The 72,089-nt window shown below is 43.7% G+C and overlaps 1 protein-coding gene across 2 annotated transcripts; it reads right to left on the reverse strand.

Moving 5' to 3' along the window:
* Window positions 1–22,871: 22,871 nt before the first annotated feature.
* On the reverse strand, window positions 22,872–55,935 carry LOC137373823 (potassium channel subfamily K member 16-like). 2 transcript variants are annotated; one of them, XM_068039243.1, is made up of 5 exons: window positions 55,422–55,935; window positions 50,425–50,545; window positions 37,655–37,821; window positions 32,964–33,117; window positions 22,872–27,325 (listed from the first exon to the last, which is right to left on the reverse strand). In XM_068039243.1, the coding sequence occupies exons 1-5, from the start codon at window positions 55,626–55,628 to the stop codon at window positions 26,937–26,939; spliced, it is 1,038 nt and encodes a 345-aa protein (XP_067895344.1). In that variant the 5' UTR covers window positions 55,629–55,935; the 3' UTR covers window positions 22,872–26,936. The 2 variants fall into 2 exon arrangements, with proteins under 2 accessions (XP_067895344.1, XP_067895343.1); XM_068039242.1 differs by having other exon boundaries at window positions 32,949–33,117.
* Window positions 55,936–72,089: the final 16,154 nt, after the last annotated feature.

Consider the following 72,089-nt stretch of genomic DNA (forward strand, 5'->3'; position numbering starts at 1 on the left):
CTGAAGCTTTTGGAAGCTGTTTGCTGATATTCACTCCAAATCTAACCCCTGAAGTCCAGTAGCCAAAGCATCCATTATTAGTGCATTGACTGGTCTGGAGGCCTTTCTATTGGTGGGGTGTCATATGTAGATGTTGGTGGTGCAATTATTCAGGTCGAGGTAGCATTGCATTAGGTTGAATCCTTCTCCAATTTTGGCCCTGAAGATAGCATTGAGCTTTGCGATTGCGTCTGTCGTCTGTGTTGGATCCTCCAGATGCTCCTCATTGCCTCCATGTGAGTGCGATGCTTGTCCAGCATCCTTTTCAAAGCAGGGCTTAGAGATCTGATTCCAGGGGTCAGGAATTAACTACCGTGGAGCCTCTATTCTCCAACTTCAAACCTCACTTTCATCTCTGCTTTCTTAGCCACCTTGAGGGTAATTAATGAAGAAGTGCTGACAATGGAAAGAGACTGCATGGATCAATGAGGCACAAGAAGACACCTTGCCTTGGTTACTCTAACAAGACTGTTGAACAATTTTCAGTAAAAGACTCTTCAGGTTCAAAGAGGTAGCCTGGCACTGCCACAGCCAAAGCCACAAACACCTCCCTCCAGAAAGTGTGCAACCTATTCTTTGACAGGTCTTTGGTCTTCAACTCCAAGCAGGCTATCCCTCCTGCTCTAAGGTATGTAGGTCTATCTCCATTAAATTTACCTCGCCTTTCATTGATCTGACTGCCATCCATGTTGTTCAAATTGCCTGCTTTCTCCAGTGCTGCCATTAATCCTTTAAGTAGCTGTAGGTTTAATATCTTGGTGCTGCAATTTCCACCTCCAGGTATTTTCTGTCCTTAACTCCTACTGAAAAAGCAAGGAGTTGTTCTAGCTGTCATTCCTTGCTCAAACAACTCCACTGCAAAAAAGATTAATTAGTCATTGATTATATTGTTTTATGTGGAACATTGCTATCTATAAAATGCCTACTGTATTTGCCTTTACCACAATTTTTAATAAATCATTCACTGTGGTGTGTCTCGGAAAGATACTGTGCAAATACAAGCCTTTATTTTTTCCTAGAGGGTGTACATTTCCTGTGACTTCGGTTCGCCAGATGAGGGCACCCTCACACCCATTTTTCATTACAGTTTTGCACTGTTACAATACTGGTAAGTAATGTCAACAGGCTGACACTTCCCTTTTGTCTTTCCATTTGCAGACTTATAGGGCAGAATTTTAACTGCCCAGGTGGGGTGGGTTCAGGTGCCATTGCGGGGCTTAAAGTCCCAAAAGGTGGTATCAGGTTGGGAATCTGCCCACTTCCGGGTTTAAGCCAGATGGCTTTGCAGGTGAACGGGGAGCCCCGTGGAGCTGTGGGACAAGTAATTAAGATATTCAAAATTAACGTGGTTTGAACTCAGCATTTTGGTTTGAACAGCTAGCATAGAGTTTCCAGAGCTATGGGAAAGTCGACAAGGTCAACCAGGTGAGAGCAGAATGGAGAGTGCTTCTTCAGTGAAACTGACAGACTAGGACATTTCTAACAGTGAAACTTAATAGCTGCAGCTCTGCCTAGGTGAGAGGCTGCTTCTCACAGCACTTCTTCCGAGAATAAGCTCTTACTGCTTCACAGGCGATTTCCATCTTCTTGGCAGTCGATTCACCTGTTTTGGGACTCGCCTTGATCTGCACTTCCCTTCTGTCAGCCATCACTGCAGAATGGGAGCAGCTTATGCAACTCTACCTTGGACCCCTGATGAGGAAAAAGAGGGCAGCAACAGCAACAACACCAGCAGCAGGAGCAACACCAGCAGGAGCAGCAGCTGCCTTTTTCTCAGCCACTGCCACTCCACAAGACAGAGAGGATGGACACAGACATCCAGCTTGAAGGAAGAGAGACCCCCAACACAGGATGCATAATCAGCTCTCTTGACACGTGAGCACCAGAGCCTCAGGAAGCTTTCACTGCAGGTCATTGTTGACATCAGCAGCCTCCTGAAACAAGACCTCCTTCCCAGTGAACCAGATGGGTACACATTGGTGGCTATCACTGGAGGCTCCTCCACTGCATACCCCACCCCACCACCCACCACAGTTCTCTAAACCTCCCTGGAGTTGCGCACACTCTTCTCCCTAAAGGAGAGAAAGCAGAGTTTTGAGTGTGAGAAATGGATTGTTAGGAGGGAAGGACAATGTTTGTGAAGGGTGACTGATGTGACACAACGATGAGGGTGAGGGTGAGTGAGTATTGGCTGTTCAGATGGGGATGTGAGGTGCCTGGAGAGAGAGGAATGGGCGGACCTGCATGGCGTGTTGGTCTGAGAAATGATGTACAGGAGAATGCTGGGAAAGTGTGTGGCTTGGCACCTTAAAGTGTTATACCACTCACCTTCCCTACTCTCCTGAGGTCTTTGAATCTCTTGGGACACTTACTCCAGGTTTTTTTTTTAGAGATACAGCACTGAAACAGGCCCTTCGGCCCACCGAGTCTGTGCCGACCATCAACCACCCATTTATACTAATCCTACACTAATTCCATATTCCTACCACATCCCCACCTGTCCCTATATATCCCTACCACCGACCTATACTAGGGGCAATTTATAATGGCCAATTTACCTATCAACCTGCAAGTCTTTGGCATGTCGGAGGAAACCGGAGCACCCGGAGGAAACCCACGCCAACACAGGGAGAACTTGCAAACTCCACACAGGCAGTACCCAGAATTGAACCCGGGTCGCTGGAGCTGTGAGGCTGCGGTGCTAACCACTGCGCCACTGTGCCGCCCTTGTTGGTAGGTTGGTGGGTCCACACTCCTGCTGCTTACTTCCTTGGTCACTTACATCCATGACTCCTTGGTTGGAGAGGCTGGCATCTTCCTTTCTTCCTTCGTAAACACCACCTCATTTCAGTTCCTCAGACCCTGCAGGACAACCTCCAGGTAAGTGTGAGAGACCCAGGGAAACAGCCTTCCCAGGTCTCCTTTCCATTCCTGTGGAAGCTGAAGCCACAGGAATCAATGTACAGTTCAGCCACTCTGATCCCTGCCGTAGTGCATTATCCCACCCACCCTCTCTGATTGGTTGGGAAACCCAGAAACAGAATGCTAATATCACAGCTGAGTTAAAGAGCCACAGCAAAGCCCGTTGACTGAACAAATGGGTTCCTGACCCACTACCGGCCTCCCCGCTACATATGGGTCTGTTCAGAAAAAGTTCAGCCCATAGGGTCAAACATGTCTGTCGTGTCAAATTTAAATTAGGCTAGATTCCTTGCTGGAGTTACTCTGGTGAGTTGACTTAACACCAGCTGACTGTGGCAGAAACAACCTCCCATATTGCTAGCATGCATTCTGCTGGCACTGCACTTGTTCCCGCCAAGTTTGGATGTCTCATAGGTATGACAGGATAGAGGGAGGCACTATAGAGTATGTCCACCCAATTATAGAAGGTTGTCTTTAAATGCTATGCAACTAACAGAAATAAGTCACATGGCTTACATCTGTCTTTTGCACCCCAGCAATGCCTGATGCATGGTATGCCTGAGTGCCTTACATAAAACATTGCTATGGTTGGAGCAGGGAGTATTTAAAAATTAAAGGATTAGAAAGCTGATGCAAGTGATCACAAAATGATGAATCCCACAAATCAACTTGTTTTTTGAAAAAAAAATTCACAACATACTTAATGCCCAGGAGGCCATTGGTTCCCGAGACATGCCACAAACAAGCTTCTCCCCCACTTCCAAGTGCACACCCTGGCAGAGGCTGGGGAGCTAGCAAATGGACCCATGGGCTCGAAAGTTGTTTGGGGGTCTATCATCACAATGGGCAGAATTTCTGCTGCGCTGCATTTTCTGCTAGTGTGACAGCTGAGCAGATGATCCAGGCTGCAGTCCCTAAATCTTTCCTGTATCTAAATGCAGTACTTTGCTCTTGTTGGCCCAAATCTTTTCTTCAACGAACTAATGCCATTTTCAGATTACTACCGTTAAAATCAGCGCATGTATCAAAACAATGTACTGGATGACCAACAGGCGGCACTTTGGTACTGCTCATCAGTAACCTTCCAATTCTATTAATCTTTCTGTATTTAGAAATATTCTAAGCTATAAAGGTCTTTAGAAAGGACAAGGAAATTGACAAAGGTGTGACCTCTACCACCTAGAAGGTCAAGGGCAGCAAATGCATGGGAACACCACCACCTGCAAGGTCCACTCCAAGCTGCACACTGACCTGACTGGCAAGTTCCTTCACTGTCATTAGGTCAAAATCCTGGAACTCCCTTCCTAACAGCACTGTGGGTGCACCTACCCCACATGTACTGCAGCGATTCAAGAAGGCGCCTTCTCATCACCACCTTCTCAAGGGCAATTAGGGGTGGGCAATAAATGCCAGCCTAGCCAGCAAGGCCCACATCCCAGGAATGAACAAAAAAAGAGAAGCAATATTGCTAAAAGACAATGGCCGCAAAATTCGGCACAATAGCATTGGTAGTTTCGGTGTTACAGGTGCTGGTTTAGGGGAAAAATGATGTCCCCGCCCTCTTCAAGTGCAGCCCAAACCGAACCTGCTTTTTGAGGGCAATTGCACGAATGTTACGTGCATCTGCCTTGCACAGTATGCAGATCATGACGTCCGACCTGCCATTTCTACTTGCCACTCCTGTTAATGCCCTGTAACGATCATGTGAAGAGGGATCGAAGGGCTTCCCTCTTTTTCCTCTCCTTGTTTGACCACAACAGTGTTTATTTCTGTTGATAGTGTTATGATCAAGGTGGGAGGAGTGCACTATCTTTCTCCAGTTCCACTTCTCCACGGGTCACAACATGTATTTAAATGTGTACCCAGTTACCGAAATGGCCAATTATAGACTCTATTTTAATTTCAGAATAAAATCCACCAACCACATTTCTGTACTAAACAACAAAAGTATTAATTTATTATAAAACTTAGTCAATAAAGATGCAAAGTTTGAAATATGACAGTAAATATAGACATTCTCTTCTAAATACCACACACACACACACACACACACACACACACACACACACACACACACACACACACACACACACACACACACACACACACACACACACACACGTTAAAAGGAAAAATAAAGATGTTTTGGCCAAAGTACTTGGTAATTCTTGAAGAAAAAGGATAAGATATGTTATGTTCCAGATGGCATATAGTCTAGCATCCGAGTGCACATAGACAGGTCACTGGGATCTTTTCAGAAGCTGTTCGTTCAGGAGATAGCGAGAGAAAGTCTTCCAGAAGCTTCTCAGGAGAAATGCAGCATCAGGTGTTACAGATATCACACACTGGATTTTTTTTCAGGGTTTCTCAGAGAGGTGGAGAAAAGATGAGCTGGGGTTCCTTTCACCAGGCTACAAACCCAACTAACTCAAAACAGTATTCAAAAATGAAACCCACTCTTGAGCACCATAAATCTTGACATGCCACTTCTCTTGTAAACAACTCCCATAGTTGGAAGGCACCTGTTGTTTACGTAGCTGAAGACATGTGACATCCAGTAAATGTTGTTTTTAAACAGAGTGCTTACAGTGACATTTTTTTTTTAAAGTCCAGCATCTATGGAATCACTTCAGTCCTCCAATGAATCCATCTCCACAATTCTAAAACACAAATCCTCAGAAATATTAAAAAAATGGAAGCACTTTCATAACAATAATGAATGTTCTCGCCAATTCAGTGAGTATTTCTCTATTTATGTGCTATACTCATAGAAGTACCAATCGGACAGGTTTTCTTGAGATCTAAGTAAAATAATAAACTACGCTCCAACTTTCACACTCGAGGGTCTCACACACACACAAATAGGTAACAGACTGGGGAACGATAGATTGGTCGAATTAGAGTCTGGAGCAATAAAAAGGGGTATACAGTATTTGATGACTCAGTTGCCTTCCAGATGAACTCGGTTCATCATTTGGCATAGTACGTGTTTGTGACAGCCCTCTCAAACATTCACAGCTGAACATGCACTCAGCAATACTTGGGTATCTGATAGCATAAATGCCCAAGGAGAGGATTGGAGTGAAGGAAAAGGGGGGCAGGAGGGGAGAAGGAAGAGGTGCATGGTTACACAATCTACAGCTTGTACATTATAGCAGATTGTGAGCTGAGAGTGCAGTGGGGTTTGAGAAGGTAGATTAGGTAGGAACATGCTGACCTCCTTGATGGCTTTAGCAATGCCGCTGGCCATTGTCTCAGTGACAGCAATTCTAATTATTCCCAGTATCTTCTCCTCCATGGGGGTGGGAGTGGGGTGGTGGTGAGCACAAGTATTCGTGCCTGCGCCCCACCAGTTAGCTGCTGCTGCGGTCTATCATGGGCCACTTTGAGCATTATAAGAAAGGGAAGAGTGTCAGTGAGTGTGGTGCAAGGCGATTGGATGATGTGCCTGTCACAGTTGAATAGCTGGCAGCATGTGCAAGCTATGAAATGAGTGTGTGAGGCTTGCAACGGTGCTAAGTTTATGAGGGTGAGATGAGGCTATGAATGTTAGGTGTGGGTTGTGGTTAATAGTGATTGTGGGTAGATGAATGAAGGGAATGTGGTGAATTGAATTGTGTGTCAGGCTAGGGGTACAGTTGGTAGGAAATGACATGTAAAGATGCATTCACTGACCTTAACCACTCATGTGAGGTCATTAAACTTCTTGTGGCACTGCATCCAGGTCAGCAACCTGCTCCCACTGCCTTCTTAGTACTTGTCTGGAGGGCATCTGGGCTCCCTAAGGGAAGAGAACTTCTCTTCTCCAGTTATTCTCTTGCACCAATAACTCCAGCATGGCATCTGAAAACATGGGGCATGCTCTCTGGCCTGCTGTGCCATTTCTGTTCTTTCCTCCAGGTCTTCAGAACTTCTCCAACCAGTTTCAGCCCCTGCTGCAGTCGGAATGCACTTCGTCTTGAAGAGGTACAGTCTGGCTTTAAGTAGTGCAAGCTAGTTTCACGTGGTCCTAGCTGGCACGCACTTGAAGTCCCTGTTAAGGCATGCAGCCACTCAATAGCACATTTAGCAGTTGAGATGCACATCACAATCGTTATAATTACCAAAGTTTGTGTACAGTCTGGAGCACTTTGAGCAAGCATGGAGTAATTGCTCATGGTGATCCCTGAGCCCAATGTCGGGGCTATCCGATTTAGCCCCGAGTGTTACAACTGTTATGAGAAGGGATATCAGAAAGGGTGGGCAGGTAATGGAAATACTTTGAGTACAATTATAAAACAGCAAAGGAGACAGGCCTCCTAACAACAGTGATGCAGTAGTAGTACATATGAATATGGAAATCAGAGAAGCATGTAGCAAAGATAAAATGGTTATCAGGGCACATGTTAATTTTCACATAGATTGGGTGAAGAAAAAAATAATTCACAAATTCACTTTTCACATGTATTCAGGATAGTTTTCTGGAACAATATGTTTTACAGAACAGACTATTGTAAATTTAGTAATGAACTAGAACATAGGAACTTAGGACATAGGGAAATAGGGCATAGGAGCAAGAGGCTTGTCGAGCCTACTCCGCCATTCAAACAGATCATGGTCGATCATCTACCTCTACACTATTTTTCCACACTATCCTCATTTCCCTTGATGTCATTAGTATCCAGAAATCTATCAATTTCAGTCTTGAACATGCTCAATGATTGAGCTTCGACAGCCCTCTGGGGTAGAGCATTCCACAGATTCACCACCCTCTGAGTAAAGAAATTCCTCCTCATCTCAGTCTTAAATGGCATGCCCCTTATTCTGAGACTGTGTCCCTTGGTTCTAGACTCACCAGTCGGAGGAAACATCCTATCCACATCTACTCTGTCGCACCCTGTAAGAATTTTGTAAGTTTCAATGAGATCACCTCTCATTCTTCGAAACTCTAGAGAATATAGGCCAGTTTCTGCAATCTCTCCTCATAAGACAATCCCACCATCCCAGGAATTAGTCTGGTGAACCTCCGTTGTACTCTTTCTATGGCAAGTATATCCTTCCTTAGATAAGGAGACCAAAACTGTACACAATACTCCAGGTGTGGTTTCATCAAGGCTTTATACAATTGCAGCAAGACATCTTTACTCCTGTCCTCAAATCCTCTTGCAATGAAGGCCATACCATTTGTCTTCCTAATTGCTTGCTGTACCTGCATGCTAGCTTTTAATGACTCATGAACAAGGGCACTCAGGTCCTTTTGGACATCAACACTTCCCAACATCTCACCATATAAGAAATACGCTGCCTTTCTGTTTTTTTCTACCAAAGTGGATCACTTCACACTTATTCACATTATATTTCATCTGCCATGTTCTTGCCCATTCACTTAGCCTGTCCAAATTCCCTTGAAGCCTCCTTGTATCCTCCTCGCAACTTGCATTCTCACCTAGTTTTGCGTCATTAACAAATTTGGAAACATTACATTTGTTCCCCCCATCCAAATCATTTATATAGATTGTGAACGGCTGTGGCCCAAGCACTGATCCTTGCAATATCCCACCAGTAACAGCCTGCCACCCTGAGAATGACCCATTTATTTCTACTCTCTGCTATCTGTCTATTAACCAATTCTCAATCCTTAGCAGTATATTACCACCAATCCCATGTGCTCTAATTTTATTCACTAACCTCCTGTGTGGGACCTTATCAAAAGCCTTCTGAAATTCCAAATACACTACATCTGCTGGTTTTCCTTTATCTATTCTACAAGTACAAGAACATATTAACAATCTGACAGTAGGGGAACATGTTGTGAACAGTGACCATAACAAAACCAAATTTGATGTTAAGTTTGAGAGGGAGAAGGGAGAATCACAAATCTAGGTTTTAATGTTATGTACAGCTGACTTTGCAAGAATGAGACATTAACTGATCACAATAAATTGGGCGGAACTGTTAACGTGTAAACCTACAAACAGTGGGAGATATACGAGGCAGCATTTGCTATGAGACCAGTACATACTCCTAAAAGGTAAAAGATCCACGTATTTAGTTTGGCAATCATGGTCATCTATTGAGACAAGATAAAATATAAAGCTCAAAGAAGATTCCTGCACTAGTGCAAGGAAAAGTGGAAATTCAGCAGACTTAAAATAGACAAATCTCCAGGACCTGGTGGTTTGTACCTCGGGTCTTCAAAAAATTAGGTGGGAAAATTACAGATGCATTAATCACAACATTTCAAAGCTCTCTGATTTGGGAATTGTGCTGTTAGATTGGAAAATTGCAAATAACACTCCATTATTTAAGAAGGATGGGAGAAATAAGCCAAGCAACTACAGACCTGCCAGTCGAAAGTCAGTTGTGCGGAAGTTCCTAGAATCTGTCATTTGGAGCAGAGTGACTGAGCACTTGGAGAAGTTTGAGCTGATCAGATAGAGTAAACATGGATTTATGAAGGAATTTTATGAGGAGGTCAGGTGCATGGTGGATAGGGGAGTGTCTATGTATATTGTCCATATAGACATCCGGAAGGCATTTGATACGGTTCCGCACAAGAGACTGCTGTTGATTACAGTGTGCAAAAGGACTTGTGTCAAAGCAATCCAGCAATCTGCCCTCCAACAGATTACTAGGCTTGCTGAGGTGCTACCCCAGGAAAGTGGCAGTGACTCCATGGAGCATGAACCTGCTGTAATACCTCAAGAAGACAGCATTTATCCTCCCATCCCTGCCACTTAGCCAGTGCCCTTGCTCTTGTGTGTCAGCCAGCCAGTCAAATGCTGCCACCCATACTGAGATGATGCAGTCTGTTGCTGGGCCTTCTAGGCCCAGAGCTGCTCAAGGTCATCGTCCAAGGCCAACTGCAGTCTTCTCCACAAAAGTCAGTATCCTTCCACCAGCCATGCTGCAGACACTGGGGTAGCACTGCGTAGGAGAACCAACACAGGCAAAGGCGCACAGAAGGCAGACACTAAGGTGTGCAATATGGTGTGATTTCATTTATAAATTAGATTTGGAATGTTTATTCTGAGGTGCATTTATTTTTGTAAGAACACAAGGAATATTAGAAGGAGTAGACCATTTGGCCTGTCAGGCTTGTTCCACTATTCAATACAATTATGGCTGATCTTGAGCCTGAACTCCACTTTCCTGCCTGCTCCCCATATCCCTTGATTCCCTAAAAGACCAAAAATCTGTCTATTTCAGACTTAACTATATTCAACGATGGAGCATCCACAGTCCTCTGGTGTAGAGAATTCCAAAGATTCAAAACCCTTTGAGTGAAGACATTTTTCAACTCAATTCTAAATGATTGATCCCTTAGCCTGAGACTGTGCCCCCATGGTTCACATTCCCCAACAACCTCTCAGTGACTACCCTGTCAAGCCCCCTCAGAATCTTGCATGCTTCAATGAGATCTCCTCTCATTGTTCTAAACTCCAGAGAGTATAGGCCCCATTTACTCAGCCTCTCAACATAGGACAACCCTCTCATCCCAGGGACCAATCTGGTGAACCTTCGCTGCACTTCCTCTAATGCAAGTATATCCTTCCTTAAAAATGGAGACCTAAACTGCGCATAGTACTAGCAAGACTTCCTATTGTTGTACTCCAATCCCCAAGAAATAAAGGTCAAGTGCAAGGAGCCACTGAAACAAGAAGTTGTGTCCCAGAAGTGGCCTTGCTAACCTTTCATAAGTGGCCCTTACCATCTCTCTGTACCCATCAGCACTACATGTCAAGGTCTTCTGTCAACACATGTGCTCATGAGACATTCATCTTTACACACTGTCCATAGATTTGATTCCACATCTGGCCACTGCCAACTAGTACACAAAAATAAATACACATATCGTTACACTTTGCATCACAAGACCTTTAACTCTCATAACACATTAAAGGTTTCTGGATTAAACAAATAATTATCACTCAGTGAAAACCCAAGTGCTGGTCCATGCATTTAAGTGCTTGCTTACAGTCACTTCTAGGGGGTGTTCCCCCTGCGCCTGGAGTTGATGTGGCAGCAGCAGGCTGCTGCCTTTATTGCTCTGGTGCATTAGATGGCCATGGCTTGCATCCTCTGGGTGCCTGAGCTTTACTGGGGCCTGGCACATTCAGGATCACCTGTATCTGTGCAGGGACCGCCTCAGTCATCAGACCAGCATACACCAAAGAGACTGAGGAGTCACCTTCAGCTATTGAAGTGCATTGAGAGGAGCACCCATTGCATTCAGCCTGCCCCTCCTCAGCCCTTTTAGGCCCAACAAGCACTCCCATGGTTGCCTGCAGTGTGTCACCTCCTGGCAACGGGGAGATGCGTAGCTGGCCATCTCACCCACCCATCGCTCCATACATCTCATGGATGAGGCTATGCTATGGAGGTCTATGCACATCCCCTGCATCCACTCGGTGCTATGCTCCATGTGGCTATCCATGAGGGTCAGCACTCTCTCAGTGGAGAATGCCATGTGCCCAGATGCCAGAGAAATGGCACCACTCATGGCATGGGTGGAATCCTGCATCATTTGTGCCTGGGACTGAACTGCTTCTGGAAACTGACAGATGTTCACACATTTCACGCTGCTCTGAAGCATCCGCCACTTTGCTGATGACACCCGAGGCTCACCATCTGCATGGAGCTGAGCATCGCTGGGCTTCTCCTCACTCCTCCAAGAAGTGGTTGCAGTGTCACTGCCTCCACTACCTCCAACTGTGCATCTGTTCAGTGCTTATCAGATTGTGCCACCCATTCTGCACATGCAACAAAGCCTGTGAGTGCTGGAATGAAGTGACGCAGTGTCTTGAGATGGCGTTGCAGCCTCTGAGCTTTCCATTGTAGCAGGAATCCTGGTCTCTTCCTCATCTGCTGCTGTATCTGCTGGAGAGACATGATTTAAGTGAAACAGTTGCTCCTTCAATCAACCCCTGATGCCTCACATTGATCAGGAGCTTTCAGTGATGTTAAGGGCTCAGACAGGGGTCACAGCCCACATATGGTCGAGGGAATGATAGGCACAACCATCACTTTACACACTCTCCATTGCTTCCACACCTCCTTGCCCTCAGTGACAGGCTCCCCTGCCGTGGCACATCTGATGTCCGTGGCCTCCTCCTCCATTGGCCCCACCATCATGATGAATGGCACTCCACCTCCCATTCGCTGACGCTGCCTAACATTAATCACACATTTCTCCAGCAAGCACAATGTCACCCCTGTCTCATAGGCCATCTGTGTTAGTCACTCTGAGGCATTGTAAATATGCAGCACCATGCCGCCGGGGTGGCATGATGACGCAGCCATTCAGCCATCTCAATGCAACGTTCACCCATCACTGACCGAATAGATTTATGGATACTAATGACATCAAGGGATATGGGGATGGTGGGGAAAAATGGTGTAGAGGTAGATGATCAGCCATGATCTGATTGAATGGCAGAGCAGGCTCGACAGACTGAATGGCCCACTCCTGCTCCTATTTCCTATATTCCCATCACCATGGGGTTTGGATGCATGTGAACTGGGCGCCTCAGTATGGATGTTGACGTCTGGTGTTGCTCCAAGCATGGGTCCACCACCTGGCCTCACAATTCACGGGCATCTTTTAATTCATGTTGGGCTTCCAGTTTGCCATTCTAAATGCCAGTCACCTTTCCAGACTGCAGAAGGTCATTAAATCTCTTCCAGCACTGGATCCACATTCTTGCAATCACCCCTCACCTGCTAACAATGTCTGCTACCTCCAGCCATGCCTTCTTGGTGAGGCTTGCTGGCCTCCCTCTCCCATCTGCTGGAAACAGGACATCTCTCCTTTACCTTGTTGCCTGCAGAAGCACATCCAGGGAGGCATCAACCCGTCCTCGTGATGAAGCCATTCCTTTGCAGCCTCCGTTGATATAAACCCCTTTCTTTGGAGCATTTGCCTGCAGTCTGCCTGAATGTTGTAGATGTGCCTTTAAAAATGGTGCCCAACAGCGAGCTGCTGGCACTATGATCTGTCCACCACTCTTATTGGCTTACTGGCTGGCTCCTCACCTGCCAGCCATTAACTGGCTCTTCCTCATAAAGTCACGGAGGATGTCCCATCACTCGCCCGTACATGGCACCGACCTGAATATTGCCCCTGACTTCGGGTCTTTAACCTGACTGGTAAAATTCAGCCCTAAGAGTCTCCAAAGAGATATAGACAGGTAAAGTGAGTAGGTAAGAATGTGGCAGATGGAGTATAATGTGGAGAAATGTGAGTTTATTCACTTTGGTGGGAAGAATAGAAAAACTGAATATTTTTTAAATAAGAAATTATTAAATGTCAGTGTTCAGAGGGATTTACATTTGAACATATGCATTGGGAGCAGGAGTAGGCCACTCGACCCCTCGAGCCTGCACCGCCATTCAATAAGTTCATGGCTGAACTGATTACTCCACATTTCTACCTACCCCCGATAACCTTCCACCGCCTTGCTTATCAAGAATCTATCTACCTCTGTCTTAAAAATATTCAAAGACTCTGCTTCCACTGCCTTTTCAGGAAGAGAATTCCAAAGACTCACAACCCTCTGAGAGAAAAAGTTTCTCCTCATCTCTGTCTTAAATAGTCGACCCCTTATTTTTAAACAGTGACCCCGAGTTCGAGATTCCCCCACAAGGGGAAACATTCTTTCCACATCCTGTCAAGACCCCTCAGGATCTTATATGTTTCAAACAAGTCGCCTCTTAGTCTTCCAGCGGATACAAGCCTAACCTGTCCAATCTTTCCTTGTAAGACAGGCCACCCATTCCAGGTATTAGTCTGGTAAACCCTCTCTGTACTGCCTCCAACGCATTTACATCCTTACTTAAATAAGGAGACCAGTACTGTACACAGTACTCCAGATGTGGTCTCACCAATACCCTGTATAGCTGAAGCATAACCTCCCTACTTTTGTATTCAATTTCCCTCGCGATAAACGATAACATTCTATTAGCTTTCCTAATTACATGCTGGACGTGCATACTAACCTTTTGCGATTCATGCACTAGGATACCCAGATCCCTCTCAGAGCTCTGCAATCTCTCACCATTTAAATAAAATGATTCTTTTTTATTCTTCCTGCCAAAATGGACAATTTCCCACTTTCCCACATTATACTCTATTTGCCAGGTCTTTGCCTACTCATTTAACCTATCTATATCCCTTTGTAGCCTCCTTATGTCCTCTTCACAAGTTACCTCCCTACCTATCTTTGTGTCATCAGCAAATTTAGCAACCATACCTTTGGTCCCTTCATCTAAGTCATTTATATAAATTGTAAAAAGTTGAGGCCCCAGCACAGATCCCTATGGCACACCACTTGTTACATCTTGCCAACCAGAAAATGACCCATTTACGCCTACCCTCTGTTTCCTGTTAGCTAACCAATCTTCTATCCATGCCAATATGTTACCCCCTACACCATGAGCTTTTATTTTATGCAATAACCTTTGATGTGGTACCTTATCAAATGCCTTCTGGAAATCTAAGTACAAAACATCCGCTGGTTGCCCTTTATTCACAGCATATGTAACCCCCTCAAAGAACTCCAATAAATTGGTCAAACATGATTTCCCTTTCACAAAACCATGTTGACTCTGCCTGATTACCATGACATCTTTAATAATAGCTTCTAACATTTTCTGTAAGACAGATGTTAAGCTAACTGGCCTGTAGTTTCCTGCTTTCTGTCTTCCTCCCTTTTTGAATAAAGGAGTTACATTCGCTATTTTCCAATCTGAAGGAACCTTCTAGGGAATTTTGGAAAATTAAAACTAATGCATCAACTATCTCACTAACCACTTCTTTTAACACCCTAGGATGAAGTCCATCAGGACCGGGGACTTGTCAACCCACAGCTCCAACAATTTGTTCAGTACCACTTCCCTGGTGATTGTAATTTTCTTGAGTTCTTCCCTCCCTTCCATTTCCTGACTTACAGCTAATACTGGGATGTTACTTGTATCCTTGTGCATCATTGTACAAGATATGTAGAAAGTTAAAATGAAGGTACAGCAAGTAATTAGGGAGGCAAATGGCATGTTGGCCTTTATTGCAAAGGGGTTGGATTACAAGAGTAAGTCTTGCTAGAATTGTACAGGGCTTTGGTGAGACTACTCCTGAAGAATTGGACTGAATTTAGTGAGCCCGTTTGGAGCGGGAATAGAGGTGTTGGGGGGCAGGAGAATAGTGTTGGATGCATCCACCTGGAAATCCGATGTTGTGACGTCAGTTTTGGATTTAATCAGCGCGGGAAAACATTGCCCCGCTGCGATGGGACTGCCATTTGAATTGTACAACAGTTAGTTATAATACATTTGCATGCAACCAAATGCAATTCAATGAGGGGCTTGGGATTAAGTGCACTATGGGCAGCCCTCACGTGCCTTTGGATTCCTGGTCATTGAAAGGTGGCAGCAGTAAGGCAAGGCCTCATTGTTGCAATGGGAAGGCAGCCATGAGAGGCACTGGAGAGAGGAAGACAGGTGGAGGCTATTGCCGGCCTGCAGTACTATGTGCTCTGCATAGGTGAGCCTGGTTTCAGGTGGTCGCCACCGGTGGCCGTACTGCTGGGCCATTTGAATGGATGGCCATACTATTGGCTGAGAGGGTTGGCTATCAGCAAGGGTGGGCACTGAGGTACATCAGCGTGTAAGCCAAGAGGAGAAGCAAAGGCAAAGATGCTAAGGCAACTTTGTCACTGCAAGGACAGTGCTCTGGAGGCCTACTTATCAGCTGGCATGGACCCCTGTGGCCAAATGCAGTGCCTCCAATGGAGAAAGGGCCAGGAGGCAGCTGCACCTGAGCATCAAACTCAACGATGACAGCAACAGCAGATGGCCATGCTAAGAAGGGCTCACCTATGCCACAGAGTGTATCAGACTCACCTCAGCTACCTCCAAACCAGTGACATTGTCAGCGAAGACTGCGGCTCTCCAGAGAAGCCGTCATTAACTTATGTGCTATGCTGCAGGATGAGTTGTGACCAATGGGTTTCGGTGGTCACCCTATGCCAGTGGCCCTGAAGATCACAATGGAACTTAACATTTCTGTGTCTGGATCTTTCCAGGGATCCACCGGGGAAATGTGTGGGGTCTCCCAGGCAGCAGCCCACCGCTGAACAAGGAGGTGACCAATGCCCTGTTCAAGAGGGCTTGCAACTATGTGTGCTACTGGACTGACTCTGACAGTTGAGAGGGCCATCAGATTCGGGGCCATCGCTGGATTTCCTCAGGTGCAAGGTGTGATAGATTGCACGCATGTGGCCATCAACGGGAAGGGTTCCATTCCAACATTCAACTGGTCTGTGACCACTGAAAGTGTTTCCAGCAGGTGTGTGCCTGCTTCCTGGGAAGCAGCCACAATGCCTACATAATTCGACAATCCCAGGTGCCACAGCTTTTCAGCTCCCCCTGCCCCCCTCGCCTTCAGGGATGGATTCTCGGCGACAAGGGCTACCCATTGAAGACATGGCTGCTGACGGCTCCGAGGAACCCTCACACTGCAACAGAGGAGAGGTACAACACTTGCCACAGCTCCACTTGAGCAACCATCGAGCAGGCTGCTAAAGATGTGATTCCAGTGCCTCGATCGATCTGGTGGAGCCACAGTGAGGGTTTGTGTATTGTGGTGGTCTGCTGTGCTGTGCACAACCGAGCACTACAGAGGGAGAAGGCCTTGCCTGAAGAAGACATGATTGACCGCCACTCCTCCACCGATGAGGGGGATGCAGAGGAGGGTGATGAGCAGGTAGCACTGAATGTTGAACCCCTTGTACTGGAGGCCAGGCACATTGAGCGATGGGTCAAAGAGGCAAGAGCCAGTCTCATACTTAACTGCTTCCAGCCACCATGATAGCCTCTCAGAGTTAAAGCAATAAAGACTCACCTCAATGCATGCAGTCTGCCACCTCCTTTCTGTTTGGGTTCCGTGCCTAGTGCCCACCTTAACCATATGCTCTGGACCAGGTGACATGCTTACTAAAGGAAGGCCGTGCCTACACTGGCAGCCCGCTAGTGGGGAAGGGAGAAGTCAACATCTCACAATTAAGACATCATTGAATAAACATTTCCCACAATGAATGTTAAATTCATTAACATAAAATATGAAATCATGCAAAACAAATGGCAAATGTCAAACACCCGCGAAACTCCAAGTATCTCTAGGTGGCTTTCTTTATACGTTTATGAGTGCTTCTACGAGATGTGATCCCTACGCTAGCAGCTGGGCCTGTGATGACTTCGGCAGGCGTCCTCTGGGTGCCTGAGGCCTGGAAGGCCCCGGTTGCCTGAGGGTTTCCTGCACATTGTAGGACTCTCCGCAGGCATCGTGGCTGCTACAGCTTGCTCACTGGCGGAGGGGCTGAGTGCCCTGAGGGGAGCCCCCAGCTGTGAAGGTCAGCCTCTCCTCCTCCCTTTCAAAGCTCACATGAACCTCCCTGTTAACCTGAGATGGATGAGGAGCTGGAGAAGACTCCAGGCGTCTCGTCCTTCTCTCACCTTGCCACTGCTGCATTGAGCTCAAGCTCAAGGTGATGGTGTGTAGGTCTGCGTGTATCTGTGGGATCTGGCTCTCCGTGAGGATTGCCAACTTGTCAATGGAGGAAGCCATGTGCTCACATGCCTGAGACATGGCAGCACTATTAGCATGGATGGACTCCTCCATTGTCTGCTCATGGCTGCACATGGTCTCTAGATTCTCTGCCAGATGTTGCCTCACCTCTCTCTGCAAGTCCAGAATGCCCTGTGCTGTCAACACCAGAAGCCCGTCATCGGGCTGGGGCTCAGCATGGGCCTGGTCACCCACAGTCCTCTGATTGTCAGTGGCCTTGGCTGTCTCAGCCTCAGCCAGCTGCTCAGGTGCATGTGCGGTGCTCTCACCAGTTTGTGACCCTGATTCTAATGCCAAGCGCAAACTCACCGAGGTGAAAGTGTCTGCGCTGGTGGAAGGTGCAGGAGTCATGTGACAGTGCATCCTCTGACTGCTCCTCCTCAGTGGTTGACTGCTGTCCGCCTTCTGATGGAGTCTCCTGTGGGTGCTGACATGCATAAGAAAATGTAAACATGTGTGGGTTAGGCTGTGCAGATCTCATCATGATATCCATGTATGATGTGGATCTCCAGAAGTGCGTTGGATGTCAATTGAAGACAATCTTCACTCTTGTGCCGAGACTCCAGACTCACCATCCACTACTGAGTGGCCGGTAACTCCAGTGTTTCATTCTCAGCTGCTAATTCAGGCCGTATGTTCGTAATTCCTCCGCCAGTCCGCGAGGTCTCCCTGTTATTGTAGGCCCGCTTGTCCTGCAAGTGGAAAGAGGGAAATAGCCATACTTAACAGGAAGAGCTACAGGACAGTTGTGCTGGTGGCAGCCTTCATCCCATGCTGGGGTTTCCTACATGGTTCATTCCCACATAAACTCTGAGGTAATGGGAGAGAGCTGTGAAAGAAGGTGGCAAGAGATGCAGCCATACATCTGTCAGGATGTGATGATGTCTAACCCCCTTTTCCATCACCTTTGTGTTGCCTCCTTCCCCTTGTCACACAGCTTCTCGTGTAGTCACATACAATCACAAAAGAGGAGAGGTATGGAGCAGAATGAAGGAGATTATTGACTCTCTCCCTGCACTGGACCCATGATTGGGGGATGACCCCATGGTTGCTGACCTCCTCTGTGATCTTCATCCAGGCTTGCTTGGTAAGGCAGGAGGACCTCTTCTTGCCATTGCTGGGGAAGAGGACCTCCCGCCTTCCCCTTGCAGCCTGGAGGAGGATCTCAAGGAAGGCATTGCTAACCCTGAGGCCACCTGGTGTCTTGCCTGAGGCCATACTGCAGTTTCCTAGTCAGTGAGTGGGGGTGGGGGGGGGGTCAGTCAATTCAGTCTGAGATGAGGAGAACTATCTTCAACTCGGCAGGTTATGAACCTTTGGAGTTTTCCACCTGAGGGCTGTGGAAGCTCAGTTGTTGAGTATTTTCAAAGGTAAGATTGATAGATTTTTGAACTCGAAGAGAATCAAGGCTTATGGGGAGCGGATGAGAAAGGGAAGTTCGGATTGAGAGTCAGCCATGATCTTATTCAATGGCCTACTTCTGCTCCTATTTCTTACCTTCGTGTTCATTCTCATGCTCCTGCCCGAAGACCGTAGGAACAGCAATCTGCCTCAGGATGAAGGACAGCAGGTATTCACCAACATAATGGTTTGTGCATAGTCGCACATCAATTGCACACTGATGGTGGATGCTGTCCCACTCCCTATTGACATGTGCAGTCTCCTTGCATTACTGGGAATCCCAGTATCTCATCTGCACGTTGGATGCCTGTCCCTTTAAACAGCACTATTGGTGGCAGGGGTGGGGGGGTAAGTCCCACGTGCAGCTGAACACATGTTCAGCTGAGACTGATTAGTACATGCACGGTCCAGTTTCCACAACAGTGTCAGATCAGCCAGAATGACTGTTTGCCATCATGATCCGACCACTCCTGATCCTTCCGGCACACACACGGCACACCTGTGCTAGCACTCTTCCCAGCCTGGGGCACCCCCCAAGCCCTGCCGGAAGTGGCCAGAAGCAGTGCGTGCCATTTACGGTGCAACAGAGCCCAATTTTGCTGCCAAAATGTTTTAAGGTTGCTGTATGAGAAAACTGAACTCCTGTAGGGTGGAGTGCAAATACTGAGCAGCTCAGACAACTCATGTAATACTCAATATTTTCTCAAAATAGTGAACACATTACTGTGATAAAAATGAGCAATTGTTCAAAATGTTTTCCTCACCAAATTTCCCCACTTTTCACCTGAAGATGTTGGAGTACTTTGCCTAGGCATTAAGCATCACTTAAGGAGAGCATCAAGAATTGGATGGGGAGAATTGCACACTTGTAATGGATCTTTGGCTAATTCCCCACACCGGCAGTGCTCTGTTGTTTTGTCCAATGGTCATTCTTCATTTAACTGAATAATTACAGACCAGTCAGTCTAACCTCAGGAGTGGGCAAATTTTTGGAATCTATTCTGAGAGAGGATAAACTGTCACTTAGAAAGGCACAGGTTAATCAAGGATAGTCAGCATGGATTTGTTAAGGGAAGATTTTAGCAATGCTTTTGACAAGGTCCCACATGGCAGACCAGTTAAAAATAAAATCCCATGGAATCCAGGGAAATGCAGCAAGGTGGATACAAAATTGGCTCAGTGGAAGAAACAAAAGGTAATTGTTCGCGGGTGTTTTTGCAGTTGAATGGCTGTTTCCAGTGGCATTCCGCAGGGTTCAGTACTGGGACCCCTGGTTTTTGTGGTATATATTAACGATTTGGACGTAAATGTAGGGGGCATGATCAAGAGGTTTGCAGCAGGCACAAAAATTGGCCGTGTGGTAGATAGCGAGGAGGATAGCTGTAGGCTGCAGGAAGATATTGATGGTCTGGTCAGATGGGCAGAAAAGTGACAAATGGAATTCAACCTGGAAAAGTGTGAGGTCAAACAAAGCAAAGGAATACGTGATTAATGGGAAAATTATGAGATGTGTACAGGAAGTGAGAGACCTTGGAGTAAATGTCCACAGATCCCTGAAGGTAGCAGCACAGATCAATAAGATGGTGAAGACATATGGAATCCTGTCTTTTATTACCCGAGGTATAGAATATAAGAGCAGGGAGGTTCTGCTCGAACTGTATAACTCACTGGTCAGGCCTCAACTTAAGTAGTGTGTGCAGTTGTGGTCACCTCATTACAGAAAGGATGTAATTGCACTAGAGAGGGCACAGAGGAGATTTACGAGGATGTTGCCAGGACAGGAAAATGCAGCTATGAGGAAAGATTGGATAGGCTGGGGTTGTTCTCCTTGGAACAGAGTAGGCTGAGGGGAGATCTAATTGAAATGTACAAAATTTTAAGGGGCCTGGATAGAGTGGAGGTGAAGGGCCAATTCACCTTAGCAGAGAGGTCAGTGACTAGGGGGCAGAGATTTAAAGTGACTGGTAGAAAGATTTAGAGGGTAGATGAGGAAATATTTTTTCACGCAGAGCGTGGTGGGGGTCTGGAACTCACTGCTTGAAAGGGTAGTAGAGGCAGAAACCCTCAACTCGTTCAGGAGTCTGGATATGCACCTTAAGCGCTGCAATCTGCAGAGCTACAGACCAAATGCTGGAAGGTGGGATTAGAATAGGTGGAACATTTTTTGGCCAACACAGACATGATGGGCCAAGTGGCCTCTTTCTGTGCCTTAAACATTCTATGATTCTATCTCTTAGCAGCAGGTTTTGTCAGATTATGTAACCATGGAAGCCATCACAGTTGAACACAAGCTCTGATTACCCAATGTCCACACATTGTCACTGGATATCAATATGGAATGGGAACCCTGGCTGATTCTGTTTTCCTCTTTTCTTTGATCTGAGGCTAATTACCATGCCCCAGCTGAGATCACTATCTCTGAGGAATCAAAGCTTGTTTTCTTGCTACAACATCACGGTGTCTTTACCTCTAGGCCTCAAAGATGCTCCCAGTGTAACCTCCTAGGTAAAAAAATACTTGCAATGCTAAATTAAAAATTGCAATAGCACTGCAAAAATAAGCTTCTTTCACTAGTAGGATACCACTAAGAAACAAGAACCCAATTGGGCTTACAGAAGGCTTCTATGCACAGAAGGTTTGTGCTCCTCATCATATCCCACCAACAACTTTTAGATGAGACATCAAGACTAGGTCTCATTTCTCTTTTCAGGTGGATATACAAGAACCCATGGCACTATTCGAAGAAAAGCAGGGATTTCTCCAATAATAAAAAACAGAAAGTGCTGGAAATACTCAGCAGGTCTAGCAGCATCTGTGGAGAGAGAAGCAGAGTTCACATTTCAGGTCAGTGACCTTTCATCAGAACTGGCAAAACTTAGAAATGTAATAGGTTTTAAGCACGTAAAGCAGGGGTGGGAGGGAAAGAGAAGAAAAGGGAAGGTGTGTGATAGGACAGAGGGCCGGAGAGATGAACTGTCAAGGAGGTCATGGGGCAAAGACAGCGTGCCAATGGTGTGGTGAAAGACAAAGCATTAGTGCAGAGGGAGTGTTAATGACAGAATAATGAGCAGCCCTAGCCAAAAGCACAAACATGAAAAAAAACAGTACGCAGACACGAGGAAAAAAAAGATGGAACAAAGCAAAATAAAATAAAAATTTAAATAAAGGACAGTTATGCTCTGAAATTATTGAACTCAATGTTCAGTCTGGTCAGCTATAGCCTAATCGGAAAATGAGGAGCTCTTCCTCGAGCTTGCATTGATGTTCACTGGAACACTGCAGGAGGCCCAGGACAGAGATGGGGGCATGAGAGCAGAGGGGGGTGTGGTGGAATGGCAAGCGAGGGATTTCTCTAGGTTGGTTTATCCTAAACCAACATCACTACAAGTAGAATATCTGGTAGTTTATCTCATTGCTGTTTGTGGAAACCTGCTGTATTCAAATTCATCTTCATTACAACAGTAACTACTCTTCAAAAAACTACTTCATTGGCTGTGAGGCACTTTGGGACATCCTGAAGTTCTTTTAAATTAGAAGGCTCATGTACGTCCACATTAGTTGAAGAAAGGACAGGTTTTGGCTTTGTTGCTCCTGCTAAACTTGCCAACAACTGGGCTTACATGTGAGATGGCTGCCAACTTCCATGAAAATATCCTGCAGCACTGCTCGGAGGGGAACTGCTTTCCAGGATGAGACCGAGGAGTAGCTTGAAAGCAGGGTGTAGATAAGATGTTACTTAAGGTGACAGTTAAGGTGTGTGAGGCCTTTCTAAAGAAAATTCGAACAAAAATATATGAGGAAAGAATGCTCATGATTATATTTTATATAAAATTAGCAAAATTGCTTATTCATAAGACAATTTATCAAGAAGTTTTTATTGTAAAAGTTTATTTATACAAAAAACAATGCAACTTGTTTGTGTAACAGTAAATGAATCATAAAATAGTATATGATTCATATATTGTAAGTGTATAATGTATGAACCATCTATTGTTTCAGTGTGTGAATCTTATATTGTAACAGTATATGAATCATAATTGTAACTGAATCACAAACAATTGAACAAGTATATCATTTAGCATCATTCAAAGAGTAAATTCTCAAGGTACAGCATCGTAGCCTTGTAATTGCTGTGGGAACTCTGTAAAAGTGTAAATGGCTGAAGTTATGGCAGCGGTAGTTTTAAACAGACAGAAATATGATTTTACAATCTTTTACAGTCTGTTTCCATATATTACTGACACAAATGTCAACATATTAAATGTAATAATATTAATCTCCTAACATCTGATATAGCAAGGAAAAAGCTGAAGATACATCTATTTAATAATATATTTTAATACAGATTTTTTAAAGCCCACTGAGGATTCTTTGGTGGCCAGTAAGTTTTAAAGCTTTTGAAGAAAATTATTGCTGTGGAGCAAGAAGGAGCAGGTGTGCTTCCTGATTCCACAATACGTCTGATTGCTCCCCATCACTCCCCTGCTCTCACCGCCATTGCCGGCAAAGCACAAAGCCTGAATGTTATCTTCTTAAAATGGGTGAGCAGCCCATGAAGACAGGCACTCACAGTTCACCCAAACAATATTATTGAGGCTTGAGCCCAGTTTCAGGCTGGTTTTGTGCTTCCTGATTGGCACAAACACTCTGTGTGCAGCACTCATTTCTGGCCTGAAAAGGGGGCCTAAATAAATTTCTACATCCATTGAATTTTTAAAGTTTCCCCTGTGCCTAATGCAATCAATCAGAATGGTGTTCTTGACACTGTTGTCTCTTCTGGTACCCATAAGTTAGAAATGACCATAAGTGATGCGGCAACAACCAAGATAGGGTACCTGCCAGAACCATTTCTCTTCCTGGCTTGTATTTCAGAATGAAATCATAACTCTGAAGCCTCAAGAGTAACCTCTGCAGTCTTACATAGATTTTCCTTGTAGATCTGCTCCAGTGAACGATGATTACTCTCCACTATGAACTTTCTCCCATAGATATATGTATGGAACCTCTCATTCATTAACGACTGCCAAAAGCTCTCTTTCTATGTTGGCATATCTGGTCTCAGCTGATGTTACAGCATGGATGTGAATGCTTTTGGCTTTCCCTCTTGTACCAGGGCAGCTCCCAGTCCTTTTGTAAAAACATCCATTTGCAGAGCAACAGGTTTCTTTCTGTTATAGTATGACAGACTTGTTTCCTTGCATACTACCTTCCTGAGTTTGTTGAAACTCCTGTTGTGTTACTCTGACCACTGGTACTCCACATTTCCTTTTATCAGCTCCTACAGGTTTTCGGTGTATTCTAACATATGTGGTATGAAGGAGCTCATGTATTGGATCAATCCAAGGAAACTTCTCAGCTCTCTTTTATTTCTTGGGGCTTCCATCCCAGAGATTCTTTCAGGACTCAGCTTGACTTCATTCAGGAGTTTACACCATTCTGAAGAACTGGCATTCTCACCTTCACAATGCATTTAGCTTCATCCTAGCTTTCCTGATCGCTCCATGGCTTCATGTAGATGGTAGTCATAATCTTTTCCGTCTACATCATGGATCTAGATATCAGCTATGCTCATTGCTCCTTTACATCCTCGGTATGTCTTGTCTACTTTTTAATGGAATACTTGCTGGATCATTTTAAGGCCAAAAGGTAGATGCAGGAATTTATACCATTCCAAGAGGTATGTTGAATGTTATCAACAGCGAAGATTCCTTGTCGAGACTCACGTTCCAATAGCCGTTTCCGGCATCAAGCTTGCAGAAAACATTTGCCGCTGCCAGTGCTGGTATGATCTCTTCCAGTGTTGGATTAGGGTACTGATTCCTCTTTATTGCTTAATCAGGCAAATTCTTCTCTCTCACCACAATGGAATTTACCCAATCTGTATGCTCTGTGACTCTGGCCTTTTCCTCCATCTCTTGGAGCTCCCTTTCAGTTCTATTGGTACCTTACGTCGGGGATGAATCACTGGTTTCATCGCTGGGTCAATAGTGATGTGATACCCAAAATCTTCAAAGCATCCTACTGTCTCATCAGAACACGCTGGATGCATTTGCACCACATCTTCTTTGCTTCTGATTGGAGGGCGCTTTTCAATGGGTGTACTGTCTTCAACCCTCAGTGTCTCCTCCTTCACCTCATGGTTTACTGAGATAATCTGCAGCACCTCGCAACTGCTCAACCCCAGGATAGCAGGACCATCTGTTTCAGTGATGTAGAACTTACAGTTAACATCTTTTCCTTTGTGTGTCCCTCTGATTTGGCTTGTTTCTAACTATTGAATCTCAGTTCCCCCGTAAACTGTTAGCATGGTGTTGTTAGTTTCAGGGCACCTTTCCTTGGATAACCATTTTCTTCCAAATTTTCAGGAAAGATCTTCTGTTATAGTCTGAGTGGGATCATGTTACTTGTGTTCCGGTATCAATCTTCACCTTCAAATTTATCATTGTAGGCTTACACCCTCTTCCTGATCTGAATGGTTGTGTGAATTTCTTTTCTCTGGGAACTATCGCATCCAGACATTTCATGCAGTTGTATGGCTCCTATGTCTCTTGTGTTCTCAAACTCATCATTATCTTCCAGGGTACAGAGGTTTTGATTTCTTCACCTACTCATTCACCCTGTTGCTATGTCTCTGGTGATTCATCTACCATCTTCTTCCTTTGTTATTCACATCTTTCCCCAGTGATTGGCCTTTCCACAAGCTCTGCAGGATATTTCCTTCTTTCTGTGAATTCATACGGTCGTCCACAGCTCCTGCACGTCTTTCTCTCAGTCTGGTGTGCATTCTTTTGTTGCTGATTCACTGCTGCCTTTCTCCTGGCTTAACTGAAGGCCAGCTATTTGGAAAGTCAGAGTCTTCATCTGTCTGCTTGTGGCTTCATGTGCTCTGGCAGTGTCTACAGCCAGCGATATTGTGAGCTTGTCCTTTCCAATTAGAACTCTTTGTACTTCAGGGTGTGCAGAACCCCAAATCAGCTGATCTATCAGCCTTTCATCTGTGTCCTTAAATTTACATTTTCTGGCTGCATGAACAAAATTGTCAATAGGCTCATCTAATTCCTGTCCGAAGCCTTAAAATTCATATCGGTATATCCGATGATCTGATTTTGGCTGAAGATGGGTGCTGAATTTTTCAAAATTTTTGTCTGGGTTTCTGCTGTCCTCTTCACTCAGCTCCCAGCCATTAAACAAATTTAATCCTTTATCTCCTGCCCACAGAATGAAATGGCTGACCCTCGTCTTTTCGCTAGTGCCTTTTAGAAAACTGAATGTCAATCTGCACTTTTGTTTAAACTTCTCAAATGCCTCCATGACATAATCAGCTTCCCAATTCATTATGGGCTTTAGCTGTGCACTCGTTGTTGTAGTGGCGCCATTTTGTTTTTGCTCGATTCGCTCAGTATTTTTCTCTCTCTGGCACTAATTTGGATTGATTTTTCAATCTAATTCAGCATTAAATTTGTTTAAAATGTTTTAGGCTTACTCACAGACACCTGCTGCCGCCACATTAGGTCTTCTGGTTCCCATAAGTTAGAAAGAGTCATACTCTATACTTAAAAATCCTGGAGCTCATTGTGTATGTTGATACTGCTCTCCATGCTGCTTGGTAAAACTGGTTTCGACCAGTGCAGTGGTACATATCACATGATTCCAGTGCAACAGTGAATGTGGCACCCTGGAATACACTTATACATAATAATTAGTTCCTAGCCCTATACGAATAATGCACTATATAACAGACACCCCGTGTTATTGGGACAGAAAGTATGTCAGATGACTTATGGAATGATAACTGGATAGGTGTTACAATGGGTACACAATACACACTGCCAGTTTACCACCAAGTCAGCGAAGGTAAAAAGTTACCCCACTGTTGCTCAAATGTTGCTCACCAGCATTTATAATTGATCTTGTGATACCTTCTGCCTGGGAAATGTGGCTTCCAGTGGTTTGCAATAATTGAATGACTTCTGTTTTAAGATGTTTCTTGGTCTGTAATCTTTGCATTCAACGATTCTGGCTCAGACTTTGTTTCCTTCTGATCATTACCTGAAGCTATTCTTTTCAATTCAACTTGCGATGATTCTTCCTGTTCAGACGCTTTCAGGGCTCCTTTCCTCACACCTACCTCTGAAACCGATACTATTGAAACATTATCGGAACTCGAGTTTGCATTTGCATCATATTTAAAGTTCCTATTTACCTTTGCTTCTTTTTTCCTAATTTGTGCAATTTTCTTTTCAGTGTTCTCCATAAAGGTGGTCAATAAGTTAAAAAGAAGTGCCAGCCATGCCATCCCAAATAGGATCCAGATTGCCATTAATGGCCGGTAACATCTTTTGTACTTTATGTGGGGATTGACACCTGGTGGCACAGATATGATTAGTTACCTCAGATTAAAAGAAAAACTAAATACTGTACATATGAAATAAAAAAAACAGCAAGTACAGCAAAACAAAACTCAAACAGACGTGCGACAGTTATCTTTCCTTTAACCCTGAAAAATTCTTATTATTTCCAAGCAACTGACAGATGACACATTGCTTTAAATGTCAAAAAACACTTGTCCTCTTCGTTGGCTAAACAAATGTAAAAATAAACAGAAGTGCAATTACTTCAGCATCAAGTGGACCAATCATTGTAAATGGCCCCAAAGAAAGCTCCTGTGTCGAGCTTCCTGCGTCACGGTGATCAATGCGATTACTTCCTGCATATTTTGCAATCACTTAACTGAGCAAAGAGCTATCAGTAGCAACAAGCAATAAAACCATTTGTTTCATCTGACTGCAGATACATTACAACAAGATAAATCCACAGCAATTTAGGCTCTCAGATTTATATGTAAATTAATCTAGAGTACATACATGAAGAAGAATGGGTATCTTAAATCAACATTTATATTATTCACTGACAGAAGGTTCTGTTTGCTCTTGATAAGCAACAAGGACAACAGATTTCCAGCATTTTAGTTCACTAACAGCACATACTTCAAATTCAGCAGTGCTGTGAAATCTAATAATATTTAAGCAAGGTCAAATAAGAACTTCTGAATGTGCGTTACATGAAATGAGGAAGCATGCTTTAAGTGTTTAGTTTTGTGGTTTACTCATATTTGTGATCTTTTATGCTTCATAGAATCATAGAATGGTTACAGCACAGAAGGAGGCCATTTGGCCCATTGTTTCTGTGCCTGCTCTCAGAGTTACACTCAGAGTCCCACCCCCCTGCTTTTCCTGTTACGATCTTGGTTCATGGTTTATATTAATTTTCTAAAGGTAACTTTTAATTCGGAAATTTATTTATTTTTTTAAATGCAAGACAAATGAAAACACCTGGTTTGAGAAGCTGACAAATAAACCTGGGGTGATTACAAATCAAATGGTAGCCCATGTATATTTAGTAAGGTCATGCTGGGAAGTGTTAAACAATGTGAATCCCTCTTAACTTGATGATGGGGACGTGTGTCTGCAGCTACCGTCATCAGGGGTTTAAGTTATTCATATACTTTTCCAGAACAAAGAAGATTTAAAGTTCAAAAATCTCTCCATGAGTGCTCACAGAGACAGAGTTAGAGAGGTGAAAGCCATAAAATCACAGGTGGCCTCGCTTAGTTGGGCAGCTGAAACAGTTTAGTCTAGAAGGGTTTTGCTCTGTAATTGTTAGCAATATCAATTATTCATTTGGATTTCAGGAATCAAAGAGAAGATTTGGAGTTGTAAATAATTAGTTTAAATTGCTATCTGGGACAACCCACGTGCACTACATGGCTATGGAGATAGATGATGCAGGGGGTGTCTGTTAGTTGTTTGATCTGTGTTCTTTCAGGCAGTCAGTTAGCTTCAGACAAGCAGTTAGCTTTTGGAAAGCTGTTTGCTTTGAAAGCAGTTAGGCTCAGGAGCAGAGAGGCCATCAGGAACCGGGGGGGTTTCTGTTTTGAGGCAGGCCCATGTTCGAGCTGGGAAATCCAGATTCGTGAGGTGTTGAAGGTGAACTAGAGGATTTGCCTTGCTGAAGCTAGAGGGAGAATTCCCAGGAAATCTTGGAAGACAGCTGAGAAATTAAGAAAATCAAAGTGAATTCCTAAGAGCTATGGTACACTTTGGATTTGTCCCAAGAGAAGCGAACAAACCACTAAGATCCTGTAATGTATGGGGAAATCTTTGGGGTGGAAGTAAAAGTCAAACGGATGTGTTATGTAAGACTTTAAGTTTAAAATATAAATGTCTCAAGTTGTAATGTTAAGTTAGTAGCGTTTTGCTTTGTTTAACTTTTGCACAGTAAAGCTTTAATTTAATATATATCTTGCAGCATTAACTGGGAATTCAACTTCCTCTTTTTTTAAAAAGTTAACTGTCTCTAACAGGATCATAACACCCCATAGCCTTACAATTCTTTTCTCTTCAAATAAGTATCCAATTCCCTTTTGAAAGCCACAATTGAATCTGCTTCCACCACACGCTTAGGCAGTGCATTCCAGATCCGAAACACTCACTGCGTAAAAATGTTTTTCCTCATGTCCCCTATGGTTCTTTTGACAATCACCTTCCTCTTAACATAAGTTCCTCATCCCCGGAACCATTCTTGTAAATCATTTTGGCACCTTCTCTTATGCCTTTACATCCTTCCTAAAGTGGAGTGTCCAGAGTGGGACACAATACTCCAGTTGAGGCCGAACCAGTGTTTTTATAAAGGTTCCCCTTAATGTCCTTGCTTTTGTACTATATGCCTCTATTTATAAAGCTCAGGATCCCATATGCCTTATTAACCGCTTTCTCAAACTGCCCTGTCACAATTTGTGCATATATACCTCCAGGTCCCTCGACTCTTGCACCCCTTTGGAACTGTAACCTTTATTTTATATTGCCTTTCCTCATTCTTCCTATCAAAATGTATTATTTAACACTTCCCTGCATTAAATTTCATCTACCACGTTTTCCCCCATTCCACCAGCCTATGTCCTCTTGATGTCTATCTCTATCCTCTTTACAGTTCACAATACTTCCAATTTTGAGTCATATGCAAATTTTGAAATTGTGCCCTGCACACCCAGGTCTAGGGCATTAATATAGATCAGAAAAATCAGTGGCACTAATACCAACCCCTGGGGAACCGCTATATATAGCGTCCTGCGGTCTGAAAAACAACTGTTCACCACTACCCTCTGTTTCCCGTCACTCAACCAACTTTATATCCATGCTGTGAGGTGAGAGTGATTGCCCTTGCTATCAAGGCAGCATTTGACTGAGTATGGTATCAAGGAGCCCCAGCCAAATTGAAGTCAATGGGAATCAGGGGGAAACTCTCCACTGCTAGGAGTCATACCTAGCACAAAGGAAGACCGTTGTGGTTGTTGGAGGTCAATCATCTCAGCCCCAAGACATTGTTGCTGGAGTTCCTCAGGGTAGTGTCCTAGGCCCAACCATTTTCAGCTGCTTCATCAAGGACCTTCCCTCCATCATCAGGTCAGAAGTGGGGATGTTTGCTGATGATTGTACAGTGTTCAGCACCATTCGTAACTCCTGATACTGAAGCGATCTGTGTACATCTGCAGCAAGACCTGGACAATGTTTAGGTTTGGGCTGATAAGTGGCAAGTAACATTCGTGCCACACAAGTGCCAGGCAATGACCATCTCTAACATTCAATGGCATTACCATCACTGAATCTCCCACTATCAACATTTTGGAGGTTACCGTTGACCAGAAACTGAACTGAAGCAGCCACATAAATACTGTGGCTATAACAGCAGGTCACAGGCTGGGAATTCTGCAGTGAGTAACCCACCTCCTGACTCCCCAAACCCTGTCCACTATCTACAGGACACAAGTCAGGAGTGTAATGGCATACTCTCCACTTGCCTGGATGAGTGCAGCTCCAATAACACAAGAGGCTCGACACCATCGAGGACAAAGCAACCCACTTCATTGGCACCCCATCCACCACCTTAAACATTCACTTCCTCCACCACCAACGCACAGTGGCAGCACTGTGTACCATATACAACATGTACTGCAGCAACTCACCATCCCTCCTTTGACAGCACCTTCCAAACCCACGACCTCTTCCACCTAGAAGGACAAGGGCAGCAGACGCGTGGGAATAGCACCATCTGCATGTTCCCCTCCAAACAATACACCATCCTGACTTGGAAATATATCGCTGTTCCTTCATTATCGCTGGATCAAAATCCTGGAATTTCCTCCCTAACAGCACTGTGTGTGTGCCATATGGACTGCAGCGGTTCAAGAAGGCAGCTCACCACCACCTTCTCGAGAGCAATTAGGGATGGGTAACAAATGCTGGCCTAGCCAGCAATGCCCACATCCCATGAAACGAATAAAAAGCTGACCTTTTTATTCCATGGGTTTCAACTTTGCTGACAACCCTGTTATGTGACACTTTATCAAATACCTTTTGCAAGTACATATACATCACATCAATCACATTGCTCTCATCAACCCTCTCTTGTACTTCATGAAAAAACTCAATGAAATTAGTTAAACATGATTTGCCCTTAACAAATCCATGCTGACTTCCCTTCATTAATCCACATTTGCCTAAGTGACTGTTAATTTTGTCCCGAATCATTGTTTCTAAAAGCTTTCCCACCACCGAGGTTAAACTGACTGGCCTGTTATTGCTGGGCTTATCCTTACACCCTTTTTGAACATTTGCAGTTCTCCAGTCCTCTGGCATCACCCCTGTATCTAAGGAGGATTGGAAGATTATGGCCAGTGCCTCCACAATTTCCATCCTTACTTCCCTCAGTATCCTCGGATGCATCTGATCCGGTCCTTGTGACTTATCAAACTTTAAATACAGCAAGTCTTTCTAACACCTCCTCTTTATCAATTTGTAGCCCATCCACTGTCTTAACTTCCTCCTCTTTCACTATGACTTTGGCAACATCTTCTTCCTTGGTAAAGACAGACGCATTTAGTACCTCAGCCATGCCCTCTGCCTCCATGTGTAAATCCCCTTTTTGGTTCCTAATCAGCCCTACTCTTTTTACCACCCATTTACTATTTACATGCCCATACAGACTTTTGGATTCTGTGGTTGGTTGCATCAACAATAGCTGCTGAAACCAATAGCAAGCAATTAGCCTGAACTGTCTTTGTGCACAAGACTTACTTTTTTAAGGGTTTAACAATGTTTTAAAATATAAGCATGTGCAAGCCATCAGAAGTAGGTTACATCTCCACTTAGTTAATGCACAAATTTGGACTAATAAAAAAAAGTCAGGGGTGGATGTCTCCATTCAGTGCTCATGGAATACAGTATAATTTATGGTCTCTGTTAAGTTATACAAAACTGATCTGCATTCAAATAATGACATTATCTGTTGCAGATTTCAGTGCCTAACTGCAGCTCCACAGCATCTATTCAAAGGGCATGTGAAGACTGATTAGCTAAATGATTTAAACTGCAGGGTTGCAGCTTCGCATTACTTGGTCTCACAAACTGTTTTGTCAAATAGGATTCACAGTGCTAATTATATCAAAGATTCCTACAATTATAGGACTTATTGCAGTAATGAAGTGTTATGAAACATCTCCTTAATGTTGATAGCTTGCTTGGTATATATTAACATTATTAACCAGGATTATTCAATTAGTGATGTATTTAATTAAGATTTCTTGTAAAAATATCCCTTCGGGCTTTGCACTTTACTATTTCCTGTGCTATCCAGAGAGCTAAAATACTTCAAGATAACAGCAGCATTAATGTGTTTCACACAAAGAAAAAGTGTCCATAATATCAGTCATTCAATATTCTAATTACATTTATAATTAAGGATTTTTTAATCTGCAGAGCATATTATGTAAACGGGGTCTGACATTATGTAGATTTGAGTATCAAGATGCAATATTTTCCAACAAAGCATGTTTGTAGGGTTTTCGATGTATTTGTAAATTTTTAAGAAAGTGTATTATCCTCTCTATATGCTATTGTCAATTAATAAAAAAAAGTGAGTCACAACTCACCCACTACATAATCACCAAATCCAATCGTGCTGAGAGTGATGAATACATAGTAAACTCCTTCCCTGTAGGACCAGTTCTCAATAACACAAAATACCAGAGGTGGTAAGGCCAGAAATATTGCAGCACCAATCACCAGAAAAAACAGGAATGTTAAAAACTCTACTCTTTTCTGAAATAGAGAAAGATGCATTTAGTATTTACATGACAGGTAGCAATAACAATTCTAATAAGCATTCATTTTAAAGAAAACTATAAAATTATATGAGAGTTTTCTATTTATATTTCTTAAATGCAAGATTTGGAAGTTATAGAAAATTATCATTTTATCTATCTAACCGTAGCCAGAGAATCACCTGCAATGGCTTCTCTTCCCACCCCACACCTTTACCTCTGGTGTCGCCCAAGGATCTATCCTTGGCCCCCTTCTATTTCTCATTTTACATGCTGTCCCTCGTCAACATCATCTAAAAATGTCTGTTTTCATATGTAAGCTGATGACACCCAGCTCTACCTCACCACCACCTGTCTCAATCCCTCCACTGTTGCTAAATTATTAGGCTGCTTGTCCGACATCCATTACTGGATGTGCAGAAATTTCCTCCACATAAATATTGGGAAGATCGAAACCATTGTTTTCAGTACCAGACACAAACTCTGTTCCCTAGGCACCGGCTCCAACACTCTCCTTGGCAACTCTCTGAGGCTGACCCAGACTGTTCGCAACTTGGTGTTATATGGTGTTAATGAGCTTCTGGTTCATCTGCGCCATCACTAAGACTGCATATTTCCATTCCATAACATCGCCCGACTCTGGCCCTGTCCCAGTTTATCTGCTGCTGAAACCCTTATCCATGCCTTCGTTACCTATAGACTTAACTATTCCAATTTGTTCTGGTGTGCCTCCCATGTTCTACCCTCCATAAACCTGAGGTCATCCAAAACTCTGCTATCTGTGTCCTGACTTACACCAAATCCCATTCATCCATTACCTCTGTGCTCGATGACCTACAAATGGTACCCAGTTAAGCAATGCGTCAATTTTTAAATTCTCATCCTTGTTTAAAAATCCTTCCATGGCCTCATCTCTCCCTATCTCCATAATCTTCTCTAGCCCCATAGTCCTCCAAGATACCTGCGTTCCTCTAATTCTGGCCTGTTGAGCATCCTCCATTTTAATTGCTCCATCATTGTTGACTATACCTTCAGCTGCTTGGTCCGAAGCACTGGAATTTCTCACTAAACCTCTCTGCCTCTTGACCTTACTTTCCTCCTTTAAGACACTCCTTAAAAGCTACTTCTTTGATCAAACTTTTGGGTCATCTGACCTAAAATCACCTGAAATGGCTCGATGTTATATTTTGTTTTATAATGCCCCCATGAAGTACCTTGGGACATTTTATTACGTTAAAGGCACTATGTAAATGGAGGTTGTTGTTGTTGCATTTATCTAATATTTGTTTAATAATAAATGCATCTAACAATTGTGTTTTAATGCAAAATGTGGCCTTCCAAATGCAAAATCTATATTTACCTTGCATGAAATTGCCCTTTCAAAATGTCCAGTTTTATTTTAAACTGATCTTTATTGTCTTAGAAAGAATGGGACTGCTCATGTCCTGGATCCTCTTTAGTGTATAAAGCTGTTGCTTTTCCTCTAATGTTGGGTGTAGTGCTACCACATGGCTAATATGAATTGTGATTATTTTTCCTACATTTTCTCTGAATCTAAAAGAAGCTCCTTGCAGCCTAGTACTGGAGATGCACTTCCACCTAAAGCAAACCTGTTCACATGTCAATCTAGCTGCCTCAATTGTGTGATCAAATCTGCTGCAGCCCTAGGAAAGGTATAATATAAATAAAACATTTCATAATTGGGACCAGCTGTCTGCGCCAGCACAAGCTACACAAATATCAGCATTAATCGATAAGTATTTCTGAGCCAAACTACGTCCTGTTTTGAAACCACCACAAATAACTTATTGGCAAATTTTAAATATGGTTTTAAGGCAGCAATATGCTCCCAGAAGGTAAACGTTGAACTCTGCTACTAAAAGTGAAAGGTTAAGCAGGAAATGCAGATCAGTTTTAAGGGTCATAAGTGAAAAATGCAAGCAATGAAAAACCAACATGTAGGGCTGAATTTTATCAGCCCTCTAGGGATGGGCACAGTGGCATGGGGGCCCATAAAACAGCAAGGGCAGGCAGGGGAATCAAGTGCCCATCGTCTTCCCAACGACATTCAGTTTTGTCAGGGGCGATGGCCTTCCTGCCCACAGAGCAATTAATGGCCACTTAAGGGCCTCTTCCCACTGCCGCTGGTATTTTACCAGCCTGGGGGGGGGGGGGGGGGGGGGGGGGGGAGGGTGGGAGGAGGAATGTCTCTCCTGGTTGGGCAATCTGTAGTCCACGGAAGGCTCCCAATGGCAAAGGGCACTCCTGCGCCAATACTGCCTTCACCACCTCCCCAACCCCACAGGGCTTGCCTGACTGGTCACCGGCAAGCCTGTCCCCACTTACTTGCAGTCCATGGCTTCATGGCTGCTCCTAGTACCAGGCATCCTGCAGTGGCCTCACCTGTGAGGGTGATGCCTCACCGAGTCGGTGTCACAGGAAAGTGCAGTCAAGCCTGCACAAATACCTCTACAGGCAGGGGTGTCAGAGTCAGTCCCCACAGTCAGAGAAAAAGGGAACCATTGAAGTCAAAAGCCTTTGCATGACTCAGCACAGCACTGAAAATTAGTTCAGGATAGACCCACCCACTAATAACTCTCCTGAATTTTTTTTTTATCTCAGCAGGAACCAAGACCCTAGGCAGTCATGGCAATGGGCAAACTGAAGAAAAGCTTCCCCAAAGAACCACATGGTTACTGGGATGCCAGAAAGGGGAAATTAAAGCTGCACTGGCACCCAGAAAAGACAATTTTAATAAACTTTAGGATTCACGAATGAATGGAAATGAATGAGAGAAATGCATGGTTTTTCTTTCTGCATCTTATATTTCTCTCAAACCTTTAAATAAAATGCGCCTTTTTTTCAAATCACATTTCATTCCCCTGGGTGTGAAGGTGTCAAGAATGGGGCACATTAATGTCACCACATGAACATTAAACTTCAAGTTGTTGCTGAGAAGAAAAGAGGGGCCTATTACAAGGAATTGCCAGGCCCCTAGCCAGAAAGACATTTTTGCATACTAGCAGACCCTGTTGGAACAAAGGAACCAGTCCCTGCTCCCAATACACAGGAGACCTGGTCAAACCAGTCAGTCACGTAACCACCTGCTGGCCAACTAGGGGAGTTTTGAATTGGAGAAACAGTGTTTGAAGACAGAAAAGCTCCTGGCTCGAGAACATCTCTCTTCTGTCTGCTCCTATCTCTCTCTCACCAGCTTTGGAATCCATTGAAAACACAGGGACCCCCAAGAGAGAAAAGTCTCCTACAGTGAACAAGGTTTAAGAAGAATACTGGGCCCCAACAAAAAGCAAGAATTACCTATGAGCAAAAACTACCCACAAAAGGACTCTACAGTGAGCTCGAAGCACAGTAACAAGAAACTCTTCAGGTATTGCCTCAAACTCTCCACTTTATTTTTCTTCTGCTCTCTTTTGTCTCTACTTGCATGTGCGTTTTGCATATGCATGCTAGCGTGGAGCGTGGCGTGTATCCGTAGGCATTAACTGAATTAGAGTTTAAGTTTTACTAAATTTCATTCTTCTTTTTTAAACCTAAGAAAGCCTGTTTGTGCTCATTTCTTTGCCTTATAATAGGAAAGCGGTGAACAAGGATTCACCAAGGGGGAGCTCAAAACACAGTGTGTTTAAAATTAAACCCTGTTACAGTAAAACCAGGTGAAGGCTGAAAGGGACCCCTAGACACTTTTCTTACCTGGTCATAACAACTGACACAATACAACTTGAGCAATTTGGGCCTCATTATAAAAAAGGAATACTGAGAAAACCATGTGTCAGTCTCCCCAGGCTGTGTGAACTTGAGTTTTTTTGTTACAGACAGCAGACAAGCTTTGAGAGCTAGCCAGTGCAAGACCCCGGTGGGGCGGTCTCTCGCTCTCGCCAGGTAATATCGCAAGGTTCGAAATCTGTCTGCGACTACGGAGTCTACCATTGCTATTGACAGAGACCCGGGGGAAAAAGCCATCTACATCACTGTCTCCAAGAAATCCCTGAACCAGGGGACCAGCTGCAAGTGCACTTCTGCCAGTCAGAGACTTCAGAACCACAGATTCAGTTGGAAGACAACTGAATTATCAGACCCCACAGACTGTATATTATTTTTATATGCTCTGGACTCTAATCCAACCAAATTCTTCTTCATCACTCTGTAACCTATTTGTGTGTGTGTGATTCTCATCTGTCTGTGTCTGCATGAAAGCTGGAGCATAGTTTATTATTTTCACTTAGATCAGGATTTGATTTTCAGTACAATAATCTAACCTCTTTCTTGTTTAAACTCCAGAAAACCTGTCCAATTGGTTCTTCTATGATCATAACACAAAGGGTTAAACATTCACTGAATTGGTAAGCACATCCATGGTTTTGAAAAGGGAATAAACTCTGTTGCAGTCAAACAAGGAGAGGGACAAGAGGGGAGCCTTTCAACTCCTCCTCACCTGATCGTTACATTATAGATTTTAATTCTTATATAAATGACAACCTATTAAATGTTTAGTGTAGATTTTTTTGTCACAGTACCTCTTTCATTCCTTTCTTAAACAGACATGTGCGTACTTTTTCTGAGTGGGAAGATAGATTTTTGCCAACAAGACCGAGAATAATCACATGTAGAGGGATTCCAAAGAGTGCATAGAAAACACAGAAGATCTGACCTCCAGCAGTCATGGGTGAGATATTTCCGTAGCCTTTAGGATGAGGGAAAATAAAAATGTGTAAAAACAAAGCCCTATCTACCAACTGTTGTCTGCAAAATTGCATTTTCTTCAGGTAGATTTACCTCATACTGGTTAAGTGGGAACAACAGGAAACTCTTTCATTTAAGAAAAGCATTTCTTGCTCATAAATGGTCAAACACAGCTAAACAGTGAAATCTTTTCTATTGGGTAGTTGTAAATCCAGTTTGTCGCTTTTAAATGCACTCTTCTTTATTGACTTTAGATTAACAAAGACTTTACCTTTTGGAATGGGCTTGAAAATAAGAGTGCTGGAATGAAAAAAATATTCAGTACTGTACAAGTAACAAGGTAATGAAGGTCAGTACATATAAAAATTAAAATTAGAAACACTTTGCGACAATGCTAGTGGAAATAATGATAAAGAAAGAGTTAATTTGGTTCAATGGATGATGTGTAAAATACATTATTGCATCTATTGGAAGAGTTTCTGGGATATATTGTATTCAGCAAGTATTCAAACAAACCAGAAGTTAAATATTATCTCAATCCTTCTATATTTCTGTGCATTAAGAATGTTTGAAGAACTTGAGGCAGTTTGAAATAATGTTGTCCAGCTAACATTAAAGTTGTTAAAACTGACACAGATTCCAGGAGACTTGTGGCTGTGAGCTAGCTCCCAATGTTTACACTATTAAAGCCAATTTGTTAATCCTCACAGCAGAATTTCAGATCCATGCTTATGGTTCTACCACCATGAAAATGGAGCACGATTTAAGAGTGTAAGGGAGCTTAACTGACAGATGCTAGCCTCCCAGAGTCTTACCTGAATGAGTTTCAACTTCCTGCTTCAGAACTCTGAGAATTTCTACACAGAACAAAATATTTAAAAAGCATCAACATGTATTTGCAGTACCATTTTGTCTGGAAGCAATGCTGTAATTGGCCAATTGCCATTATAAATCTATTGTGGTAACTGTTGCAAATTCAAGTCTCACACATACCTTCTTGGGTTCACTGATAGCAGACAGTCCCATAAGCAGTCTGAATACACTTAAATTTGTTAAAGAAATAATTAAAAGTAACTCTTACTTCCAAATTTTTTCTGTGGAAAAATTGTCAGACGTTCCTGAAATATGACAGTAACATTAGTTTGAAATATAGGTTTTTTTTATTGTACACCAACTTTGAATTGTTTTGCATGTTACACTATTCACCTGGTGGTTCTGCAACAGACTGTGACCTTCAGTAGCTTACGTCAGGGGCCTGAGTAAAATGCCCCTTTTTTTGGATGATATGTTAAATTGATGTTCTATCTGCCCTCTCAGGTGGATGTATAAGATTGTGTGGCACTATTCAAAGCAGAAAAGGGGAGTTCTCCTCGTAGTCTAGCCAACATAGAACTTTCAACCAATACCATCAAAAACAGATAATTTGATCATTTATCTCTGCTGAATGTGGGATCTTGCTATGTGCAAACAGGCTGCACAGCTTTCTCTAAATTATCAGACAGACTACACAACAAATAGTGCAGAGTTGGCTGTTCAGTACTTTGAGACAATCTGTGGTCCTGAATGCAAGTTTGTTCTTTCTTTATGACTTATGGATTGTCTTATCAGCTATTTAATTACAGTGGGGTTAAACTGGATAGCCCCAGAAAATAGTGCATTGTGATGAGTGATTAACCCTTGCCTGTTCAGTGTAATGCAGGCAGCATGCCAACGGAATACTGCTTCTTTATGATGATGATTTTATGTGTAGCCAGCACTAACTGCGCTGCTCACTGGCTGTATGCACCAGTACAGCATTCAAAGCCTCCACTGCTTAAAGCTAGGCTGCATCTCTTAAAGGAGAGGTGCATTGTTCCTGGAGCAGGTTCTGAGAGTTGTTCTACAATTGAATCTGACCTGTGAAATGGGAGACAGCAGGCACCCAGGTTTTCGGACGCTGCATTGGAGATCTTGGTAGAGGATGTAGAAAGGAAGAGTGATGTCCTGTATCCTCAGGGGCGCAGGAGCCCTCCAGTCTTATCAGCTATTTAATTACAGTGGGGGTTAAACTGGAAACTTGATTAAAACATATAAGATTCTGAGGGGTCTTGACAGGGTGGATGTGGAAAGGATGTTCCCCCTTGTGGGAGAATCTAGAACTAGGGGCCACAGTTTAAAAATAAGGGGTTGCCCATTTAAGACAGATGAGAAGAAATTTTTTTCTCTGAGGGTCTTGAGTCTTTGGAATTCTCTTCCTCAAAAGGCAGTGGAAGCAGAGTCTTTGAATATTTTTAAGGCAGAGGTAGATAGATTCATGATCAGCAAGGGGGTGGAAGGTTATCGGGGGTAGGTGGAAATGTGGAATATCAGTTCAGCCATGAACATATTGAATGGTGGAGCAGGCTCGAAGGGCCAAGTGGCCTACTCCTGCTCCTAATTCGTATGTCCATATGTTCACATGTATGTTCGTATGGATAGCCCTAGAAAATAGCGGATTGTGATGCGAGATTAACCCTTGCCTGTTCAGTGTAATGCAGACAGCATGCCAGCTGAATACTACCTCTTTATGATAATGAAGGCACTATGAGAACTAGTGGGAACAGATAGCTGTGGAGGTCAATGTCAGGGAATGCATCATCAAATGTCATATCCTATCAACTCCACTGTTAGCCTCAGCCACTGCTCAAATCACCATCACTCACTTACCGACAATCTCTATCAATCAGGACTCATACCTAACATTCATATATTTCACCTCACCCTCACACACTTAACACTGTTGCAAGCCTCACACCAGCATCTCTCAGATTGCAGATACTGCCAGCTATTCAACCATGACAGTCACAACACCCAACATATTGCATGACACCATTGACACACAGCCCTCTCTCTTGCAGGAGAAGGTGATGCACAACTGGAGGCAGCTGGAATGAACCAGAGAGGGAGAGGCACACCTGCATGCCCTTACCCCCATGGAGGAGATGGTGCTAGCCATTAGGCGAAGGGCTATTGCTGTGGCCGTGGCTAGGAACGGGACTGAATCCATTAAGATAATGGTATCCTCATACCTAATCCTCTTTTACATCCCACTTTCCCCTCATCCCACAATTTCTTTACATATTGCAGATGGTGTAACTATGCATATTTTCTCCTCTCCTTCACCACAACCTTACCCTTGTCCCTTTTTTCTTTCAAATATTCAAGAACTTCAGCCTGCCCAGGCAGTGAAGGAAGATCAAGAAGACAATGATGATGAAGACACACTATAACTCAATTTCACACTCTTAACCACCAGCTAATACTGCACATAATTTAGATGATAGCACAAAGGCAGGATCTGCATGCAAGAAACTTGGCAGAAGCAGAGAGCAACTGGAATAGGGGGCAAGGATAGCGCAGATGCCAGATCACCAGTGGGGGAAGTTGCAAAAGGGTTCTGTTGCAGAGGAATCAGATGAGGACCATGATCCACCAAGAGACAGAAAAATGCTGATGGGTGAATATATCAAAATGCTCGGTGCATCGGAAAGCCTGCATTCAATGTCACGATGCATGGAGGAGTCTGGCACCAACTTGGAACAGGACGTTGCACAGAGCTTGGAGCTCATTCTTTCCAGGGTGGAAGTGGTGGCCAATTCCATTAGCACACTAGTGGAACCAACCATAATGCAATGTCTGATGGCTGGTGCCTGAGCTTCCACTGCAGTACGAGCAGCAGACACCCAATGTCTGAGGGCTGCCACGGAAGTTCAGACTGCTGCTGTCATGGCTCTGAATACCAGTGTTCAAAGGAGCTTCGAGGGTGTCACAGCAGTCTGGCAATCTGACCTCCAACAGATTACTAGTACTGCTGTGTTGCCACCCCCGGGAGTGACAATGGTTCCATGGAGCATGAACCTGTCACATCTCAGGATGACAGTAGCTGTGCTCCCATACCTGCCACTCTGCCAGTGCCCTTGCTGTTGCCTATCAGCCAGCCAGCCTAGACTACTGCTGCACGTGTGGAGATGGTGCGGTCCGAAGCTGGGCCTTCTAGGCTCTGTGGTTCTCGAACTTGTCCTCTAAGGCAATGTGCAGTCTCCTCCGCTGAAAATCAGTAGCCTTCCACCAGCCCTGCTGCACAACTGGGGAGGACCTTCATAGAAGCACTATAACAGGCAAAGACACACAGAAGACAAAAACAGCAACAACAACTTATATTTATATAGCACCTTTAACACAGTAGAACATCCCAAGGCCTTTCATAGAAGCATTATTAAACAAGATGTGACACCGAGCCACATTCGGAGTATCTTAAAGGAGGAAAGAGAGGTGGAGAGGTTTAGAGAGGGAATTCCAAAGCTTAGCACCTTGACAGCTGAAGGCATGGCTGCCAACGATAGAGTGATTAGGGATGTTCAAGAGGCCAGAATTAGATGAGAGCAGATATCTTGGAAGGTTGTGGGGGCAGGGAAGGTTGTGGGGGCAGAGAAGATTACAGTGACAGAGAGGCATAAGGCCATGGAAGGAATCCATGCAGGATGACAGTTTTAAAGTCAACGTGTTGTTTAACCAGGTGTTATGATACGACCGCTCAGGACAAAGCCCCCAATCAAAATATATGATTCTGATTGTAGTGGGAGCAACACACTGTCAATTCAGTCCCATTGCTCGACAGGTCACATCATACATATCTTTAAGCTTTCCAAATTGAAGAAAGCAGCAGCCGAATTGAAACAATCTAGTAATCCCCGAATTAGGCGAACCAAACCAGGTATCTTTAGATATCAACAAATTAACTATTTATTAAAAAAACTAAGATAAACTAATATCCAAAGACCTTATAACTTATTTAAAGAATCTAACTCCCGCATTCACATACGTATACTCAAGCTAACAATATTTTGGTGTTTAATTAGCTGCCAGAAAAAATTGAAATAACAATAAAGTCTTTGCAGATATGCTTCCTGACAAATGGTCGTCTGATACAACACAGTCAAAGTCCACTTGCAGTCTTCCAAGGTCTGATGAACCAATGATAGGAATTCGGCAGTTCAATTCAGCAATGAAGTGTTAAACTCTTCTGTCTTCCAGGGATGAACACAGTAGATCAATAATTTGCTATTTCTTTTTTTTTTAATTAATCTAACTTGAAGCTTCTTTAGAATTTTGAGAGAGAAGCTAAACAAATTGTCTTAGAGAGCTCTTCTTTCTCCCTTTAGCTCTTTCTGTCTGTCTCTGAACAAACCAGTCAGCCAGTTTTCATAATCAAAATGGATACATTCTATGTCTGTTCTCCCTCTCGGTATGGTTGTAACTAAGCAACTAGATTGCACTTTGGCTTACAGTCCCTGGAGCCTGCTGCCTTAAAGTAGTACTGATCTTTTACAGCCTTAAAGGCGCACCGCAATTTTTCCCGAGGAAAAATAAACAGGATCATGACACAGGGGCCAATGTAGGTCAGGTGATGGGTCAATGGGACTTGGTGCTAGTTACAACACAGGTAACTGAGTTTTGGCTGACCCCCAAGTTCACAGAGGGTAGACTGGAGGAAGCCGACCAGGAGTGAACTGGAATAGTCAAGCCTTAAGGTAAGATAGGCATGGATGAGGGTTTCAACAGCAGATGAGCTGAGGCAGGGGCAAAGTTGGGCGATGTTACAGAGACAGAAATAGGCAGTCTTACTGATGGTGTGAATATGTGGTCAGAAGTTCATCAAGGGCCAAATATGACATCAAAGTTACCAACCAACTGGCTTATTCTCAGACCGTTGCCAGAGAGACGGATGGAATCTGTGACTAGGGAACAGAGTTTGTGGCGGGAATGAAGACAATGGCGTTGGTCTTCCCAATACTTAATTGGAGGAAATTTCTGTTCATCCAGTACTCTATATTGGACAAGCAGTCTGACAATTTAGAGACAATAGAGGGGTTGAGAGAAGTGGTGATGTAGTATAGTTGGGTGTCATCAGCTTACTTGTGGAAACTGACACTTTGTTTTTGGATGATGTTGCCAAGGGGCAGCATGTAGATGTGAAATAGGAGGGGTCCAAGGATAGATCCTTAGGGGACACCAGAGGTAACTGTGCTGGAATGGGACAAGAAGCCAATGCTGGCAACGATTTGATAGGTAATAATGGAACCAGGTGGCTGCAGTCCCACCCTGCTGGACAATGGTGGAGAGACAATGGTGGAGAGGCACTGGAGGTAAATGGTGTGGTCAACTGTGTCAAAGGCTGCAGACAGGCTGAGAAGGATGAGAAGGGAAGGTTTATCTTTGTCACAGTCACACAGGATGTCATTTGTGACTTTGGCAAGAGCCATTTTGGTACTTTGGCAGGGGCAGAAATCCGATTGAAGGAATTCAAACATGGAATTTCGGGAAAGATAGGAACAGATATGGAAGGCGACAACATGTTCAAGGACAAAAGCAAAATAATGCAGATGCTGGAAATCTGAAATAAAAACAGAAAATGCTGAAAATACGCAACAGGTCTGGAAGCATTTGTGGAGAGAGAAACAGAGTTAATGTTTCAGGTCTGTGACCTGTTGGTGAATGGGGAACTGAGGTTGAGGTTACTGGTATTGTACTCCAATTAGTTCTTAATGTACAGTTTAAGCAAAAGGCGACCGTCTCAGTTGCACCATTCCTTCCTCTTCCTCCTCTTCCAACACCTCATCATGCTCCTGCTCCTTAGCTTTTCACCTGATAGGTGGTGGCAAGGGCTGTTCCCTCATGATGGCAATATTCTGCTGTTTGCAGCAGACCACCACAAATCTTGCGACCTGCTCAGCTGAGCACTACAGGGTTCCTCCAGAGTGGTCCAGGCAGTGAAATTGTTGCTTTGGGATGCCACTATCTATTACATTTCATGTGACAGCATCGCTCTTACTGTATGCATGCTGCACATGTGAGGGTGAGTTGTGAATTGGAGTCATGATCTATTTCATCAGTGGATAATCCTCGCCACCCAATGGTTTTCTGTGGTGGCTGAAATACAGCTGGCACAGATGACCGCCAAAGAATGAATGGATCATGACCACTGCCAGGACACTGAGCATTGACCTGCATCATGTGCTGCCTATAATCACATACCAGTTTAGAGGCCTGCTCAGGTCAGGAAAAAAGAACCCGACTGATCCACAGCAGGCCGGAGCCCGACCCGAACCCACCCCGACTCGACCCGGACATGACCATCCCTTTACTTACCTTCTGACTGGGAAGCTTCACGAAGCTGCAGTGCATGCGCGATGATGTCACAGTGAGGTCAGTTGCTTACTACGCAGACTCAGTTTCCTCCCGGACTCCCAGCTCTGGTAAGATTTTTAATTTCAATACTTACTGGCAGAGCACTTACTGTGTGTGTCCAGCCCGACACGACCCGACTAAACCTGGACTCGGCCCGACCCGTGCCCGAAATTCTACCCTGAAGATGGACCCGACCCAACCTGGATCCGACACATGTCGTCTGGTCCGGGTCGGGTAGCAGGCCTCTACACCAGCTGCACGTTGAGGGAGTGTAATCCCTTTCAGTTCCAGTACATGGCACAGTTGCCATGAGGCACATGCAAAGCAAAGTACTTTCAATCAATGGCAACCTGCACAATAGGGAAGCCTGCAATCCGAGGAAACCCTCATGCTACCACTGCCTGCTTCTGTCTAGCAAGAGGGAATGAGTTATCTCTCTTTGCATAGAGAGCATCAGTGAATTCCCTTATGCAATAGTGCACTGCAAACTGCAAGATGTTGCTAACAACTCGAGCAACAGCCTGGAAAAGGCCAGATGCATAAAGCTTCACAGACACAGTCACCTTCACAGCCACTGGCAATGCAGTCCTTGCCCTGCTCTGAGGTTGGCGTTGTGGCTACAGCAGCTGGCAGATACGAACATACGCATTAGGAGCAGAAGTAGGCCATTCGGCCCCTCGAGCCTGCTCTGCCATTCAATATGATCATGGCTGATCTGTTCGTGTTTCTAATTCCAAACTCCCATCTCCCCTGATAAGCCTTGATTCTCTTACCGAACAAGAATCTATCTACCTCCGCCTTAAAAATATTCAATGACCCCGCCTCTACCACCTTCTGAGACAGAGTTCCAAAGTTGCACAACCCTCCGAGAGAAAAAATGTCTCCTCATCTCTGACCTAAAAGGGCAACCCCTAATTTTAAAACAGTGCCCCCTAGTTCAGGACACCCACATGAGGAAACATCCTCTCCACATCTACCTTGTCATAACCGTTCAGGTTCTTATCTACTTCAATCAAGTCTCCCCTCACTCTATTAAACTCCAGTGAAAACAAGCCCAGTCTGTCCAACCTTTCCTCATAAGACAACCTGCTCATTCCAGGTATCAATCTAGTAAACCTCCTCTGAACCACTTCCAATGCATTTACATCCTTCCTTAAATAAGGAGACCAAAACTGAACACAGTATTCGAGATGTGGTCTCACCAATGCCCTGTATAACTGAAGCATAACATCCTGACATTTATTTTCAATTCCTCTCGTCATAAAGGATAGCATACCATGAGCCTTCTTTATTACTTGCTATACCTGCATACTAACACCTCGGAACTCTGCAGCTCGGAATTCTGCAGTCGTTCTCCATTTAAGTAATACTCTGCTTTTTTATTTTTCCTGCCAAAGTGAAGAACTTCCAATTTTCCCACATTATACTCCATCTGCCAGATTTTTGCCCACTCACTCAACCTATCTATATCGGTTTGCAAGCTCCTTATGTCCTCTTCACAACTTACTTTTCTACCTATCTTTGTGCCATGTGCAAATTTAGCCACCATGCCATTGCTCCCCTCATCTAAGTCATTGATATAAATTGTAAAAAGTTGAAGCCCAGCACAGACCCCTGCGGGATACCATTCGTCACATCCTGCCAATCAGAAAAGGACCCATTTATGCATACTCTGTTTTCTGACAACCAGCCAATCTCCTATCCATGCTAATATGTTACCCACTACACCATGAGCTCCTACTTTGCGCAATAACCTCTTATGTGGCACCTTGTCAAATGCCGTCTGGAAATCCAAGTACAGTATGTCAACGGACTCCCCTTCATCCACAGCACATGTCATTCCTTCAAAGAACTCCAACAAATTGGTTAAACATGACTCCCCTTTCACAAAACCATGCTGACCATTCCTGATTACCTTGAGTTGTTCTAAGTGCCCAGCTATAACCTCCTTAATGATCGATTCGAACAACTTCCCCACGACAGACTTCAAGCTAACTGGCTTATAGTTACCTGTTTTCTGCCTCCCCCACTTCTTGAATATTTGCTACTTTCCAGTCTGATGGAACCTTTTCAGAATCTAGTGAATTTTGAAAAATTAACACCAACGCATCTACTACCTCATTAGCTACCTCTTTTAAGACCCTAGGATGAAGTCCATCAGGGGCCGGGGACTTGTCAGCCCGCAGCTCCATTAATCTGGTCAGTACCGCTTCCCTGGTGATTGTAATTTTACCAAGGTTCCTCTCCTCCTTCCACCTCCTGATTTACAGCTATTACTGGAATGTTTTTGTATCCTCTATAGTGAAGACAGAACCAAAATATTTGTTCATTGTATCCGCTATTTCCTTATTATTTAATTTTATTTAGAGATACAGCACTGAAACAGGCCCTTCGACCCACCGAGTCTGTGCCGACCAACAACCATCCATTTATACTAACCCTACAGTAATGCCATATTCCCTACCACCTACCTACACTAGGGGTAATTTACAATGGCCAATTTACCTATCAACCTGCAAGTCTTTGGCTGTGGGAGGAAACCAGAGCACCTGGCGAAAACCCACGCGGTCACAGGGAGAACTTGCAAACTCTGCACAGGCAGTACCCAAAATTGAACCCGGGTCCCTGGAGCTGTGAGGCTGCAGTGCTAACCACTGCGCCGCCCTACTATTGGCTCCCCATTCTCACTCTCTAGAGGACCAACACTCACTTTACTTACTCTTTTTCTTTTTAAACACCTGTAGAAACTCTTATCCATTTTTATATTTCTAGCTAGCTTCCTCTCATACTCTAATTTCTTTCTCCTGATTAACCTTTCAGTCATTCTCTGCCATTCTTTATATTCTGACCAATCATCTGAACTGCCACTCATCTTTGTGCAATTATATGGCTTTTCCTTAAGTTTGATGCTTTCCTTAACTTCTTTAGTTAACCACGAATGGTGGGTCCTCCCCTTAAAATTTTTCTTTATAGTAGGAATATACTTATCCTGAGTATTCTGAAATAGCCCCATAAATGTCTGCCACTGCTTCTCTATTGATCTATCTTCTAGCCTAGTAACCCAGTTCACTTCAGCTAGCTCAGCTTTCACACCCACATAGTTGCCCTTATTTAAGTTTAAAGTACTAGTCTTAGACCCACTCTTCTCTCTTTCAAACTGGATGTAAAATTCAATCATATTGTGGTCATTGCTACCTAGTGGTGCCTTTACTCTGAGGTCATTCGTTAATCCTGTCACATTACACAATACCAAATCTAACCTGATCTCGGGATGGTTCCAGAACGTGCTGCTCTAAGAAATACCTCGAAAGCATTCTATGAACTCCTCATCCATGCTACTATTTCCAAACTGATTTTTCCAGTTTATATGTAGATTAAAATCACCATGATGTCAGTGATGAAGCCCTCAGTGAAGTACAGGCATCTCCAAGATTGGTCGTTGCTGAGAATCAGGAAGGAGAATAGCTCCCTGTACATCCCAGGCAAACGTTACCTCCTGCTGAGACCCGTTCTCCCCCTCACAGACCTGAAACTTTGGCCAGGATTTTACAGGCCCCCTGAGGCAGAGTCGGATGCAGCTGCTCGGATTTTACCAGCAGCTGTGCGGGGGAGGGGGCCTCTACTGCATGCGAGGACGCCTCTTTTTACGTAAAACGAGGCGTCCTCCCTGAGGGCTTCAGGAGGAGGGGGTCCCTCCTTCATGGGCAATTTGTGGAGGACCCCCACTGCAAACAACTTTACCCCCTGGGGTCTTTAAAGTGACGGGGATCCCGCCTCCTAAAACGTTGACTCAAAAAGACCAGAGGATTACTCTGGGGGAGCACAAAAAGGCAGGGGCAGGGATCCCCCCTGTCTTTTCTGCCTGGTGCCCAGATCCCCGCCTCCAGCACAAAATCCAGCCCATTAACTTGTTTCTCTCTCCACAGACACTGCCAGACCTGCTGAGTACTTCCAACATGTTCAAGGAATTTGAAGAGGATTGGGAGATTGATAATGGTGCAAGGACTGAGGAGTCAAGGGTTGGGATTTTTGAGAGGGGGGGATGATGGCAAATTTCAAGGAGAGGGGAAAAGTATGTGAGAGAGAATTGTTAAAATATCAGCTAAGATAGGCACTAAGGAACTGTGCAAGAGTGATCAGTTTAATTTTCCAGGCAATATGGCATGATTTAATGTCTAAATTTGTATTTGAATTTAAGAACATAAGAAATAGGACTGGGACTGGGCCATTCAGCCCTTCGAGCCTGCTCCGCCATTCAATACAATTTTGGCTGATCTTCTACCTCAATTCAACCTTGCTGTACTATCCCTATATCTCTTAAGCGTATAAAAATCTATGGATCTCAGGCATGAATATACTCACCGACTAAGCATCCACAGTCCTGTGGGGTAGAGAATTTCAAAGATAGGAATATGTAATTTCTGTTGGTTTTAATTTTTGCATTAAGTGCAGGCAACCTAACCCTTTTACCAATAAGGCACCTATCTGGTGTACTTTGCGCCAGATGTGAGCGCACACCATAGCGACATTTTGGAGCCCTAAGGAACTTTGGAACGCCCAAAGCGCAACCTCTATCAAGCCCAATTTTACCCCCATTGTCTCCTAGACTGTTCAACTTATAAAGTTATTCAGAGCCAATGACAGGCTGAGAATCATGTACAGTGAGTTTAACTTCTATTATGATTATTTCTAATTATCATTTTGACATTTTCTGGCTTCAGGTAAGAAGTTAAATATTCAAATTTCTACAATATGGTCATATCTTACAAATTACACAGAGTCCAGTCATTGTATTATGGTATTAGCAAAAATAATTTAACAATTCCATTTTAATTAATACCAGTTTATCAATGCATTGGCTGTGTACTGTTCCTTAGAATTAGAATTAAAGAAGGTGGGGGCAAAATTGTATCATCCCTGAAAATGGGCACAGAAATCACGATGTGCGATTAACCTGCACCTGTTCAAAGTAGTGCAGGCAGCATGCAGTAGCAGTGGTAGGGAAGGACAATGAAAGAGAACAGCCAGTATTACCTTCTGGTTCACTGCCCTATGAATCTTGCTGGAAATACACTTCTGTGGATATCAAGTGAGGAACACATCAAGCCTGGCTGTTTTCCCACTAACCCCATGGTCAAATAGCCTGCCAACACTCACCACCTGGGATTGCACATGAAGAACAATTAATTGGGTCAGGTCTCTTGAAAAGGCTCTTGGCACTTGTGAAGCCATACCCCAACTTAAGACAGTAACTTCAGCAGAACAGAGGGGAGAAGGGTACCAGACTGAACAGAAAAAGGCAGAATTGGAGGAATGTTCAAAATCATGGAAGCTGCTTAACTTGCACTCTGTTTGGTGTTTCCCTTCAAAGGATTAATTCAATAAACATGAATCTCACCTATTGTTGACACCACTGTAGCCGCAAAAAAGAAAGAGCTTCTAAGATCCCAATTACTGTGGGAAGATTTGGAATCATTTCCAGTAGGATTCACTCCATGCTTTACAGCTTCAGTTATTGCCTGTAGAAGTAGGAAATATAACTGACATTATTTCACCCCAATACAGAAATTCTTTTTACATCAATATTAAATTTTGAAACAAGGGTAAAGTAGCTTTTCTACTGAATATGATTTATATCTGAAAACAGCACCTTGGCCTCAATATTCATGCTTGATTATTCTCCAACATTGAATATCAATCCCTTTTTAGCCTTGTTTCTTTGAAGGAGTGACTGATTGGATGGATTAAGTGAATGCAGTAGATGTCATGTTCACAACACATTCAATAATGTGTCTCACATAAGGCTTGTTAGAAAATTTCAGGCAAATTATTCACACAGAAATGTAGCAGCACGGACAGAAAGTTGGCTGATGGACAGGAAGAAAAAAGGAGGAAGAGTAGTATAGACTCAATGGAAAGGTGATGAAGACTGCAGGTAGGCAGAGAGACCATGGGGTTCAAATACATAATTCCATGAAAGTATGAGCTAAGTTAGAAAAAAATGGAAAGGCTAATAGCATTTTAGGTTTATAAATATTGCCTGGCTGGATGGTTGGATAAACGGGTACAGTGTAGATCCACCAGGATGATGGCAGGAATGGGAAACTATAATTATGAAGAGAGACTTCAAACAGATGATTATTTCCACTCCAGCAGAGAAGCCTAAACAAGCATTTAATAGATGTGCGGATAGAATGAATAAGGAAATACTCTCTCTTCTGGTTGCAAATTAGATATATAATGAAGAGAATGAGGAGAAAGGTTAGGATAAACTAATTTCATAGAGGATTGTTGAAGCATGGAATATTTTGCCATAGGGAGTGGGTGAGGCATCTTGTAAGGAAAACAAAGATACATTTTTCAAGCAGTGGGCTAAAGCCTTGCAGGCAGTGGGAATAGTTTTGAATTGCTTTAGCAAAGAATTAACAGAAGAAAGACAGGGTGAATGACCTTCATTTGTATTGTAAACTTTCCGGTTCAATGGCCCACTGATCTAGTCAAAATTATACTATTACAGAGGTAGGAGAAAGACTTCTCTGCATCATACATTCATTGTTAATGTCCAGCAAGACATTATTGCTTAATTCTTGTTTAACACCATGAATGAAGCAAAACCTTCCATGATGCTTCAGAGGGGAGGAGGAACGGGAAACTGGATGTCATACAGGCTAATAGTTAGAACAAGTGACTGAAAGCGATCAAATACTTGAACTTTGAGAAAGCATTGAAAATGGGAACAGATATAGTACGATGGAAGATAGGGAGAGAATTGCAGACTGCAAGGAAGCTTCTGCCACTATTGATGGAATGTAGGAAAGGGAGGACTTAAAGTATACTGGAAATGGAAGAGAGGAGGGTGTGAGCCAGACTGTAAAGCCGGAGGAGGCTGAAATGAGAAAGGATTTACAAATGAGGACATGAATGTTGAAATCCATGCGCTGTGTTCAGGGTGCCGCTAGAGTGAGATGAGGACAAGTAGCAGGAATTAGTATGAATGACGATGTGGATATCAGAGTTTCTAATCAGTTGGGATTCTGTAAAGGTAGAGCCTGGGAAGCTGGGAAGGAGAGCATTGTAGAAGTTAACCCTGGTGTTAATGAAGGCATGGATGAACATTCTCTATCCATTCTTTTTCTATCAAATGAGAATCTGCGGGTGCATGCATGTAGTGGTGCCTGGCTAAAGTATAACAGCTGAAGCTGACTTCAGCTTATATGAAGTCCAATTACTCCTGCGTTCCGACCTAAAGGTCAGCTCGTGTCTGTAAATGAAACCCGACCCGAGCCCGACAGAACTACATCCGACCCGAGCCCGACCCAGCCAGAGTCTTTTTATTTTTTCCCGTGCCCAACCCGACCTGACCACCAGAATGTTCAGTTAACCTAGCTTCCGTTTTTAACTTTTTAAGCTTGTGCAGATGAGTAACAAAAACTGTAGCTGGACTTGAAAGGTTGTTTGAAAAGAACATTAAGATTGCAGCCACGTATTGGAGGTGGAGATAGTGTGTCCCCGACCCAGCCCGAGCCTGAATGCCGGACCTGGAAGAGCGACCCGTCGGGTTCAGGTCGGGTAGCCGTGCTCTATTCCAACTTCCCATAAGCTTGCCCGGCTCAATTTAATGGCACTTGGGCAATTAACTGCCTGGTCTTTATGTCCCCGACTTAACTGCAGTGCAACAGAAAGGTGACAGGCACTCCACCACCCTCCCCGCCCCACCTCCTGCCGCAATTCTATGGGCCTCCCACCACCTCCTAGCCCGTCTCCAGGGGGCCCATTAAATCCAGCCAAGTGTATGGCTGCATGAAGTAATCGTGAAACTGGCACAATGGCCAGTATAACAGGACATTATTAAGCACTTGCTCATATGGCATAAAAACTGGTACAACTAACTCTCAACTAGTTTCTCCACTGTGCCCAGAATGATCTGTGTCCTAATGTTTAGAAATTATGATTATGTAGTATAAACTACACTTAGGTCTATTTCATGTACATTTTATCCCTTATCTTCTCCCTTGAAGAACTGCTGCATACGTATCCCTCCTGCAAGTAATGGCCTGCATAATCAGTAATCTGAAATTAATTATTCCAACCGACATTTCTTGTTCAGTCAGTGTAATTACTGATAACCATAATACCTACAACTAATAGTTGAATAGAAACTTCATCATGCAGTTCATTTCTTCAATACAAATACTAATCCATGAACCAAAACAGAATGACTAAATCCATAAGGAATTCAGAAGGAAGTTCATTATCCAGAATATGGTTAGAATTTCGAACTTGCTACCACATGGAGCAACTGAGGCGAATTGTATAGATGCATTTAAGAGGAAGCTAGATGAATACATGAAAGAAATAAATAGGTTAGTGAGAGGAGGCTCGTGTGGATCATAAACACCAGTGTATAATGGCTTGGGCCGAATGGCTTATTTCTGTGCTGTAATTTCTATGTAATCCCATGCTGACACAGCAGGTTTGGTGGCCTCTGTGGAATGTGCTGAAGGGTCATGAAAAACGTTAAACTTTAGTTCCTTTTTCCAAAGATGCTAGCTGATCACCTGAGTGTTTCCAGCCTTTTCTGCTTTTGTTTGATTCCCAACATCTGCAATATTTTATCTATTCCCAAATTTAGCAATGTGTATAGTATCACACTGTAAACTATGCTATTTTAAATTATTTGAACTAAAAGTAAACTACTGCAGCCAAGCTAGTTTCTGCATTATCGTTTACCATATTATCTACTCATCTTAAGCATGCACTCTAACTCAAATTGAGTAAAATGCAGTTACACCATGATACATGGTTTAAATTGACTAATTTAATGTGGGTTCAGATGTATGAACCAATTTGGAGTTTTTTTGACATAATTTTCATCTTTATTATTTTGCATATGGTTATACCACACTGAGCTGATTTAAATCATTTCTCCAATGTTACATGTCTATGCAAGGCACAAGACGTACCTTGAATATCTCAGAACACTGAGAAAAGCAATTGCAGTGTGCTATTATTTTGTTCCTATCATTCAAGTGTGGATAGCTTTATTGCAATTAATGAACTGCACAACCAGACTGGTGCCACTTCCACTCAGTAAGCTTCACAGGGACTTCATTGCTTGTGTATCCAGTAATTTCATGCATTAAGTTTAGCAAAAAATGAAAATAAATTAAAATGACCTTAGAAGCATTATCTATACAAAGAGGTGTCAACGCAGACATCATTAATTTTTGTCTATTTAGTACTGTTCAGTCACTGAAAATACAGCAGCTGATATAATTCAAATGATGCATGGACCCTCTGGTTATACAATTAACAAGAGTGCACAGATAAGTTAATAAGAAAAGAGCATCAAGCCCAGTCTGTTCATTTGGTTGTTTAGATCCACATTCAGCACCCGCACAGATACATTCCCCCTGTCTTTAACAGCAATTCTGTATTCGACAGCTTAAACGTGTTAGTATTCACTGAGCTAAGTGGCAATCTATTTATCAACTAATTTTAAGTATGAAATACAATTAAATGTCAGATTTCATGAGGGTAGTGCACATAAAGCACAGAAACTGTTTGTGTGCCTCAGAACAACAAGATGGCCAATGAATGTTAGAAACAGAAATGCATCGTAGTGTAACTTTACTTACATTTTTATATCCTATAACATCCTATAGCATTGTTAACACCAGATCCTTCTTTGGGGGTGACCAAGGTCACTCCTCTCTCCCAACACTAACAAAATGTTACGAGTGAAAGAGCTGATAAGAGGATACATGCACCTTCCTATTTTGGCAATGATGCGTTCGAGCTCAAGTTGCGGTATAAATTACGCTCTGACCTAACTCCCGGGAAAAGCCCCTCTGGAGGAGGCGTTTTGAACATTGCACACCCTGGACACATTTCAAATCTACCTAATAGTAATATAAATACGGAGGGGAATGTGAATGCTGCTGCCCAAACTCTCCAAACAATTAAAATGTAACTGCGGAAGAGGCGTTGCCACATGCCGCTGAGCAAAAGAACTTACTGTCGGAGGGACCGTGAATGGATACTTCCTATAAAACTCATTCTCGGGGAAATGCACCAAAGGATAGTGATAGAGATCACAAACTCCTTTAAACACATTGAGCTGAGTTTACTTTTGGGAATAAGATGAATTAAAACGGATTGCATTTTACAATAAAAAATGTTTAACCATACAGCTTTATTAAGCTGCGATGATCCATTGTTCTCTATTCGTGTGGTGCCATCTTTCCAGTAAAGCCAAACAGAAACCATGTCATTTCTGTTTCTAAGTTTCCACCGCGTGGCATAATATAAAAACTTCCCCTTGTCTTTCGGTCTGAAGTGGAACTAAACTAGTTGAACTCAGGTGTATCTTTAGAAACTACCGAGAACACTTAACTCCACGAACGTCTCCAGCATTTCACGAGTGAGGCAGGTGCAGTTCTCCAGGAATTGCAATTTCTCCTTCCAGATCTTGGTTTTGAGTTTGTTTTCTTCCTTCAGCTCCAGAGTGTGGAAGACTCCTGCCCCAATCAGGAGGTAGATGAAGTATCCCAAGAAGAGCAGCACCGATCTCCTGAAACACCGACTACTCCGTGCAGACATCCCGCTAAAACTGGCTGCTACGAGTCTGCTGCACTGCGAGGGGCTGGACAACCCCGTGCGAGTCCAAGGACAGAGTGAGGGACGACGGCACTGCTTCCCGCCTGGTGCATGTGGAGCAGGTTGGAGAACACTCTCTGCGTGGGACGAGAGGCAAATAGATAATATTTCCTCTTTCAATTTCAGAAAATATATAGCAAGTCATTCTTGCGAAACTGCATTATCTCCGTGAAAGCACTGCATTTTTTTTCAAGTAACTATCAAATTCCTTTTTGAACGTTACTACTGAATCTGCAGGAAGTATTGGGTTTCGGTGTGCAAAAAAAGGCTGCATTTGCTGACAACGCTACCGCTAGGTGGTGCTGCTGTGGCACATGCGCAAATGCAGAATGTGCCACTAAAAGGTCACAGTCTGCGATTTAGACAGCTGCCAGGACTAAGGATGGTGCTGCTCAAATAATCACACAGAGGCAACCTAACAAACACATGGCAGCACACAATGGCGGAGTGAGAGCGAACGAGCGGGCCGGGGAGGGGTGGGGGGAGCGGAATAGGCGAGGGAGAGAGTGGGGGTGGGGGTGAGCGGAGCGGGCCGGGGAGGGAGGGGGGAGCGGAACGGGCTGGAGAGGGTGGGTGAGCGGAGCGGGCCGGGGAGGGAGTGGGGGTGAGCGGAGCGGGCCGGGGGAGGAGTGGGGGGGTGAGCGGAGTGGGCCGGGGAGAGAGGGGGTGTGAGTGGGGGCCGGGGACGGGGGTGTGTGTGTGAGCAGAGTGGGCCGGGGAGAGGGGGGTGGGGGGGTGCGGAGCGGGCCGTGGAGGGGGGGGAGAGCGTAGCAGGCCGTGGAGGGAGGGAGGGGGGGGTAGCAGAGTGGGCCGGGGAGGGATGGAGGGGGGGGTGAGCGGAGTGGGCCGGGGAGGGGGGTGGAGCGGAGCGGGCCAGGGAGAGAGGGAGCGGAGTGGGCCGGGGAGGGGGGGGGAAGCAGATCGGGCCATGGAGCGGGGGGGCACGGAGCGGGGAGGGGAGCGGAGTGGGCTGGGGGGGAGCGGAGTGGGCGAGCGAACGGGCAGGTGACGAAGGGAAGCGGAGCGGCGGGAGACAGCAGCGGGGGAGGGAGGAGGAGTGCGTTTTTCTGCGCATGTGCCATAAACTTGCAACGGCAAAAGACGCACCAGCCGGTCCCCGCACCCGGCGACACCAAGGTCTTCGGCCACTCGCTCCCCACGGCTCTCTGCGGCCTCTCGCTTCTGGCCCTCTCCATCCAGCCGTTCCCTCCAGCTGCAGATCCCCCATCCAGCCGCTTTCTCCACTACTTCTCAATTGTACTTCGGGCATTGCAGCTGTCTGGTCCCTCCCTTTTGCATCCCCTCTTCAGGAACTTCTGAATTTAACTCCCTCCCACTACACCCCCTCTCCCCCCACCCCCTCTCTACCTCTCCCCCCACCCCCTATCTACCTCTCCCTCCGCCCCCTCTCTTCCTCTCCCCCCGCCCCCTCTCTACCTCTCCCCCGCCCCCTCTCTACCTCTCCCCCGCCCCCTCTCTACCTCTCCCCCACCCCCTCTCTACCTCTCTCCCCACCCCCTCTCTACCTCTCTCCCCACCCCCTCTCTACCTCTCCCCCCACCCCCTCTCTACCTCTCCCCCCACCCCCTCTCTACCTCTCCCTCCGTCCCCTCTCTACCTCTCCCCCCGCCCCCTCTCTACCCCTCCCCCACCCCCTCTCTACCTCTCTCCCCACCCCCCTCTCTACCTCTCCCCCCACCCCCTCTCTACCTCTTCCCCCCACCCCCTCTCTGCCTCTGCCCCCACCCCCCTTTACCTCTCCCCCTCTCTACCTCCCATCCCCCTACCTACCCCATCTCCCCCCAACCCCCTCTCCCTCCCCCCCTCTCTACCATCTCCCTCTCCCCCTCTCTACCTCCCATCCCCCTACCTTCCCCATCTCCCCCCAACCCCCTCTTCCCCCGACCCCCCCAACCTCCGAACCCCTCTCCCCCCACCCCATCCCCCTCTTCCCCCACCCCATCCCCCTCTTCCCCCACCCCATTCCCCTCTCCCCCCCACCTCCCCCTCTCCGCCCCCACCTCCCCCTCTCCCCCACACCTCCCCCTCTCCCCCCCACCTCCCCCTCTTCCCCCACCACCCCTCTACCCCCCTCTTCCCCCCACCGCCCAACCTCCCCCTCTTCCCCCCACCTCCCTCTCTTCCCCCCCACCCCACCTCCCCCTCTTCCCCCACCGCCCCTCTACCCCCCTCTTCCCCCCACCGCCCCACCTCCCCCTCTTCCCCTCACATCCCCCCCCCCCCAAGGACCACACCACAGTTGAATATCTGACGTGCAGTTGTAAAGTTGGGAAAATAGCATCAAAAACCTCAACAATTCCAGGTTTAATTATTGAGAAATTTTATTAAGTACATTAAGCATTCGAGGCACTGCTGTGCATAGATACATGAGTGTTGTGTCGCCAGCATTCCCGTGAGACAGACAGGCCGAGTCTCTGCTATGCAGAACTAAAGTGGTGAATGAACCCGTGGCTCTCTATTCCACTACTGTATTGTCCATGTGAAGAAGGCAAAGTCACAAGAGTCTGAGCTCAGTCTATTCTTGGTGAATGTTCCCCAAACGCATCCCAATGTGCGCTCCCACTTCATCCAAAAATGCAAAGTTCCTTTCCACATTGTGACAAGCTCCGCAGCATGATCCAGTTGCCTTTCGTTGCTTGAATGCTGACCTTAAGTCTCAAGGATTGTTTTCTCGACGGCATGTTTTACATGAAAAGAAATAAGGAAAGAACATCAGTGTCAGAGCTTCCCCCCCTCCAATGAAATTACTGTTGAGCATGCTTTATGTTCTGCAGTAAAGGCATGTACTGATAATACCGCCAATGAATCACTTAGTACCCACCTCAGCTGTAGGAGTCAGGATGATGTTACTGCCCCTATCTCGTGATGGTTCAATGCTGCTCTCAGGGAAAACATGAATGATGTGAGGGTGCTGGAAAAAGAAGGACATTTCTTTTGGACTATGAACATAAAGCAGGCCATTTTGCCCAGCTGTTCCCTGCTAGTGGTTATGCTACTCCTGCACCTTCCCATCCGCTCCCATTTAATCCTGCCTACTGCTATCAGCATCACCTTCCATTTCTTTTGCTCTTATCTACCTTTGCCTTAAAGCAACATTGAGGATGGAGAACGGTGTGGCTGCACTCCCATCTCACCAGTTGTGTACACAGCAAGAGCATTCACATTTGTGCTACCACTGGACACAGCATGCTTGTTTCTTTTAGTGCTCAGTCTCTTCTTGCTGACTGTTCCCCAAGTGCATGACTGCTTTGGACAGGCAGCAGCTGGCAATTGAGGAGTCTCACAAGGCTTTGCATGGTTGTTTCAAGGGCAGATGGGAAAACAGGTGGCTGTGTGTCCATGTGCACAGCTCTGATGAGTGCAGGAACAGGTGGACTGTGTGTCCATGTGCACGGCTCTGATGGGTGCAGGAGCAGGTGGCTGTGTGTCCATGTGCACTGCTCTGATGGTGCAGGAACAGAGCAACTTACAACAGGGACTGGAGCACATGCAGTGCCCCGGATAACGGAAATGTTTTCAGAGCCAATTACAACAGGGACTGGAGCACATTTACTGCCTGCACACAGCCCCAGACAATGGAAAGGGTTTTAGTGCAGTGCAGTGGACTGGAGCACAGAGCAATTTACAACAGGGACTGGAGCACATGCAGTGCCCCAGACAATGGAAATGTTTGCAGAGCAACTTACAACAGGGACTGGAGAACATGCAGTGCCCCGGATAACGGAAATGTTTTCAGAGCAACTTACAACAGGGACTGGAGCACATGTAGTGCCCCAGACAATGGAAATGTTTTCAGAGCAACTTACAACAGGGACTGGAGCACATGTAGTGCCCCAGACAATGGAAATGTTTTCAGAGCAACTTACCTTGGAGCAATCTCCTCTTTCTGATAAAAATGAAGCAGACTGATGACATCAGTGGCGGCCAGCGTTGTCAGGAATCACTTTGGTGAAAAAATCTCCCCTCTACTGCATATTCTCCATGAGTTTTTGAAAATGATTGTTCTGCCGTGTGAACTGCTCCCTCTGATAGAATGTATGCAGAGTGTTTTTTCTAAAAAGCTGAATATCGCAAATAGTGAAACAGAAAAATATTGGAAACAGTAGGTCAGTCAGCATCTGTGAGGTGGGAGTCTGAGCAAGAAACTGATTTTCAGGCGCTGTGTATCAGCCGCGGCCAATCCAATATCGCCCGTTTTGTGCCGCGGTCCGAGATGAATTTTTAGCCCAAATGTGTCTTTTTCCTTTTACAGATGCACATAAGTTTATTGTGAGGTCCTTAGTGCAGTGGGGCCCAGGCCTTTGACATCCCACTAATGGCAGTGTAAAAGAGGCGGTACACTGGATTGAGTTCCCACTGAACCTAGCATAACCCTAGGCTTAATTTTACAATAATTGAAAAGAACTACAACAGTCAGTTAATGGATTGAGTAAACTGCTTAGAAGAAAAGCAGGACTTGGTCTATCATATCAGTGTGGGTGCTGCTTCCGCTTCAGAGTTTCCCACGTGCAATCAGACCCCGCCCCCTCCCCCACCAGTTCCCTTTGTGAAATTAAAATTGGGGTGAAAGAGGTTAAATGGATGTTACTTAGAATAGAGAATGGTTGGAGATGGGTCCATGACAGAATGAGTATGATCGATCTTTTTTCCTTGCCTACAATCGTCTGAAAATTATTATATGAAGTGTCACGAAACTATTTTTTCCCACCTCTGATTAAAACAGTGTGCCTTTGAGACTCTTTAAAAACAATGTTCCTTTAAAAACTAAGAGGCAGAGCATGCCAGCTGCACCTGTTTCCTAGGCAACAGCAGGAGAGTGAGATGGTCACATGGTATAATGTTTCAATCGGACTGTATGCAGAGACTGGCTGAAAACGGTTTTGAGAAAGACACCAGTGAAGCATGCTTACCTTGAAGGAAGAGAATTCTCTTAGCAGAAATTCTACAATGAGCTACAGGCTGTGTTAATTGCCTAAGGAGAACAAAAAACCTTTTTGAAGAGAACATTTGTATTGCTGGAGGTAGCAAAATTCCTTTTCTCTACTTCCAGTCTAAGTGTCTTTGCTTCAAGATTGATACTCTCTTGACTGATTGTGTTTTCTGGAATTCGCAGTAAAGTTTTGACTGAAAGATGCTCAATTTTAAAATCCAAATAATAGACCTGTCATTATACTCCATGTTGAAAGAACTGTGTGATGCCTGCTGCAGCCAAAGTGCTTTGAACGTCTATCAAGCAAAGATTGTTCATCAAATCTGCGTGGAGACTTCGAGTGGCATCTGATTGTTCTAATCTGGACACCTCATCAACCAGGAACATAACTCACAAAGACCCATAACCAAGTTATTCATTTATTCTTAAGGAACAGCTAATTTTTAAAGCACCATTTTTGAAACCGGTTAACCGTTAGTTTTTGAATGTATGTGTGTGAATGGGGAGTTAGAATAAATAAGAAGTTATAAGGTCTTTAGACATAAATTTATCTTAATAGTGTTAAGATTTAGTTTATTAATAAATAGTTAATTTGTTGTTGTCTAAAGATACCTGGTTTGGCCTGTTTTATTCTGGAGGTTACTAAAGTGTTTAATTTGGCTATTTACTGGTTAGGTGGGAAAACTTTAAGCTGAATTGGTAATTTTTGTTGCGACTAGTATTCTTTTTTACACCTGGGACAATTCTCAATCGATAAGTTTAGGGAAACGGTGAAGCATGTCTAATAAAGTAAAGGCACCAGCTGGTGTTTCTCATTGGCAAGATTGTTAGACATTTGTATGGGTAATTTTTTTAATCCTGCAAATGCGTGTGTTTGCTCCCTAATGAACTGTACAAAAATATGCAGCTAGATGTTTCTTTTCATTCTTACCAAAAAAATGAATTTGGAACATTCTTTGATGCATTGATTAAAATTAAATTAAAGAACATTTTGAAAATTCTCTTTCTCATGGTATATAAGATCCTGAACGGTTTTGACAAGGTGGATGTGGAAAGGATGTTTCCTGTTGTAGGGAAGTCCATAAATAGGGGGCACTGTTTTAAAATTAGGGGTCGCCCTTTTTGGACAGAGGGGGGGCGGGGGGTGGGTGGGGTGCGGGGTGGTGTTGGGCACTGGGTGCAAGGCACAACACTTTCCAAGCTCTGTTCAGCTTGGACACAAATGCTAAACCCTAAGGGCCATTATTGAGAAGCAGATTGCTAGAGGTGATACCTGGCATTGTTCTTGCTTGCAGAAGTAGTCAGTGTCTGACCGCACACTTGATGTAGCGATGCGGAGAATCTGGACAGATGTCCATTTGTCCGGACTGATCCTGATCTCTTTTTTTCCCCTTTCGCTTGCGCTCTCCCTCTCTGTGTCCATCTCTCTCCCCTCTCTGTACCTATCTCTCACCCCTTTCTCTCCTCTGTGTCCATCCCTCTCTCCCCCTCCGTCTCCCCCCCCCCCCCCGTCTCCCCCCTCATCTCCCACTCCGTCTCATGCCTTCCGTCTCCCTCTCCTTCTCGCTCTCTGTCTCCCTCCCTCTCTGACTATTGCTGAGAGTGGGAACAGCAGTTTCTGAACTTCAGGAAGATTCAGGGTTTTCTGGTGGGCTTTTAAAAAAATTGGAACCCGCCAGAAAACCCCGAATTTGTCCAAAGTTCAAAAACTGCTGTTCCATCTCTCAGCACCTGTCAGCTGCCAGCTGTGAAACTGACACTTATGATTTAAAAAAAAAAGCCAGTCTGAAGAAGCCAATGGGAAATTCCTCATCCCTGAAATTACCAGTCATGGACCCCAAAATCTTTTCCCACCGACTCTGGTGTCTTTGTACAGACACATTACCAACCCCTGCTTCACACCAATCTGTGTGATCCCTCTGAAGCTGCACCTCTCTTCCAGTCTCTCTCACATGTGATCTCTTACATCATCATAGTAGGAGATATTCTTTAGAGAAGCATATTGTAGTGATTTTAATCTTTGAAAGATAATTGATGTTATCAATTGTCTAATCAATCAGCATCGATTGCAGCCAATGTGGTGAGTATGTTGAGTTTAGTCAAAGTTTGTACTAGTTATACAGCAAAAACATATGACTGTGACAAATACCGAGTACCAGTCCAGATTGGGCAAGACGGCTGGCATACATGAACAGCTCTTTCTTTCTTCTTTCTCTTTTCTTCTCGTGCCTCATGTCTTCATGACTTCTCAAACTATCCAAGAGTGTTAGCGTGGATCTACCCTTAGGAGTTTCTTTCCACCACCTACTGTACTAAGGCCTCCCAAAGTCTCTTACCTTATACCCTTTTACAGGGGTGGACCTGGATGGATTATTGACAAGGCTTTTTCGCCCTATAAAGATTTACTTTATTACAAAATACTCTAGTTATTTGTATAAACCTTGGGTTGAAAAGCCCACCTTTAATATCACTCGCCTGCCATTATCTTGTTGAGCCTTCGCACGTACCTCTGTCCTTGATCAATCAGGCCTAGGCCTTACATCATCCTTTCCTTAGCTCATCTCAAGCTGTTCTCCCTGATCAGCTTCATCCTTCAGAAACATTCCACCTCCGACCTTCAAAGCTAACTTGCAGAAGTGTCATTAATTGTATCTGTTGCACTATCAGTTATTTATGGCTAAGGCTGTTTGTAAGGCCCATTAACAAGTTGTTCATAAATGGCCATTCAGTCCAGTGTTCTTGTTTCTTATCAAACTGTGAGCCATGGAGTGATTCACTCAATTAACTTCTGTTTTACTTCCATACAATAATTAGTTATGTATTTCAGCAAGCATCTTAATCAGGCAAGGTTAAATGAAGAGCCTAACACAGTTTTGTGGTATGGTTGTTTTGTTTTAAATATCTACCCTGTTGCTCTCTCACTTTCCCTCTGACTATGGCCCCTTCCCAGGCTAGGTACAGTTGTCATCACCTAACCATTCCATGGATTTAGCCATAGAGTCATTTAAGGCTTAGAAGGAGGCCATTCAGCCTGTCGAGTCCATGCCGGCTCTCTGTGGAGCAATCCAGTCAGTCCCACTCACCCGCTCGAACCCAGTAGCTCTGCAAGTTTATTTCCTTCAGGAGCTCATCCAATTTCCTTTTGAAATCATGGTCTCTGCTTTCACCACCCTCATGGGCAGCAAGTTCCAGGTCATTACCACACGCTACATAAAAAAGTTCTTCCTCACATTTCACCTACATCTCTTGCCCAAAAATTTCAATCTGTGTTCCTTAGTCCTTGTACCATCAGTTAATGGGAACAGTTTTTCCTTATCTAATTTATCTAATTCTGTCATAATCTTGTACAGCTCTATCAAGTCTCTCCTCAATCTCCTTCGTTCCAGTGAAAACAATCCCAGCTTTTCCAAACTAACCTTGCAACTAAAATTCCCCATCCCTGGAACCATTCTGCACCCTTTCAAGGACCCTCATATTCTTCGTGAAGTGTGGTGATCAGAACTGGATACAGTACTCTAGTTGGGGCCTAACCAGAGCTTTTCAAAGTTCAGCATAGCTTCCCTGTTTTTGTAATCTATGCCTCTATTTATGAAGCCTAAGATCCCATATGCTTTGCTAACCACTTTCTCAAGATGTCCTGCCACCTTCAAAGATTGATGCACATGCACCCCAAGGTCCCTCTGTTCCTGCACACTCTTTAGAACTGTGCCAATAATTCTATATTGCCTCACCTTATCCCTTCTGCCAAAATGCATCACCTTACACTTGTCTGTATTAAATTCCATCTGACACTTGTCTGCTCATTCTGCTAGGCTATCTATGTCCTGTTGCAGGCAGTTCATATCATTCTCAGTGTTTGCTACTCCCCCAAGTTTGCTATCATCGGCAAATTTTGAGATTCTACTTTGTATTTTAAGATCCATGTCATTTATATATAGCAAAAGAAGCAGTGGTCTTAGCACTGACCCTTGATGAACACAACTGTTTACCATCCTCCAGACTGAAAAATAAACATTTACCATGACTTGCTGTTTTCTGTCCTTAAGTCAATTCTTTATCCAATTGGACACTGACCCTCCTATTCCATGAGCCTCAATTTTGTTAACCAGCCTTTTGTGTGGTACTTTATCAAACTCTTTCTTAAAATCCATATAGATAAAATCACCACATTCCCTTCATCAACTCTTTGTTACTTCATCAAAAAAATCAATTAGATTAGCCAAGCATGATCTGCCTTTTACAAATCCATTTCTAGAGAAACAAAACCTTAAGCAGGTAAACAAAACTTACAACACTAATTTATTCCTTTACCCATTTCTGGCTGATTTTTATATAGGCATATTGCTAATTTCGAACATTGGAGAAAAAGCAGTTGTTTTAATGAGAGACTTTAATTTTCATATAGATTGGGAACCGCAGAGTAACTCAAGTCATAAAGGTAATTCATTTCTTGAGTGCATTCAAGAGAGTTTTCTGGAACAATAAATTCTAGAACCCACAAGAGGGCAGGCCATACTAGATTTAGTAATGAGTAATGAGCCAGACTTAGTTAATAATTTAACCATAAGGGAATATTTATCTAACAGTGATCATAATATGATCAAATTTGTTAAGTTTGTTAAGTTTGAAGAGGAGAAGTGTATCGCAGTTATTAAGATTCTAAATTTTGATACAACTAACTTTTGACGGGATAAGACAGAAATTCACAAAAGCAAACAGGTCAAAACTGTTATCAGATAAAGCTACAAATGAACAGTGGGAGGTGTTCAAAATAATTTAGCTTAATACAAAATCAGTATATACTCCTCAGTATTACTTACCAAATAAAACAGCCATGCTCTACAAAGAAGTGAAAGAGGGCGGCACAGTGGCGCAGTGGTTAGCACCACAGCCTCACAGCTCCAGCGACCCGAGTTCAATTCTGGGTACTGCCTGTGTGGAGTTTGCAAGTTCTCCCTGTGTCTGCGTGGGTTTCCTCCGGGTGCTCCGGTTTCCTCCCACATGCCAAAGACTTGCAGGTTGATAGGTAAATTGGCCATTATATAAATTGCCCCTAGTATAGGTAGGTGGTAGGGAAATATAGGGACAGGTGGGAATGAGGTAGGAATATGGAATTAGTGTAGGATTAGTAAAAATGGGTGGTTGATGGTCGGCACAGACTCGGTGGGCCGAAGGGCCTGTTTCAGTGCTGTATCTCTAAATAAAAATAAATAGCATAAAACTAAAGGAAAGAGTATATATAAGTGTAATGGATAATGTAGATCCAAGGGACTGGGAGAGATGTAAAAAAACAGCAAAGGAAGATAAAAAAGATAGCAAGAGCTGCAAAAAGGAATGCGAAAAGAAACATACGACTTCAGCTTTTTTTTACAATTGTATTAGAAGAAAAAGGGTAGTCAAGGATAATGTTGGTTCTTTAAAACAGATGGGGGTAATATTGCAATAAGGAAATGGCACACTTGTGAGTCTTTACAGTAGAAGACGAAGATAATAATCCTGACATTCCAGGGAAATTAATATTTGAATCAAGGAATGGAACTTACTGAAGTTAACGTAAGGAAGAAAATGTATTAGAAGAAAAATGGCGCTAAAGACTGACAAATGCCCAGGATTTGATGGCTTCCACCCCGAGGATTTTAAAGGAAGTAGGTGAGAAATTTGCAGATGCTTTAGCCATAATCTTCCAAAGCGCTCTCAATTCAGGAGTTGTCCCTTTAGATTGGAAAATTGCAAATTTTCTCCATTATTTAAGAAAGGTGTGAGAGATTAAACAGAAAATTACAGGCTTGAATTGGAAGCAAAAGACTAGTGGTTTTAATTTAAAAAGGGAGAAAGTATAGACTGAGTAATTAAAGGCCAGTCAGCCTAACCTCGTGGTAGGAAAATTATTGGAAAAATTTCTAAGGGACAGGATAAATCTTCAATTAGAAAGACATAGATTAATTAAAGATAGTCAGCACGGATTTGTTAAGGGAAGGTCATGTCTGGCTAACATGATTTAATTTTTTGAGGAGCTAACAAGGAGGTGGATGAGGGTAGATCATTTGATGTAGTCTATATGCATTAAAGCGAGGCTTTTGATAAGGTCCCACATGACAGACTGGTCATGAAAGTAAAAGCCCAAGGGATCCAAGGCAAAGTGACAAGTTAGATCCAAAATTAGCTCTGATGCAGGAAGCAAAGGGTCAATGGGTGTTTTGTGTTTTTGTGACTGGATGTAGTGAGTATGTTTCAGAAATTTTCAGACAATATAAAAATTGGCCATGTGGTTGATAATGAAGAAGAAAGCTGTAGACTGCAGGAAGATATCAGGGGACTAGTCAGGTGGACAGAGCAGTGGCAAATGGAGTTCAATCTGGAGAAGTGTGATAATGTATTTGGGGAAGACAAAGGAATACACAATAAATGGCAGGATACTGAGAAGTGCAGAGGAACAGAGGGACCTTGGAGTGCATGTCCACAAATCCCTGAAGGTGGCCAGACACTTAGATATGGTGGTTAAGAAGGCATACAGGATAATGATCTTTATTAACTGAGGCATAGAATATAAGAGCTGAAAGGTTATACTGGTACTGTATAATACACTAGTTAGGCCACTGCTGGAGTACTGCATACAGTTGTGGTCACTGCACTATAGGAAAGATGTAACTACACTAAAGAGGGTACAGAGGAAATTTACGAGGATGTTGCCTGGACTGGAGAATTTTAGTTATAAGGAAAGTTTGGATAGGTTAGGGTTCTTTTCCTTAGAACAGAGGAGGCTGAGGGAGACCTAATAGAAGTGTATAAAATTCTGAGGGGTCTAGATAGAGTGGGTTGGGCGGCCCTATTCCCCTTGGTTGAGGGGTCCATAACCAGGGGGCATAGATTTAGGATAAGAGGTAAGAGGTTTAGAGGCGATTCAAGGGGAATTTTTTCACCCAGAAGGTGGTGGGGATCTGGAACTCATTGCTTGAAAGGGTGGTAGAGGCAGAACCCTCATAACATTTTTGAAAAAAGAACTTGGATATGTACTTGAAGTACCGTTACCTACAATGCTACGGATCAAGAGCTGGAAAGTGGGATTAAGCTGGATGGCTACTTGTTGGACAGCATGGACATAATGGGCCAAATGGTCTCCTTCCGTGCTGTAAATTTCTATGATTACATGCTTTGAGATCCATCTGCCATAGTTTACACATTCACTTAGTCAATGGCTCGATGTAATTTTCTGTTCCCATCTACACTACTTACTGTACCACCAATCTTTATGTCATTGACAAACTTGGATGAATGGCCCTCGATTGTGTTATCCAAGTCATTAATAATAAATATAGTGAATATTTGAGGCTGCAGCACAGTTTATTGTGACAAGTATGTCCCCAGAAGAGGGTTCCACATTTTGTGTACTCTGCTGAACCTGTGAGTTGCTATTCTTGAGGCATAGACCAGGTATAAAATCTGGACTGATCCTCACTTGTGTGGCTATTTACTAGAGAAAATCATTCAGCCATTGCACCACCATTTTACCCGCCTTTGTTCCATATCCCCGATACTCTTTGCTAATAAAAATCTATTCATCTCAGTCTTCAAATAATCATTGGCCCAGTATCCACAGCCTTTGGGAGGAGAAGGTTCCATATTTCTACTACCCTTTGTGTGAAAAGTACTTCCTAGTTTCACTCCCTAATAGCCTAGCCTCCTTATTTGGGATTCCCAACCAGAGGAAATAGTTTCTTTAATCTACCCTATCAAATCTTTTTGTCACTTTAAACAGCTTGCATAGATCACCCGGCAATCTTTTAAACTCAAGAAAATACAGGTTTAGGTAACTCCTTTTATTAATTTCTGGTATCATTCTTGTGAATCTGCACAGCATCCTCTCCAAGTCAAATACAAACTTCCTGAGGTGTGGTGCCCAGAACCGAACGCAGTATCCAGATGGGGTCTGACTAAGGTTCTGTACAACTGAAGCATAGTTTCCTCCACTTTGTATTACAGCCACCTTGAGATAAAGGCTAAAATCCCATGAGCCTTTTTGATTGTTTTTTTGTACCTGTCCACTAGCTTTTAGTGATTTGCGTACATAGACAACTGGGTGCTCCACGGAGGCGGGAGGCGGCTCTACATTGGAATGTTCAGAGGCAGATGGCAGCCATGACAGAATGGAGCAGGCTGGTGATCAGCAGGCCAGCAGCATCACTGTACATGCAAATGGCCAAATGGAAGGTACCTAACCCACTCTTTTTGAATCACCCTTTTTTCACTTACCTTTACTCATCAGCAACAGCACTTTACGGCTCCCCTCAGTGCTCCTGACAGTTATCCACTGATGTGCCCCAGATCCCCATTCCTGGTGATCAGAAGTTTCAAACTGCTCCTCAGAAGCCTTTTAATGAGCTCAGAAATGAGCTCAACTACCACTTATTTGGAGGTGTCTGGGTTTCCGGTTCCCCCAACACATTCCCCTCCCCCACCCTGCCGCTCTCCCTTTGAAAATCCCTTCATTTTCCGGAGGTGTTGGGATCCAATGATGCCTTCCAGGAATGCAATTTGCAATGCCTACCAAGGCAATTGAAAATCTAATCCCAAATCTCTTTGTTCCTCCACAATTCCTAGTTTCTCACCTTTAATAAAATATTCCAAAGTGGATCTCACACTTTCCCACAGTTTGGCCACGTGCTTAATATATTCAACATGGTGAATATTCAATCCATCTGTTTGATTTGCCCTTTAGAATATGCAACCAATAACATGAGCATTGATGCTTCGACGTGCTGTGCCACCTACTAATTTTGAGTGACTTCCTGTCACAGTGAATCTTATTTTGATTGTAAGTGGATAAAGTTTATTTTAGATATGATGAGGGTAATTTTCACTTTGGACACAGCGGAAAACTGGTGGTTGCAGATCATGTTAAACCAATTATACAACCCTTCCTGAGTTTTCTTTCCATTTACGTCAATATTTTGTAAGTTAATTTACCTAATATTTCATTTTCTTTACTGCAAATGAATTGCTTTTTGGTGGCATCATGTGATCTTGGCCAGTGCTAAAACAAAAATGTTCTATTGCTTTTATTTCTATTCATGATTGCTACTTTTAATGGCAAAACCTACCCTAATTTTCTGTTTCACTACTTTGTGGGTACATGCTTTGTACATTTGCTAGATCGCAGTGCAACCTTTTGAGTGAGATTGTCAACTCAGTGCTGAATTTATAGATTTTTTTTGTGGGGCCCATTTTCAACAGATTGAGACTGCTCAAGCTCATTACACATAGAACTTTCTAACCAGCTGACAGAAGTCCACTTTATCAATCTGGGCTCTATCTAAACCTAGATCATAACAGAGCGATCTCTGTGTTTAAACTGCTGAGGCTTACTGTCTGCCGGGCATCATCATTTGCTGTTGAAAGATAGGGAAATAAGCACAAATAACAATTTTTCTCACTGTCTTATAAATGTAATGAGGGAATGTATGAAAAGGAACATAGGTCTAATTAAATGAGAAATATAAATAGTAACCAACACTTAATTTTTTTTTTCCTTGCAGGGCTGACTCGTCTGAAGATCAGTCCTCCGTGAAGTGGAATTTTCTTTTTACTTTTATTTTCTTCTTTCATGGGATGCAGGTATTGCTGGCAAGGCCAGTATTTGTTGCCCATCCCTAATTGCCCTTGAGAAGGTGGTGGTGAGCCGCCTTCCTGAACCGCTGCCCTCCATGTGATGTAGGTACACACAGAGTGCTGTTAGCTTGTGGGCTGCTTTGTCCTGGATGGTGTTGAGTTTCTTGAGTGTTGTTGGAGCTGCACTCATCCAGGCAAGTGGAGAGTATTCCATCACACACCTGACTTGTGCCTTATAGATCTGGTGGACAAGCTTTGGGGAGACAGGAAGTGAGTTACTTAACGAAGTTATTGGCTTGATTGTTTCTAAGCTGTATATTTTAACTATGATTGTAGCTCCTAAGATTTGGGCATTGTTTATTGAAGAGGTTTGGTCTTCGTGCCTTTGTCATTTTGTGGCACTGTGTTTTCTTCAGCTGTAGGTGTAAGCTGCTCATTTCTTTAAGTTATTTTAACTTTTCAAGTATATTTTATTTAGTTTGTTGAATGAGTTATGATTTATACACTTGTGTATCCTGATATATGGAGGTGCTGCTTTGCCTCTATAATATGTTTACCATTTAAGTGATATTTTGAGTTGTCTATTTTGGTTTGTTAATATAGATCTTTAGCATTTGCGTTGTTTGTTTGATCAGTTTGCTTGTTTTGTATGTATACTTATTTGCTTTGCTGCTGCAACTTTGAAGATGTTGTATGCTGTAATGAGCTGTCGACCATTGTTTGGTGTGTATCCTTTTTGGGTTTATTTTCCTCATAGTTTGTATTTTCTGTCTTGTGTGGATTTTAGTTTCACTTCCTGTGCAATATCCTGGTGACTAATATTTCTAGTTGTCATTTATCTTTCTAATGACTTTCTTGGTATTACTTGCTTAGTGTTACAGTGAATTGATTCCACCTTTGTCTGCTATACTCCTTGTGCTCTTTTGTGTTTCTTATGTAATGTGTTTAATCAATTCTATGACATTTTTCTTGTATATTACCCTGTCTGTTCTTACATTTACAGCTGGTGTAATGGTCCAAAGTCTGCCTGTATTAGATCCATCTCACAATATAAGAAGACCACTTCACTACTTCATCTATGATCAGTGTGTATTTTATGTAAAATTTATGCTTTATGTATGAGCCATTTTTAAAAGAATGGTTATAATACCAGCACCATGGCACAATGTGGCACCTGTGTGCTTTAATTTTATTGTAATGCTGTACACTAGAAGAGGCAGCCTCCCCAGCATATTTAATACACTGCGAGCTGATTTGTGATACACATGGTTCTGATTATGTAATGTCTATACAAGGGTGGTTGAAGAACTGGCATGGATGAGTTACTGAATCCAGCAGTGTAGATAAGTTAAATCTCAAAGCATAAGTAGAACAGAAGCACTGCAAAGTTAATGACTACTTGTATGACTGTTAACTCAGCTTTCACCAATAGTTTACTCAGTCATACTTCCAAACTAATTCCCTAAACAATATCTGCACTATGTATGAACATAGTTTTCCAAATCAACAGTAATAAGAAAATAAATGTATATTAAAGTTAATCGTTCATTGGTTTGGCTCATTTGGCCCAGAGCAGGTCTTGACTATGTAGTTTACGCTGACAATTCAGTGCAGTACTGAGGGATTGCCACATCATTGTCAGTGGCATCCTTTTAAGACATTAATTTAGAAAGTATGAAAAGTAAGAAAAGAATAATAAATCCATCCAGACTGTCTTTAAATATTTTGAAACAACAGAATAAATAACTTGGGCAAATGTACGTTTTCATTGCCACTCAAGCTCAGACTGCTGCCATCATTGTTCGGGTTACCAGCTTGCAGGGTGTTAAGGCAATCCAGCAGTCTGA

This window comes from Heterodontus francisci, chromosome 9 (genome assembly GCF_036365525.1).
Source record: "Heterodontus francisci isolate sHetFra1 chromosome 9, sHetFra1.hap1, whole genome shotgun sequence".
Lineage (NCBI taxonomy): Eukaryota > Metazoa > Chordata > Chondrichthyes > Heterodontiformes > Heterodontidae > Heterodontus > Heterodontus francisci.

Coding starts and splice junctions, on each gene's coding strand:
- LOC137373823 (XM_068039242.1), bottom strand. CDS start 55,628: ATGTCTGCACGGAGTAGTCGGTGTTTCAGGAGATCGGTGCTGCTCTTC. Junction 50,546..55,421: donor TGCTGGAGACGTTCGTGGAG/TTAAGTGTTCTC, acceptor CTACTTCTACAG/GCAATAACTGAAGCTGTAAA. Junction 37,822..50,424: donor TACAGTGGTGTCAACAATAG/GTGAGATTCATG, acceptor CTCATCCTAAAG/GCTACGGAAATATCTCACCC.